Here is a 72,089-nt window from a genome sequence, read left to right on the forward strand (position 1 = left end):
AGCCCTGCGGGACACCTTGGTTAATAGTTTTACAGACGGAGAACGAGTCAGCTGCAGCTACCACGTATTGCCTACCAGCCAAGTAATTTTTTAATAGAGTAAGTGCTGGTCCGGTTATACCATAAGCTTCGAGTTTCATGAATAAATTTTGTGATTGATGGTATCGAAAGCTTTTGTAAAGCCTAAGAATACTGAGCCAACATATTTACCAGAATCAATAGATTTTTAATAAAATCAGTTAAGGTTAGTAAAGTCAAGCTAGTGGAACTTCCCGCAGGAAAACCGAACTGTGAATTGTCTATTACTTTAAATTTTCTTAGATAGTTAGTTAAGCGTTCTGCAAGTAACTGTTCGATGATCTTGCTCAAAGTGGAAAGAATTGAAATTGGTTTGTAGTTGTTAATTAACTCCTTGTTACCTTTCTTAAATACTGGAACAACCTTGGCACTGTATAGGTTTTTCGTAAAAATGCCAGACTTAAAAATAGTATTAGTTATGATATATATTGTTTCCTAAACGATATGAGCAACAAGTTTGAAATGACGCATCGAAATGTTATCCAAACCAGGACTGGTATTTTTGAGGTTACAAATCGTTAAGTACACTTTATTTGCAGTAACGGGGTACAGATAAAGCGAATGCGGGGAGCGTGGTAGGGATTGCTGATCAGTAGTGGTAATGCTGGGGGTTGATAACGATAAAACAGTCTGAGCAGCTAATCACTGCGTTCTGCAGGGACCACTTCAAAATATCTATTGAATCAAAGGAAATTGAGCGTGCCCACCGTCTTGGTAGCCACTCTCCAGACCGGTGTCGGCCCATAATAGTGGAATTCACATCTTTCAAAACGAAGGAAACTGTCCTTGGTAATGGTCCTCAACTTAAAGATACCGATTTTAGCACTGGGGAAGATTTCTCACCGCAAGTCAGGAACGCACGGAAGCACCTTCTCGCCTTTGCTAAAGAACAATCGGGTCCTTTCTTTCTACGGTACAAAACATTGTTTATGGGCTCTAAACGCTACGTTTTCGACGATACAACCGGAACTGTCGAAGAAAAATCGTAGCAACCCCCTTCCCACCCCAGGTCGTTAAATGGTTCTCTTCTTGGTCACAAAGCTAATCTCTGCTTTTCGGTTATATTCACTAACTTTCGCAGTTTTCTTTCTAAATGCGACCAGGTGTCGAACCTTGTATCTTCATCCAGTAGCAGTTTACGTATACTAACCGAAACGTGGTTGACTGCTGACGTCACCGACGGCGAAGTTTTGGCCGACTTGCCCAACTTTAATCTCTTTAGAAAGGATCGTCCCGGCACACGTGGCGGGGGCGTTCTCATTGCTGTAAACAAACAACTCATGCTCGGCTATCAAAAAAGCCTCTGTCCTCGAACTCATATGGTTGCTCTGTCGTTCCGCACCACAGTCGGTGCTTTTAGGTGTTTGTTACAGGCCCCCTAAAAGTAGTCCAGATTTCTCTCGCGAACTTAACAGTATTTTAACCAAACTTTCGAACAAATACCCAAAATGCTCGCGTCCTTCTCTTTGGGGACTTTAACTTCCCGAATGTCGATTGGACGAACCTAACCTCGTCAGCACCCAACGCAAAAGAAGCTAACGAATTTCTTGACGTCTGCCAAACCTTTAATCTTACTTAGCTGGTATCCCAACCTACACGAGTCACTTCCGATACCGCCAATATTCTTGACTTAATCTTAACAACGGATCCGGGCAGCCTGTCTTCTATAACATATCTAAATGAAATAAGTGATCACAAAGTCATTCACGCTAATTTTAACTTTGTTCCTGAAATACGTCAAGCTTGCAGTAAAACAATTCGACTATATGATAAGGGGTACTATGACGCCATCATTCGTGAACTTGATGCCTTTCTTCCGTCGTTCCAGGACGGTTTTTGGGATTGATCTATTAACAAAAAGTGGTTACTCTTCAAAAACAAACTGAACCGGTTAGCTGATGAATTCATCCCTAAGGTAACTTTCCGTCCCACCCGCCAAAAACCCTGGTTTACGAAGTCATTAAAAACACTTAAAAACAAGAAGAAACGCCTTTTTCGTGCCGCGAAGACTAGAAACAGTGTTTGCGCATGGGAAAAGTACAACATTGCAGAAAAAGCATATTTAAGAGAAGTGCGCAACGCCGAGTACTCATTCTTTCACACTGAACTACCTAAAATCCTCGCTGATTCACCCAAACGTTTTTGGCAAGTTCTAAACCCACATGACAGCCCCCCTGTTAATATTACTAATCAGTCTGGTCAAGAAGCAAGTACTTTTGAAAGTGCCAATTTGTTTAATGTAAAGGCTGAAAGTTGGGCTAGTTGGTGTTGACTTAGATACATATTAGCAGCGAAAACACAGACAGGGACGAGGAAAGAAGCAGACGGGACACTCGCTAGACTTCAACTGAAAAGTTTACACAAGAAACACGTAATATATGAAAATGCCAACAGACAAGGATGATAGACCTTGCAAGTGATAAAAACAAACACAAGAGATAAAACCGTCCACAATCTTAAATGCGTACGACCCACACAACCAAATTACATCCCGCGCATGCGGCCTTGCAAAAAATTGAGATCTTTTGCCGTCAGAGCGATGGAAGGCTTACTGATACAGTTATCTGCCTCCTTTTGAATATAGAAAGCCTCAGAAATTTCGCGCTTTACTTGGTCGCGCCCGCTATCTAACACACGTGTAGCGCCAAATGCTGGAACACAATCAGGACACCGCTTACAATGGTCGGCCAAGTGACCCCCCCCAGCAAGCGATAAAACTGCAGCCCGATGCTCCCTCAGACGGTCATTTATACATCGCCCCGATTTGATCAGGGCAAGGGAATGCTGTAAACAACGCCAGTTCTGCAGGGAACAAACCTGGTGGCATGCTTTATTGTGCAGCCTTGCCTCTTATCTTCATTGACAGCTGGGCACATCCGCAACAGCTTCCCAGGGGCAGTAGCCAGTACATTTACACCGCATTTTTTGCCCACTTCTTTCAAGCGGTGTGTGAGCTGATGAACATATGGTACTGCTACCCTCCGCAACCTAGGCTGGCTGTCGGCGTCTCCTTTTGGAGAACTAGTACCCGCCTTAACCTTCTTGATGAGGCTTTCAGCCACAGAGGCAACCAGTTCACGGGGGAACCCAGAACATGTCAGGCGGGCCACCTGCGCGTCAATACTTTCAGCAACCCTGTGGCGGCATGACTTGTCCAGGGAGCCGCGCAGACAGTTCATCGCTATACCGCGCTTGACCACCTTTGAATGCGCCGAACCGTAATTTAAAATCTGCTTTTTAGATCGAGGTTGGTATGCCCAGCAAATTTGCTTATCACGCAACTGTAGGTTCACATCTAAAAACTGTATACTGCCATTCACTGGAACCTCATGAGTAAACTTTAAGCCCTTTGAGCTATTCATAAAAATTTTTAACACTCGTTCTACCACAAAAAAAAGGGACAGTAGGGGACTACTGTCCCCTTTGTAAAAGGGGACAGTAGTCGGGACAGACAGCTTGTCTGTCCCGAACAGACAGACAACCGACACAAGAAGCATCCGTTTGTTTGCTGGTGGTGTAAGAAGGACAATAACCACGTCTCTGTCGCCATCATATACCTGAACCAAACGGGGCTGTACAGCTTGGAAGCATTTGTGATCATGTACCAAAGCTAAGCCTGGGGTCCGGCCGTGTGGGAGTGGGCTTGGCTTGAAATAGTAGTATCAAAGAGCTGGTTAAAAATATATGTGGCCAAGGTGTTTTCTGAAGCAGTAATGCCATAGGCCTAGGGGTTTCTCCTGTGACCTGAGGACTGGCACGGTTTGTGAGAAACTACGGCAATTTCGTTGTAGCATGCTTCTATTAGGCAAAATAGCTGGGGAACACTGTACGCTTAAGTTTATTTTGTTATGTTTAAGTGGGAAGGAGCGTTGAGACCTGGACACTTTCAAGTGTTTGACGAACGTTTACCGAACAATAATGGAATGGGTATGCTTTCAGTTGTACAGGCATCTTGTCTTCGTAAATACTTCATGGCAGGTGGTCGGGGTGTACTCCATGGCGCTTGGACGGGGCGGAAGCCGAAAAGAAGCGTCACCGCTGTTGGACTGGAGCTCCTTCTTCCAGGTGATGCTCCTGTCTGTGGTCGTAGTGCTCATCGGCGCCTACATCGCCATCGCACTGAGCCAGCACAGAAACGTGAGTCACCCAAGTATTGAGAACACTCCGGCAACGTCCACCAGCTCATTGATAGCGTTGATCGAAGAGGCGACGCATTTTTACCGTTACAGTTGCACTAGGGTGAACGAAGATGCCTGGCTATGGTAGCCACTATAACATCGCAAACAGACAAAAAACTGAGTGAGACCACGTAAAAGTATACCGAATTTATAGTGCCCGGCGCATTGCTTCACCAGTGGGTCTCACTTTGGTTCTATGTTTTACCGGTCCTCCTTGTGCAACAAACAGTCATTTCAGCAACCACTATTTTCTTAAGCAGGTTCTTTGGGTTTTGTTTCGGTTTCCTCGTACCCCATCGCGTCGTATTTTCGACTCAAGAAACGCGACCTTAACGGCCGGTGATTGCGAGGCCAGCTTCACATCCCCTCCTTTTATCGTTCTTTCGCCTAAAAGAGACATAATGGGGCCGCGTACATCAGCTGGTAAGAAGAACGTGCATCTGGTTACCCCATTATTCGCCACCTCCTGCTCTCAGAGCACTTCTTTAGCATTTTGTGCCATCTTGTCCGCGATAGGTGCTTTGATGATAGAGGGGAAAAGGGACAACGGCCGCGTGTCTACCTTTAGGGGCGCGTTAAGGATAGACAGCTCGTTAAATCTCATCACCAGCGCCCCACTACCACGCACCTCAAGGCCCAGGAGTAGCTTCAGTGCGTTAAATCCCAACAATAGTTTGTCGTTTGATTTTCACCTGACTTTGTTCCAAGATCCACTCAGCAAAAGCTGTGTGATTGCCCTGCTATTTTGAAGTCTCAGTGCTGACCGGCTACGCCTTTCTAAAGTGATACATGGGGTGGTCCCTTCTTTCCTGGGCTGGCTTTCCTGATTCGCTGCTTTGCGGCGTGCGCTAAAAAATCTCGAAAGGACTGAGAAAACCACCCCAGAAACAGGAACCTCATCCAGAGAGAGAAAGAAGGTAGCCGTGATCCCTTACATCTACGGGGTGAGCCACAGGCTTAAGAAAATAGTAGGTCGGTCGGGTGTTGATCTCGTGTTTTCTGATCCTGGCAAATTAAGTAGCCTTTGCCGCAAGGTAAACAGTGAGAGATCGGCGACGAAAAAATGCGCGAAGAAACATGTGAAGCCCTACGTCCAATGCCAGGGGGAGGTTATCTACGAGAGACCACTGTCTTGTAAGCGGCCATACGTGGGACAAACGGGGCGATGCCTCAACGATCGTCTTGGGGAGCACGCGTGCGAGGTAAGAAACGCCAAGGGTACCACACTCGCTACTCACGTTGCCAAATGCCCAGGCTGTTGGCCCCTGTTTGAGAAAAGCCACGTGCTGGCGCGATGCCGCGACCGGATGCGACGTGAGATTAGAGAAGCCTGGGAAATCATACCCGGAAACATGATTGCGTTAGCGCTCCTTCTGTTGCTCTTACGGGGAAAGAAATTCACTTTCTTGGCGATACTGTAGATAAGGCTCGCTAGTTGCTAGGATTGTGTTAGTAATGAAGATTACTGTACTTTTTAAAACTGATTGTTTTTTCGTATTCTTTATTGTTTTTCTTTCTTCACGTGTCACTTTCTTTCCGTATTTATTGCCTGTTCAGTGACAACAAGCTCAGTTGTTAGTCAGCGCCCTGTCTGTGTGCCCTTTCTGTAGTCTTATTTCTAGCGCTGGTTTATAACTGAGTCATGTACCAACTGGCGCGCATTCAATCTGTGTCTTCGGCTGTGAGGGTGTCGCACAAAGCTGGCATGCCCATTCTTTGTAACTGAGTTTTGTGCAAATGGGTGAAATCCACCTAAATGGAATTTGAGAAAAATTGAAAGACTGTGCGGGCCTAAATGAAACGCTGTCAAACCTATTATATTACATGCTTTACATGTCAATTTGCGGAAGTTTACGTCCACAAGTAATTAAACCTTAAGGGGCGAATCTGACCAATGTTACTATGATATCACTGCACATTCAATTCCATGCGGAGTACTTTTAAAAATTCATTTAAATAGACTTCAAGAATGATTTGGTGGAGTTTTGATGGAAATCCACTTAAAATTTGCGAGAGGGCCTAAAGAACGACAGAACCATACATGCAGACTAAGTAAGCCTTCTTCTCAGGATAAAGGAATGTTTTTTTCATTCTTCAGAAGTATCGTTCTCTAGGGCAAGCTTTTAGGCATTCATGATGTAATCAATCTCTTCATGGTCTTGCCATGAATTTCCAATGAATTTCACATGAAAGCTGGCCCTATCTTTTTCGTAACGTAATTAAATGAATTATACCAACAGAGGGAAGGCGAATTGGAGAGGGCGTTTGAGGGGTGGCTATTAGGTACGTATAAATTGCAATAAAGGGAACAAAAGAAAAAACACCTGATTTATGCCGTAGGGGTGCAAGTGATTGTTTCACATCCCTCAGTTTCATTTTCTTCACGTATACTGTTCACTTTGACGTCGACGTCTGGGGCCGCACCCCTCACCGATCCTTTAAAATTGCTGCCCGAATCCAAACAACGCCCGCTCTAAAAAGCAAAAACTTCTGCAAACACCCACAGACCGTCTAAACAGGGACGCCACAAGACAACTGCCATAGAGCAAATAATTTGGCCCATTTTATTCTGTGCCACAGCAGTATTTCGCTCATATTTTGTAGGAAATACAATCTGCGTACATGTTTTCTGGGTGTTACCAAAACTACTACATTGCAAACCTCTTGCTCGCGGAAAGTAGGCAAGTTTTCTTGTAACTGCAGTTGTATCGGACTCAGTTAGGGTTTTGTATTTGGGTCACTTACAAAAAGAACTCCTCAATCGCCCTTCTAACTCGCATAATTTAGTAGACAGCCTCACAGTTGTTTTCCTTGAGTTGTAGAGTGCAATACCATCAGCTGGGCCGTGCCGCTTGGGCTTCTCCAAACGCCAGGTTGTGGCTGTTGGCCGCTCCACGCACCGTGCGGGCGGTATTCGCGGCTGTGTCCGACTCCTGCCGGAAACGCTTAACGCATCTTAGGCTTCAAAGTGTATGCTAAGACCTCAGAGGTAAATAAAGCTTGGCCCTTTCAAGCAGAGAAATCCACTTTTTTTGAGAGAAGTGGTGTTTCTTGACCATGCACAATCGCTGACTGGTGTGCACACGTGTCCGTAAAGATCTTGTCCTGTAATGTGACCAGGCGTTGTTTGTGCTTCAATGTAAATAATGATAAGAGTGAGTGCAAAGATTGCGCCGTTTCATTTCCACGGAATCGTGTGCTGGCTTGTTTGTTTTTTTCGAATAATGTACATATATTCGTGTTTTCTTGTTTCCTTTTGCATACACCAAGTTGTAGTCTAGCGTGTGTTTCGTCTTTTCCTTGTTCGTCCTGTGTTAAATTCCGATAGAAGTATACGCTCATTAGTCATAACTAACTCGCTCAACTCTCTTGTTTAATTGTCAAAGCTAAGGTCACGCATTCATCATTACCTGCCCACTGTGTGCATTTTTGTACAGGACCTGTATGCAGCCCTCGAGCCCGAGAGAACGTATGGTCCCCGCGGACGTGCAGAATTCATGCGGTATCAACTGAGCAGGGCCCACAGGAATGCTTCCCCTGATATGAGGGGGTATCACGGGAAAGGGGCCGACAAGACACCGCCCCCCACTGAAGCAGAGAACACCCGATCCGCACAGAGTCCCCCCGTGGCCCTATACAGGTTTAACAGTGGTCCGGCGACGCCTACAGTTTTCGTCGAGGCCAGTCCAGGCACAACACCTGCAGTCGATTCCCCCGGCGTGCCAGACTCGGTATCTTCTGATAAAATCCATCATGCCGGCCCGCGACCCAGCGCCAAGCACAAAAACCCCGACCACCGCGGCCACAGGCAGCGACACCAACATTTGCGATCTCCACATTCTCCTGTTAAAGACTTTTGATTATGTGTGTACACTTCGGCTATTAGCATTAACTGGCGTAAAAAAATCTGTAAGCCTTGTCCTGTTAGCGACCTGTAATCGCTTTTGTTATGATTGCACTTGAAAACATACAATATAATACTGTTAAAGTAAAACACTTGTACCGGTTCCGTATTTTAAGTTCATCTGTTTCTGCATCAAACGCACCAAAGCCTTTTTACTGCAAATCAGTATATGTATATCCCCGAGTGTTCATTCCGGTGTCATCGATTTACTCGGCGCCGCTCAGGGGCTCCTTCTCAACACGGCTTACTTCTCTCACACAAATATTGTCCCTCTCACCTCCACCGATGCCCTTTGGAAAGTTGCGCAGTCGGCAGCAAACGGCGGTACGCGGTAATCAGATAATTGCGAAAAATAAACAAGCCCGGATGGCCGTAAAAAATGCACTGACGATTACTAAAATTCCTAATATAAAATGTGTGCGCAGCGCGATCTGCAGACGTCTCCGTCACGGCGCATGTCTGCTGCGTCTCAGGAAATATTCGCGTGATCAGCGAGCGTACGGCGGTGTGCGCTACTCTGCTGCTACCTCACAGTGTGCCGCCGCCAGCGGCCAGCATGTTGCAAATCGCTTTTGAACCTCCCGTGCAACTGTCATGTGGTTTGGATTAGCCCCACACAAGGAAGCTGCGAGCATGTGGTTGCATATCGTGTTCGAACCTCCCGCGCAAACGTCACGTGGTTTTGATTAGAGAAGAATAGAACATGCTCTGGGGAAAGTGTCAAGGAAAGGGTGCTCCTTGGTGGTGACACATGAAACGTGTGAGGGAAAGGCAGTGAGAGAGATTACGCCGTAGCCGCACGTGCTATACTCCACTTCACCCTTCGCTAGACGCTCCTCTCCGTTTGCTTTCTTTCGTCGCTGCTGCGTTCGCTCACTGGGGTTCGCCAACAAAAACAGACGCCGCTCCCACGAAGCGATGTTAACGGTTGCCAAGGGGCTGCCCCCTAAAAGGACCAAAACCCGCCGTCACGGCGTCTGTCGCTTCTAAGCACGTGCACATGATCGGTTGCCTGTTTATGCGTGCGGACGTTTGTAATGAAGAATAAAGCAGGGGAGGCGTGCACGCGCAGCTTTAGGTGTGATGCCCGTCGTGATGGATGGCATGTCTGTTCTGCTGGTATGAGATTTGAACGCGGATGTTCGGCAGCCCAGTGGGACCTGTGCGGGGTACTTAGTGTAGAGCGGATTGGTTTGTGTGTTAGGCTATGCTCAGATTATCGACACAAAACCCGTATCGTGATCTATGGACGTAAAAAATGCCAGGTCACGCAGTTCGGTTGGCTGAGACATGAAATAACGTCATTCTTTAAAGTCATTACGACAGTTGCGGCAACAGTCTGAACCCGGCCTTACAGAAACAGTAAGATGCTTACGACGCGGGAGGGACACCCGGCAGTTCCATGTTTATCGGCAAGAACTAATCTTGGATCCGTCAGACGTTCATTCGGATAATTGGCTAGGAAATATCCTCCATCGCAAATTACGATAAACACGTCCTGTGTCGTGAACTCCGTGGACTGCGTCCAGCTTTGCACGTCATCCTTCTTCACAGAGAGGAACGGCACTAATTTTTTTAATGTCGCTCTCATCTTTAACAGCATAAGATGGTGATTTGCGTACGCACAGCACAAAATAATGGGTAATGCGTAGATTCCGTACTTCTCATAAATTTAAGGTTCGACACTTTAATATTCATTCTAAATCAACACAAACATACAGGTTACTTTTCCCTCAAAAAATTTGCGGCAATATATTGTAAACTTGACGTCACCACTGTTGTAATGATTTGTTGGTATTTTGTGGCATTATCATTTTTTCATGTCTTCCGGTGCCTGGAACTCTCTTTGGGTTCATTTGTACAAAGTGTAAATTTCGAATCCGTCGTCCTTGTATGAGGATCCGGCTGGAAACAACCGACAGGAAACAGTACCTCCATTTTGACAGTAGCCACCCTAACCATTGCAAAACTAGCCGTTTCAAAAGAGTTTGTTCTAACCAATCTGACTTCGAGTACAACTGCCTACAACTTCGCGACGCCCTCGCTAAACAAAAGTACCCTGCCGAAATTTTTGACGGCTCATTTAGGCGCGCCGATGCCCTTGACCGTAATGACCTCCTCGATATTCAAGCGCGGCCTTCACCCCCCCCCAAAAAAACTAACCTCGTGGTTACGTACAACGCGTCAATGACTAACATTACGAACATTTTAAGTAAACACTACAATATTCTCATGCAGATTGATCGGCTGCAAGAAATTTTTCCCGAACCGCACAGAGCTAGAAACCTTCGTGATATTTTAACTTAATCAAAAACCGCACGCGTCGCTCCATCTGGGTGCCATACTTGCAAAAAGCCCCGTTGCAAGGTTTGCGCACACATGACTACTACCCGATCGATTACCAGTTCAGCCTCGAAATACTGCCTAAAAATAAATAGCGATCTTTGCTGTGACAGTGAAAACGTAATCTAAATGTTAGAATGTTATCTTTGTAGCCTGCAATATATTGGTCAAACGGCGCTATCGTTTAGACTGCGTTTCAATAACCACAGGGCACATGTAACCTCCCTTCCACATCTTCCGCTATCCAAACATGTGAACGTTACAGGCCATTCCTTTGATCATATCAAAGCCACCATCCTTCAGTCTGGTTTTCGTACCCACCATGATAGAGAAGTTCACGAGTCTTTCCTAATTTACAAATTTAACACCTTAGCATCTGGTTTAGGCGAAAGTCTGGGAAACTAAGCTGCCTGAACATGCAGTAATGTGATAACACTGTGTTCTGCTGTTGAACTGAATATTCATAGGCAATTGTTCACGTTATCGCTGTTAACGGTCTTTGCTCCTGTACTTAGTGTTTATAAAGACAACCTTGTAAAGATAGCCTTGCTTTTGTGTAAGCACAGATATCGTGCAGAAAACCTTTAGTGATAATTCTGGGAACCATAGCGTCTATGTATTTCTTTAGACAAGCGCCTGTATCTCGTGTCTGCCTCTTTCCTTTTCTTCCCTTTCCCCATTCAACTGTTGTTGCTGCTTTTACTTTGTTGCTGATGATTTGTAGTTTTGAAACATATAAAAGCTGTACGACAAATACCATCACTGTATCTGACGAAGGCCGGTCCCTCGTCGGAAACGTTATTAAATCTGTTGGCTTTTTTTACCGTGGTCGAAACAATGTTTGTGTATATTCTACCGGCGTCCAGGACAACTTTGTTCCTATATATATATATATATATATATATATATATATATATATATATATATACACATAAACTATACCTGATCCAAAAAGTATCCGAAACATCTACCTATATGATTCGAGGACAACAGTGTTAGCTCCAAAATTCACGAACTAATTGAGGCAGACGACATATAGTATACCAAATTCTTTCTCTTTGTTTTAAATAAGGTTGGAGCGGCATTATATTTTAAAAAGAAGACATCAAATCACACATTTATTGCTCTAAGTACAGAAAGTAATGTTCAGTGTACTTGAATTGTTTCTCGGCTTAGTATTTACTTAATAAGGGCCTACTAGGTTTCCGCCTAGAACTCACAACTGCTACTTTTTCGTGGCTGTTTCCCCTTGCTTCTGCTAATATAACTTCATAGTTGGTGTGACGTTGTTATATATGCCTGTGCTTTCAACGTAAACCTGCGTTTTGTTCTTTTGTTTAGTGTGTGCTGCATGTAAACCCATTTCTCTGTAAATAAATTATCTTGACATGTTCTGTTTTTGTGAATTCACTCCCATGTTTATTCTGTTTGTGAACACATGTACCTGGGAGCCACGTGCGCTTGGAGGAAAGGCCTTTGTCAGGCCAGCCCGCTTTTGCCTTCTCCCATTTTTCTGTATTAAAAAAATCAAATATATTTAATTCAATTCAATTCAACGATACTGCTCTTGTCAGCGGCAATGTAGTTAAACGAGATGGTAATTTTGTAACGTTTAAAACTACTCCGTGAATTAGTCACCACGTTTAAGTGAAACTGAGTGCAATGTTACACTCGTGTCTTAGCGGCTAAATGCCATATAATTTGTTTAGGTGTCGATTTGAATAAGCGAGATTTATAGTTGTTTTTTCTAACCATACACGTCCGTTGATGGCAATGTAGCGACAGCCGGCGCTAATTTTGTAACCTGCAACTTCGGTGCGAACTGACTACTTAAGACAAATAAATTAAACTCAATGTTCTTATAGCGCATTCCTAACAGACAACTTCAGTGTGCATTTTTCAGCAGGGCTACAATAAATTGATCACTACACAGCATTCCACAAAAAGCTGGCGTTGGCACAGTATTCAAAATTTTTTCTCGATGCGACTGTTTCTGCGGACGCAAAACTCTGCGGGAACTAGCCATAGACAATTTTGTTGTAAAAACATGCTTAATTCAGGGGGCTGCAGGTGGACTAGCTGCAAGCGCATAATATCCAACACGCGGTCCTCTCAGCGATCCCCGTTGGTATCTTAGAACCGCGTGCTGAGGTTTTTTCCTTTACCGTGCCCTCTCACCCGCAAATACGGATACACAGCTACTGGATCAGGTGACGGGTGTAACGCCTCTTACGCACCAGTGGAAGACTTGCGCGTACGCGTAAAGCCCGGCAGATCGCTGCTGCGGCGGCGCCCATAGTGAGGCGCGTCCTCCATCCGGCTTGGGCGTCCTATCTCTGAGCTGCTGTACTTCCGGCGACACCAACGACATCGACGCGGCACGATCTGCCGTCCGGCCACCGGCGTCGTTCGTTCATCCCACCGGCCTGAAACTGCGCCTCGAAACACGGGTAAGGCAGTTTCCACTAATTATTTATCTTGGTTAGGTACGCTATGGTGAAACTTCCATTCCAGCTTGTGTACGGACTTCCCCACACCAAGAACACTTAAGACATTAAGTGGCCTTTATTTGGAAAATGTTCGCCTTCCCGCAGACCTGGGATTTAACGGTAGACAGAGTGTGTGCAAGTGTGTGCAAGTGGTAGAAAGGAGATTAGAATGCTGGTGCACGAAGAGCAAGGAGGGAAATGTAGCCAAAGGAAGCGCTAGAATTAAACTTAGATGAACAGTGTGGTGAGAGGACACAAGTCATCGTTCCGCTCCGAAAATGTATGCCACTTATATAAATGATTCAATGAAGAAACCAATCGATAACTCAATCAAGCGGCATCAAAACAAAGAATTGAGGCTAGGCAGTGGTTAAAATAGTTCCATGAATGGAAACCCTGCGGTAACTTCGTCGATATGATTAACAAACGGGAGCGTAAAACATAACTCGGGTGTTTCTTGTACTATGTGGTAAGCGAAAGCATCAACAGCGCTTCGCCGCAGGACACACCAGGGAAATCTACCCTGAAGTGGTTTACACTGCCGCCAAAGTTACGTTGGTGTGATTAGTTCAATTCGCGGAGTGATATCCGCATGGTCGGGGCTTTTTCGGTCGAAATGGTTTGTGCACATGTCTTGTTGCCCGCAGAACCAGATCCCCTGCTTGCATGTATACTTCTGACGTCTTCAGGGTCGGGAAATTCTATGCACCAACAACTGTACCGTTTAGCGTGTTGGCGTTAATACCCCATCTACTCTCATAAGTGTCTTGGATAACACGTGACCCCGATCCTCTGTAGAATGAAGTCTTGACACAAGAAACATTGCGCATGATGGGGTCTTCCACATGATCTTCCACATGATTGGCAGACGTCGAAAGTACCTTTTTTACAAGAATCCCGGAGAAGGCACATTTCCAATTCTGCTAATGTCTCCAACAAATGTGCGTTTTGTATTCCTATCTCCCTAGCCCATTTCTCTGGCCGATTTTTCACATTTTTTTAACCAATGAAAGTGTGGACATTCTCAGCACAGAAAAACTTAAGCCAATATGCATGTCACAAATACACTCTTTTAAAGAAATTTTACGATGTTTGTCTGCTACAGGGTTCAAGGTTCGAAAAAAATGTTGGAAAAATTTCTTCCCTTCCACTATGAGACATTTCGTGTATTTGGTAAAAGGCTAACTCCACAAGAGCAGGGCTATCACGCATCTCTGTACACGGAATATTAGATTTATTGCCCCCTTTGTTCGCAAAAGAATTGCATGGCTGCGGTGGGCTTTATCTAATTCATCATCCGACATATTGCAGCTTTAATAACATGATAACATCATTTCCGCATCCGTATGTCCGGATTCAAATGATTTCGATGATTTGGAGGCAGGTTCCACTTATTTTACGTTTCTCGTGTGCAGGATTTTTCGCTGGCTTGCCTAAGAACAGAATACTCGTTTTCTTTCTAGGAAGTTCGTTGAAACACATACAAAAAAAAGAAAAGCACTCAGGCATTTTTCTAATGCAAATATATCGCGTTCAAAAACCGCATAGCCAATTTTTGTTCTGGAACACATAAGAACTAAGCACGTACAAACTTTGGGAAATCACAAATACATGTGCTTCTTCAGCAGTATATGATCCACCATCCTCAAAATCCCTTCCGGACTCTACATAATTCTGTAATACGTGTCCACATTAAAACGGCCGCTTTTTTTTAACTTACACGGAGTTCACTGAAAGGAGTGGAGCTTGGCGGGTGCCGCGATCATCCTTCAGCGGAAAGGAAACCAGGTCTTCTCTCACGTGTTCACCTGGCAGCAACGTCATGCGCACACTTGTACTCATTGCGCCCTCCCGCGATTTTGAGGTCATTTCATCTGTTTCCATAGAGGTACAAAGCGTAGTACACGCTGAAATAATTCGTAACGAAGATCGGCCGGCATTGTGTTTGTTACGATTCGTGTCCGAAAAGGCCGCATAACCTCTTACTAACCTCTCACTTTAACACTCTCACTATCCGTAACAATCTCACAACTAACTTATCACTTTTTCAGTTCGTGAGGCGATAGTGCACTGTTGGACTTCAAAACCTGTGGTGAAGCCGAGCTTACCTTGAAAGCCACCAAGCTATTGCACACGTACAACAGCCGAACAAATCGATACCCACTCAAACATTAAAAGCAGAAAAAAATTCGAAGCTAACTCCAAACGCACCCACAGACACTATTCCAAACATTAATTACTGCTGCCAGTGTATTAGTTACAAATACAATGCCTCCGACAGGCGGCCAGAAGGTAATCAGCGCGCCGAGGCGTTAAGCGTTTTCTGTTCTCGTACCAGTCACACATGTGCGGTAGTACTTACGCAAGGGGTTTTCGCCCCTCTTACGTATTACGTGAGAAGCATGTATGCTGGACCTTTATTGTTTATTTAAAACTGGAAGTTTGTTTATTTCCGCATTCCTTGAACAGAAATGCAGAAACAGGGTCAAAAATCTGTCATACGGCAGCTTGATGGGTTCCCGGTACCCATGACACACAAACAATGGGAGCTTATTAGAGGTACCCTTTTAAGAAAACCCACCTAAAGATATGTAGATGATTTGTTCCTACGTACCACGGAGCATATAACTGATGACAACAAAAAAATCAACCAAATGTGGCATTTCCTTTTTTATACATTCCATATTTCATACATTTCATTTGTTCTATACGATAAAAATAAAATGAACAAGCTCAGCCACTCAGGTCAGACAAAAACAGAGAAGAATTTGGCATATTAGAAATGGTTTGCAGACCAACAACAGTGCATTTATGAAGAAAATCATTAAACGGTAGCTTTTAGGAAACTCCGTTCCTCCACTGTTCGCGGAAAAAATAAAATTTCAACGTATCTGTACGTGCCAAGTATGGTGTCGGGAGTCCTGGGTGATGATGTCTATATTTTGCTGATATAGGATATACTGTGTCGGGTATAGTGCTGTTTGGTTGTGCAAGAGCAGGTACGGAAAGTAAAGTCTGATTGTCAACCGTGGTGATTCAAGCAGTTCAATGTCATGAGCTGAGATTAGATCGGAAAGTGGTGAACCATAAAGACGGAATTTTCAGTATCTCTCTCTCTCTCTCTCTCTCTCTCTATATATATATATATATATATATATATATATATATATATATATATATATATATATATATATATATATATATATATATACAGAAATATAGGTCGGCAGTCTACAATGCCAAAGGAGGCATAGGGGTGTGGTTAGGCTCTTTTCTTTTTCACTACGGTTAATTAAGTAAACATTTTTTTAAATATACAGAAGAAAGAAAGAAAAACACGCGCCCAGAGTGGGGACCGAACCCACGCCTTTCGATTACATGTCGAATGCCTTACCAATTCGGCTATCTGGGCGACTGTGTTCCCCTTTACTTTCTGGGCTATGTATATTTACTAGAAGTGTATCTGACGCTTGAGGGTGGTAGCCAGCGCCACTCTGACTACACGGGGAGAAGGGGACCTTCTTTTCAACCCCCAGGGCGTGACATGAACGTCTACAGCCTGTAATGAGCGGGTTACTGGCGGGTAGCCCTCTTATGCTACCTAGGCATCAAGGCTGCCAGAACCGAGACCCTCGCTAGGCTTTCGGAGAATAATACAGTAAGGAAATGAGGGGCTCGTTGAGGAAATACAGAAATATAGGTCGGCAGTCTACAATGCCAAAGGAGGCATAGGGGTGTGGTTAGGCTCTTTTCTTTTTCACTACGGTTAATTAAGTAAACAATTTTTTTTTAATATACAGAAGAAAGAAAGAAAAACACGCGTCCAGAGTGGGGACCCAACCCACGGCTTTCGATTACATGTCGAATGCCTTACTAATTCGGCTATCTGGGCGACTGTGTTCTCCTTCACTTTCTGGGCTATGTATATTTACTAGAAGTGTATCTGACGCTTGAGGGTGGTAGCCAGCGCCACTCTGACTACACGGGGAGAAGGGGACCTTCTTTTCAACCCCCGTTGCGTGACTCGAACGTCTACAGCCTGTCATGAGCGGGTTACTGGCGGGAAGCCCTCTTATGCTACCTAGGCATCAAGGCTGCCAGAACCGAGACCCTCGCTAGGCTTTCGCAGAATAATATAGTAAGGAAATGAGGGGCTCGTTGAGGTTTCGATCCCTCGACCCTGCGGGCGGAACGCTATGTACATTGTGCTGTAACCACTGCGCCACAAAGCCGACACAGAATCGGACGCTATATACGCGCCTTATATCGTTGACTCATTCAAATTACTGCTGACGAGCGCTCTCTCGTCAGCAGTTGCCACAAGTGCAACAACATTAACGTAACGCAAACTACTTAACGTCGTGCGCCCCCGGAAATGCTCTGCATTTGATCGTGCCCCTCGCGAGGGGCATTTTCTTTCTTTCTACTGTATATTTAAAAAAATGTTTACTGAATTAACCGTAGTGTAAAAGAAAAGAGCCTAACCACACCTATGCCTCCTTTGGCATTGTAGACTGCAGACCTATATTTCTGTATTTCCTCAACGAGCCCCTCATTTCCTTACTATATATATATAAATATATATATATATACATATATATATTGATATTAATTTTTTTTACGGTTCCCATAGCACGCATGCATATTCTAGCTTTGTTCCGATTATTGATTACTAAGCAAAGAGTTCCCCATCTGAAGGCGTTTGCTTTCAATTTGTGTCGTAAGAAAGCCAGTATACAGAAGGCTGAAGTGGAAACGTTGTCGATATGGTTGTTCCACAATAAATTACAGATCATCAGTACTCCTAAATATTTGAAATGAGAGACCCGCCATGTGTAACTCTGTTTGAGTCGATTTTCTTATGGGTTACACGAAAAAATACACGCATAAATACAATTCAAAGCTGTGCCCCAATGATTACACCGGTTAAATACTCTCACCAAACTTTCAATACGTTCGTAGTGATTTTCACCGCACGTAATTTCTCGATATACCACACAATCGTCGGTGACCCGCTGGATTTGCCCAGATAAACACACCGTCTTCACAATACCATTGATGTGCAGCAGGAACAACAAGGGTCCCACAACACTCCCCTGCGGTACTCCGGCGGCGGCAGGCACCCGGAACGTTGGTCCCCGATTTATACGTACTGAATTCAGTCTTTTAAAGCGTCAGTATTCCAAGGAACAAGGTTAGGAGAAAGCCGAATGACGTTTCATTATATGATTTAGCTTCATGAGAAACCCTGTCGAAAGCTTTGCTAAAGTCCGGAAATATGACATTTATTTGAAATTTGTCATCTAGAGTTCATGCTAATGAATGAATTAAAGTCAGCAACTGAGTCGCAGTAGAATCCCCCTTTCTGAAAGCATGTTCGGAATTTTTCGTTACTGCGTTATTTTGCAAATATTCGCTTACTTTAATTTCGATAATCTGCTCAAATAATTTGCAGCATGATGACGTTAACGGTATTGGACGATAGTTTTCGAAAACAAGCCGTAGACCTTTCTTAAATACAGTTGTAACTCGGGAAGCTTTCCAGACATTTTGGAGTATTGAATCCAGTAAAAAAACGCAGAATATAATCACCAAATATTTCTCTATCACTTCAGCATATCGGCAACGAAAGGTTTTTTTAATACCATCACAACCACTCGATTTTACTATGTTCAGTTTTAAGTGCAGAAAAAAAACACCCTCATATGAAAGGAAATTCGTGTCTCTCATGTGAAGCAATCAAACGTCGCATGAATATACACTTGGGCTAGAGAACACGGCATGGGTGTATTTATTCAAATACTCAACTATCCCAGGCAGCACAGGACTGTTCGGCCTAAAACAGGCCGGTGTACTTTGGCCGGTGATTTTCTGTCCGGCCGTTTTCCGGCAGCCATGTTCGGCCCTTGTCCAAATGTGGGCCTTTTGGCCGTATACGGCCGTACTCCTATGGCTGTCCAACGGCCAGTGTCCGTCGGCCAGTCTACCGGCTTACGGTCATACGGCCAGATCCCAGCCGTACGGCTCCGGCCATTCCAAAGCCACCCGTGTACGGCCGAAGTACGGCCGCCGGAGGACAGCCGAGATGCGGTCGTCGGACTCCAGCCGGACTACAGCTACCGGAAATACGGCCGTTCTACGGGCATTGGAGTTCAGCGACAGTACGTTAATTGTACTGAGGCCGGTCACTGCATGTTGCGCAAGCAGATGACTCATTCGCGCAGTGCAGAAGCAGCACAAACCCAGCATTTTGGGTCCAATGAAGCCACATCAAAGTGAGCTCACGCGCAACCACCAGTCGTCAAGCTTCCAGCGCAGCCTTGCTTAATTACCAGCCTCAGTTGACAGAAAAAATCATTTATTAAACAGTGCTCACAAATTCACGTTCCTTTATTTGATGTGCCTCATTTACTTCCGAACACAGAAAATATTCAGTTCTTTGTAGAGCTTGAATAGATGTTCTTGAATAGAATAGCACTCCAGGTCTTGATATCCTCTGTGGGGCGGCTTACGTGTAATAAACGGGGAAAGAGGAGGGGGGGCGGCGGCGGAGGGCGCATACTTTAGTGGGTTGAATTTCAGATAGATAAATTGCGCCGCTTTTAGCCAATTTCTTTTAGGGCCATATTCCGGAACACTTTCATGCTATGACTACATAAACTATTTTTATAACAGTTGCTTGACCAATTTTGATGTATATAAAACCGGCGTGAATGCCTTTACGAAGCGTTTTGGTTCTCAGCAAACACTCAGGAGCATTTAATATAACTCCTTCACATAAAAGTATGTCCAGTTTTTGCCCATTTTTCTTGCAAATACATTTTCTACTCGATCAACTTTTGTGATGATCTTGCGCAGGGCTGATCCTAAGAAGGAGCGAATAGGTACTTTCATTTTCAATGTATTTTAATGTTGTTTCATGAGTATACGTCCACACCACTTAATAGTCCAAAAGAGCTTAATTTTCTTCTAATGTCATACTACGTTCAAAAAATTCTAGACGCGTTGCGAATGACGCCCTGCTTCAAGTGGCTGCAGTTGTATCCCTTTGTGTTCACGCAAGGAAAGGCGTAAAATTAGAATTACATAATTTGTTTCAAACCAATAACATAGCAATGGTAGCATGCATACAGGAAACCTTGCATACTGCAATGAATAGGGCAATAAATATTTTATTGGTCAAGATTGAATGCGTAGGGTTCTCAACCCGTCGGAGGCAAACTTGCGCCTCTGGAAGTTTATTTATTTATTTATTTATTTATTTATTTATTTATTTATTTTTATTATTTATTTATTTATTTATGTGATGCCTGCTTGCCTTTGCATGCATTACAGAAGGGAGATACATAACACTAAGCATTAAATGTGAGACCAAATAACAAAATACTTCTACAAAGCGCGCTGAAAATCGTCAATATAACCAGCTAATGCAATCATACGTGGAAGATAATTACGCTGCAGTATTGATGTAAAATAAAATGACTCGCGCAAGGCGTCACCTTTAAGGGAAAGTTAATAATTTGCTTTAAGCTAGCGGTCCCACTTTGCGATATGTAGAATGGCGCTTGGACATACTTCTTCCCTTCTACTCCAGTTTTCGAATGATAGATATTACGAAAAAAGTTCAACCTGTGGTTTCGTCTGTGATCTTTCAGGTCCTGCCATATCAGTTTACTTTTACTTTCTCTCATGCTACGTTGAGCGTGCCAGTTACCTAAAACGAATCGCACTGACATGTTCTGTATGTTTTTGAGCATATCAAACAGCTCCTTGGTGTAGGGATCCACGAAAACACATGCGTACTCCAAGATTAAGCGCACATGAGTGAAATACGGTTGTTCTTTTCAGTTAGATGGAGGTTCACTGAAATTTCGTCTCAGAAAGCCAAAAACATATGCAGCCGTAACTTTTATGGTGCGAACCTGCCTATTTAACCTCTAACCACTCCCTAAATAAACTCCTAGGTATTTATATTCCTCGGCCGTTGTTACTGCAGCTTAATTTGCGTTATACGTATTCAATTGGAATGAAGGTTTTCTCGTAAAGGTGCCGTTAACACACTGTTTAACATCCGAAAACTTTTCTGAATCAGCACACCAGGATGTTATTAAATTCGAATAAAGCTGCAGGTATACGGAATCACGTTCATTCGCTATAGTCCGGTAAACTACACAGTACGTTTGAACAAAGCTATAGCGCCAATAGTAATAACAACGCAAAAACCGATTAATTCAGTTCATAGGATGAAATGTACTACGCAGAAGGTGATATGGAACACCATCCTTTGCTTTTTTGCAGTCCAAGAATATACAGTCAACCACTTTAAGCTTATCTATTGCAAGATCCAAATCGTACGTGAACTCAACAATCTGCGTCGAGCAAAAAAATCCTGACAAAATCCGTGTTTGCTAGGATGCTGGCGATTATGTTTAACCAGATGAGTCATATCCCAAGAGTAGCTAAGCTCAGCTTAAAACATCGGAACTAAATTAACAGCTAGGCTCCGTCAGTGACAAGGCTCTGTTGTTATCGCAAATTTCAAATAATTTTTTTTCTAAATAGGCAGTCGTAAAATCCCATAAAGTAACATAGCGCAGGGAATGAAGTTGATCCTACCAATGCACGAGCGAGTCTCTTCTACGTTTATCACCAACAACATAGTGCAACATCGCTTTTCGCAGTTTAATTGTAAGCAGAAAAACTTGCGCTTTTGCTCGCACTTGCCTTTCTTTGGTGGGGAGTCCTTGACATGGTGGCGGTTTAGCTCCTGCGTGGTGGCCGCTTGCTCGAGGCCCTTGAAGGCCAGTTATTTGGGTGAACCATCTCTATCTCGGATCGGACATCTCTGCAGGGCCGATGTCTCCAATGCTCTCTATTTCTTGAGGAGGCGAATAGCCTCGAGCTGATGTGTCGACGAAGCCGGCGGCAGAGGCGTGGTAGCGGCGATGACCGGCGAGGCTTAGCTCACCCGTCGGTGTGGCACAGTCTTCTTGTGGCAATAAATGACATTTCTATGGCCTAAAAGGTTCCCTGCTAATGTCCAGTGAGTCCTTTCGCCTTGCCCGTTCACCGAGAACACTCATTACTGTTTGACAAACGATGTTCGTTCATTTAAAACGTAGAAACACAGAGCGGATGAAAAACGCGTCCCCGTCGTTCGGCTCTCTAACGGCTTTTTCTCCCCCCAGGAAAAAACCGGTCGGTCTCCTTCCAAACACGTCTGTGCATGAATTCTCGGCGCCCAGGCGCGTGCCGTTGTTCGGCTGTATGGCGTTTGCCGAAAAAATGACGTATAACCAGATACCTTACGTAGGCCGGTCTCCTCTTCAACACCGGTTGCCAAATATTCTGTGGCCATTCGCTTGCCGTAATTCGGCCGAGGATAGCTAACCGAATGAAAAACGTATATTCTGGGGCCGTACGTCGGCCGGTATCCTTCATAACACTGGTTGCCCGAAGAAAACGAATATGCTACCGGAGGACGCGCGGTTCACCGTTGAAACAACGAATGCACGGCAGCCGCGCTCCGGCCGGTCTCCTTTCGAACACCAACTGCCGCCAGAATACGCATATTCTGTGGCCGGTCGCTTGCCGTGCTTCGGCTGATTACCGCTTCCCAAAGAAAAAACGGATGCCCTAAGGCCGTACTTCGGCCGTTCTCTTTCTCGACATCGGCAGCCGTAAGAGAACTGAATATCTGGCAGCCGGTTAGCTGCCGTTGTGCGTCCGGGCACGGGCGGACGGAAAAATGCCGAAGCGCTGGTTGCCAAATGTTGGCCGTTCAATGCATGATCAGTGGCTGCCAGGACCTGGATGCTGGCCCGACATGCCAGAAAGCGGCCATAGACGGGCCGGTCTTGGGGCACACTTTCTGTGCCGCCTGGGATGGTATCTTGATCCGGGACAATCGAGCCATGTTCAGACATTTTGGAGACCCGCTTCAATCAATCACGTAATACCAAAACTTTTAGGTCATTTTTAATGAAATTAGGAAGAGTTGATTTGAAATAATATTCCTAAAAAAAACACACAGTTTGTACGAGACAAGCCTGCAGTGGTGTGATTTTACTCCAATGCGTGTGCTTTCCTAAAGTAAATTTACGTTTCAAATGAATATTACGCGTTATTCAGGGCATTAATTAGTGCATTTTTTTATTCTGCTTGGACCAAACTTGGCTACACACTACTCACATATCCTGATGCCATGTCCAGAGAACGCACACATCATCGTTGTCAAAATCAGCAAGACCAGTCTCAAGACACCCAATTGTGGATGAGTCGTCTGAGCGTGAGTAGCGCTTAAAAGATCGCACTTGACAGCGTGTTCTATCGCTAAGCTTCTGAACAGGGTGAAAAGGGCCCACAAGATAGCGATCAGACAATCCGGCTCTGAAGATTGCGATATACTGGCTTAATACACGATTAAAAAATATCAGATCCAAAAGTGACCTGCACAAACTTTGAATACACGTCGGTTCACGAACCAGTTTGGGCAATCATCAGAGAACATAATACGGAACATAATGTTAGCATGCTCGTAATTTTTATGACCAGCCTAGGGTAACTCCCAATTGATAGCTGGTATATTGAAGTCACCCGATAGAATAATTTCATATTTGTGGCACTGAGACATATGTAGCTCACCCTCATTGAAGTTCAGGGTACGTGTCAGGTTGCAGGTAAACTGCGTATAAAATAAAACATTGCTCCCAAAAGGATACTTCAATGCACAACCACTTTAAATTGATACTGTCGTCTTACAAAAGGCGTAAATCTCTTATTTAATTAAAACAGCCACCCCGCCATTCCTTGAGTCAAGGCCTTTACGAGATACTGTGGAGTTCCGTGGCTATATGATATTATCATTTATTCCCCTGCGTAACCACTTTTCACTAATTACTGTTATGTGCAAATCATGTTGGGGAAAGTTATTTCAAGGACACGAGCTTTATTTAGAATGCTACAGGCATTTAAATTTATACGGCGTAGATTTTTTTCTGTGCCTGCATTGATGTCGGCCATTCCCGTCTTTGGATTGGCAAAACTTATGAAAAGCGACGTCGTTTAAGAATATAGTATCCACCCTGACCGCGACTGCAGCCTCGTCATGGGGCGGCTTAGGTTCTAATCGGCACTCTCTCATTTTTGACAACGACCCAGACATAACATTGCTTATTAAAGCAGAGTTTAAACCCGCCACGGTGGCTCCGTGGCTAAGGCGTTGTGCTGCTGAGCACGAGGTCGCGGGTTAGATTCCTGGCCGCGGCGGCCGCTTTTCTGATGGAGCGGAAAAGCAAAAACGCCCGTGTGTGCGAGATTTCGGTGCACGTTGAAAATCCCCAGGTGATCAAAATTAATCCAGAGCCCTCCACTACGGCGCGCCTCATCACCTGGGTTGATCTGCGCGTTAAACACAATCAATCAATCACTAATGCAGAGTTTATCAAACGCCATCGGCACTTTTTTCTTATTCAGTCGGTTCTGTTGCACATTGACCTAGAGATTTTTCCTTACGTTCATATTTTTCTGTTAAAAGTCCTCGCCATTGAAATTTATGCGTCCTTAACTTTAGCTCCCTTTTAAGTATCGGTGCTTTGTGTCTGAAGTCAAGAAGCTTAAAAATGGCAGGCCTAATCTTCTCTAGTGCAGGTTTACCCAGGTGAGGAATACGTTCCATAACTACTTGTTTAAGCTCGAGGATGTCTGTTATGACTTTTTTAGTAACGGCAGCCTCGAGTGTTTCGCTATTTTCGCCCTGTTTTTGAGATAATCCGTAAATTATAACGTTAGATTGCCTGCTTTCGTTTTACAGGTGATAAATTCATCTTTTGAGCGTTTTGATTACCGAATTCCCTATCTTGACTTTGTTCTCGGAATTAGTATCGCTATTTTCAAGCCAAGTCAACGCTCCTAATTTTTGTCAATATAAATCGGTCACTTTTTTATTTCTTTATGTAAAATTCAATTTTATTTAGTTCGTTTGATATTTATGCAAGCTCAAGGCCAGGATTGGTCTCCATATCACGCGCCAACAATAGCAACTCTCTCAAGAACGAAGCACGCTCATTAAACACTTCACATATCCGGGAACTACACCTGGCACGGTTATAAAACCCTTGTCTTTATTGAGTAACATAAATAACTATTAAACAAATCCGTAATCTTCGAGATGTGGTCTAACAATATAGCTTCTAACTGCTAGTGAAACGTTATTTCTCTAAACTGTGGCCAGAACCACAGATTTGTTCTAGGAAAAGAAATCAAACACTTTGTCAAGCTGCGATAACTGCGGGGTGCCGGAGCTGTTTTAGGTACGTAAAAAATATGTGGCTATCAGTTTAGCCCTAATTTTCTCAAACAAAATCAACTTTTTACTGTTAACCTGCAGAAACGGTGATATCCTAAAGGTTAGGGAAATATTTCGTGATGGTGCCTCCCATGCGACTTGCGCGATATGCCGGAGTCGTGTCTTTTGTGCTCTTTTTTTTTTGCTGTACAAAAATTCTGGTTGGTTTTGATTTAAGATTTCGGCTCAAGACCGGAGGAAAATGGTTTACCTCAGCTCGCAAAAGGAAGGTATAAATGATTAACTTCAGCCGAGTAGGTAAAATATACTAAAAATTGTACACAGCTCCTGGAATCTTCTCAAGATTTCTGAGAACAAGATTTACTTTGGATTAATGGAGTAAATGTTTATTTAAAACTCACATTCAGTCCTATGACGCCTGGTGCCATCAAACTTTCTATACCCCATATGAATGGTGAAATTAAAACTTTGGCGTTTTAAATGATGACAAGAATTCCTGTGTTTTATTGTTTATTCTCAGTGGGGCTGTGAGGCTCTAATCGTTTAGCTTTTGGTCTGTTGTACTGCAGTGTCAGAAAATATATCAGGGTTTTGAGATTGTACAATATCCTGGTTTCATCGTTGAACATCACGCGGGAAGCTTGAACTTTGATGTTTGAATCTGGTTTATATGTATACTAATCAATACCGGGCCCAGCATACTTCCCTGAGGTCGAGAACTGCGAAATGAAAACAGGGGTAAACAACTACGATTGTCCCTGATCTGTAAGAAGTAGCTTCAAAATCGAAATCGCGGGCCACGTATTTTGTAGTGTTCTTGTTTAGTAAAAGTGTGAGCTGATTTAAGCAGCCAAATGCTTTCGAAAGGTCGACGAAAGCTCCCATGAACAACTTTTTTTTTCTAATATCTAATGATATTTTCTGTTTGTTTTATAAAGTGAGTTCCCTTGACATGTCCTTAAGAAAACCGTGTTGATGGTGTGAGAATAAGTCATGTTTTTTCACAAATAAAATACAAGCGTCTCAATAGCACTTTTGAATATTGAACAAATACTTTTGAAAACATGGGGGTATACTGATAAGTCTGTAATTTGAGAGGGTATTTTGTCACCTGAGTGCTTATCTATTTTAAAACTCCAGTAGGAATAACTGCGGTATACCTGCCGCGGTGGCTCATTCGCTAAGCCGTAGTGCCGGTGCGCCCAATGACAACGGTTTATTCGCTGCCGCGGTGGCCGCTTTTGAGATGGCGGCGAAAAGCCATAACGCCCTTCTGCAGATATGTCGGTGCACATTAAAGTTCCCAGGTAGTCAGAATAAATTCGGAGCCTTCAACTACGGTGCGCACATATCCCGGTCCCAAAATTTACAACTCTTGAATAACTCTTGAACTCTTTAATAACCCCAAAAATTACAACTCTTGAATAACTGCGTTATTCAAGCAGTTGACATAGTCTCGTTATAAATAACATCGATTTTTTTTGTGCTGCTAAAGTGATGGCCCAGTGCCAATACTTAATCAAGGGCTGAACGATCAAAATTGGTTCTTTAATTCGCACCGCAGGCGAGGCGGCGAGAGGTATGGCTGCCCCCGTGAGCAGCACGTACTATTACTACGGCGATGGCGCCGTCAGCGTCTTGGCCGTCCTGCTGCTGATCTTCATGGTGCTGGCCGTGCTCGGGAACAGCATGGTTGTGCTCACCGTCATCCGACACAAAGGCATGCGCACGCGCACCAACATGTTCATCGTGAACCTAGCCGTGGCCGACATTCTGGTGGCACTCCTCAACATGCCCGTCTCGCTGGCGACCCTGCTGCGGGGCGACTGGGTCATGGGCCGGGCCTTCTGCCAGTTCAACGGCTTCACCATGGCCCTGCTCCTGATGTGCTCCATCCACACGCTCATGTACATGAGCCTGCACAAGTACCTCAGCATCTCGCGGCCTTTTCAGAGGGGCGGAGGGCGTCGCCGAGTGGCATGCTTCTTGGCCGCTTCGTGGCTCTGGCCGTTCTTCTGCGCCATCACGCCCTTTCTGGGCCTCACCGAGATCGTCTACAAGCGCGGCGCCTCCCAGTGCGGGCCGGCATATCCGCATGACTTCAAGATGTACACGCACTCGGCCCTCATCACCGTCACCAATTACTTCATCCCTCTGGGAGTGATGGCCTTCTGCTACATCAACATCTTCCGCATCATCGCGGACCACATGGTGCGGATAAAGGCGCACATGGGGCTGCACAACTCGGTCGTCCAACAGAAGCGCATCAACATCACGCTCCTGCTGGTGCTCGCGTGCTTCCTGCTCTGCTGGACGCCGTATATTTTCTACACCTTCTACGTGAACAGCCGCGGCTCCAAGACTCATGTGCCGTACATTCTCAACCCAATTGTGAGTACTCTTGGTAGCTTCATTTTTTGAGACTCTCAAGGCTGACAACTGCGCTCAATTCATTTCCAGGTATTTTGCATCTTAGGGAAAAGAAGCATATTGTGGAGGTGCTGATGCCTCCTTTGCAACCTTTTGAGTTATCGTTGGGCTGATAGCGAAGTCGTTGACTTGCTCATGCAAAGTGCGCTTACGATATGGTATCGCTAATAGGACACTGAAGTGAGTTTCCCGAAACGACATTTGCTCCGGCATTTTCAAGATTCAGTTGTGTAATTTTCCTACTTAGGGTAAAATAGGCCATAGCAAAGAACACGCCCTATTCGCGGCGGTGCATCACGTATCGCATTGACGTCGCATTGGTTTGCGATTTGCATTCAGGCCATTTCAGTCTGCAGAATAGTACTTTGTACTTAGCGCATGGTTAATGTTGCCGTTTTCTTTTTTTCCGCACAAGTTTTGCTGTTTGGACAAGCTAGAAATGACCTAAAGTTTGCACTGCCGTCGTGCGTATTTGGCATCATAACCAACGGCAACAGATCCTTGGGGAGAGTGGTGAGAGGAGAAGCGGCCCTTAAGGTTTGCTTTTCACACTAAAGTTTACGATAACGCCCCGCAAGTTTTATTACATGGCGCAAGTATTCTTGGTTTTAATGTGACAATTGATCCAACGTTTGAAATTCCCTTCACTTTTACTTTCAGACACAGTTGTTATTTCAAAGTAGGAGCTTCCATCAACACTAATGGAGTAGTTATGACCTTGTTGAACAGCGGGTTTTGGTGAGCACATAATGGCGACTGTATATTCTTACGGAAGATAGGAAACAGTGCTGCTGTGATTTGATCCATGCTCGCATCTTCGTTTTCAGGGCGCTAATTTTCTTCACAATTTAATATGCGCCTAATCGCTCCGATTGCCACGTTGATACACCGCCTTTCTGAGTTTAAACTTGCAATTCATTTCTAAGCCAAACCATGTTTTTTTATCAAAAGCCGTTGCTTTGAACATTCTTGTTCGCTTTTTTCCCTTCATCCCTGCCCAAAAACTAAGGACGGGCGTGCCCCTTGGTTGGTCGCTCGGTTGCATTAGACGGACCCTGCAAAACTGTGAGCAGTGCGAGTAAACCTGCGCGACGTTTAGATTACACTGCCAGGAATACGTGAGCCCAATATTACACTTGCAGGTGAAGCGGGGAGCGCGCGAATCGCTGCGAAAGACGCGGAAAAACCAACCTAGCTCTCTTCAGTTCTCCTCATTATGCACCCCTGGCATAGCCTAAACGACGTCGTTGAGGCCATGGCTGCCAGATCGGTTGTCACTGGTATACTTCACGGGCTAATTTCTCCCATTTCCACCGTCGTCATCGCTGTGTACGAACCTCTTCTTTCTATGCCTGAACCTGCAGGCACAGTTTTGCCGTTTCTCTTGTGCTTTGAGTGCTCGCGGAGTTTGAGTGATGAGCTCAATACTTCCCTTTCAACCGGACAACTCGACTACAAACATTTATTGCTTCAAAAACGCCCTACCAGCCCGAGCATGCTCTTGCGAGCAGGCACTCATGCCTGCTTTTTTGCGGTACCAGACCGGAAATAGGGGCCTCTACGATGCGGAGAAAAGGAGAAAACTCCCCGGCCTGTGATATATCGAAGGCCGCCGAAGAGAACGCCGCGAGCCGCCCTCCTCTCTGCAAGAGAGCGCGCAGCTTTCGTCGCGTTGTCCGCAGTCGAGTTGAGAGGGAACGATTATGCGTGATTTCTCATCGCGCGTAGTTTCGGTGATAGTGAACGGAGTTTCGTAATTATTGCGGGAGGAGATGGCTGGGACAATAGACTTTACCCTAAAATACATTCCTTGGAGTCAATGGTAACTGTTGCAGGGTCCTTTAACGTGGCAATGCGGTAACCTTTAGCTAGGCAGAGTAATCAGGCCACCTGAATGCGCATGTGTGGGTCGCGGCTTTTTGAAGGCGTGCCCGAAACTGAGGACGTGAATCTCCTGATGCCCAGATGCAAATATCGTCAGCATACATGGAGAGATGGCCAGTTGTTGGTATGGCTTTTTGAAGTCCGATCAACGTGAGATTGAACAATGTCGGGCTAAGAACACTGCCTTGTGGTACGCCCCGGAAAACGTAGTGTTGGGAGGTTGGGCCATCGGTGGTATCAACAAAAAATAATCGTACAGATAGAAAGCATTGAATCCATCTGTACGTTCGGCCACCCACTCCCGCATCCTCCAGGTTCTTTGAAGCGGTGTCATTCTTGATTTACAAGGACTTGAAACAGCATCAGATAAGTGTTCAGTGGTGGCATTTACTCGTAAAACAATGTCGCAGTATGGCATCTATTTAAATGGACACCCCATTTCTTACGCAATGAGTCGCCGCTTTCTTGGAATCGTGATCGATCGGGACTTATCATGGACAGCACCAATCTCTCCTTCCTTCAGGCAAACTGAGGCATATTACTCTTCACTCAGCAAGGCTTTCCCCGACCTGAATCAGAGACTGCTTGAGCTGCCTAAATGCCGACTGCCGCCACAGGAGGCGGTCTCTCAACCTTCAACCCAGCGTACGGGCTACTTCTGGTACTAGCGCCACATCCTCCTCTGGTGAGCCTGGGGAAACATTAGTGAGTAGTAATTACCACATTAAGGCCGCTGCCATGTTGGCCTTGGCATCATTATAGTTGTCATGACAACCACGCGAGGAGGCGCAGCGGATTGGGGGAAAGGTGATGTTCTCACCCTCTTGGGGCCTTTGATTCTGCTTTCCCTCCCCCTCTCCACCTGGCCACCGACGCTGGGCTCGACCGGCGCTCAACTAATGCAGCCAGTCCGGGCCGGTGTACGCCGCTTGGGTAGGAAAGACGTCAGCTCAAATCAAACTTGAACACTTTATTCGCGCCGAACGCGACTTGCGGCGAGAAACACTGATGCACAATACCACATGGAGTTATCCTCAAGCACAGCGCACGCACGACACAAGTCATATTCTTGAGCTCAGCTTCACGGCAAATGATCAAGAATCAACATTAGCTACCACTATTCAAGAAGACTTCTTGTTGCTGTTCGCCCAGGTGTCCTTGGCGTCTTTTTTTCTGCACCGTAATGTCCGAGAGAGCACACGACAAAACTCCCACTACGTGGGACGCACGCGTTCGCCAGGCTCTGCAGCAGCGGCGGCCGTTATCGACATGAAGGATGGTCATCGCGCATGCGCGCCTGCAGTCGTACCGGAGAGAGTCTGAGAGAGAAAAAGTGACAGGAGGCGTGTTTCCCCAGGCCTGCTAGCTTCAGGAGCGCAGTAACAGAACCAAAACTAACAGAAGTAGCACCTGCGCGGCCGCCGTACGGTCAAGGTGCTGGCACCGCTAGCATGGTGATATAGCATGGTGATCTTGCTAGCTAGCATGGTGATCTTGCTAACATGGTGATCTTGCCAAATTGTTACGACTGGCAGATCTCAGATCTTGAGCAATGCAGCTGGAGGCTAGAGGCTGTACTGCATCTTTCAGTCTTGCGCCGCCACGTGTGAGCCTGTAGAGCGCAGAGCGCAGCCGCAAAGCCCCTGATCTGTCCTCATACCAGGGTTTATCGATTGCAAGACATTTAGCGACCATACAATTCAGTAATGTTGTCAAAAGGCATCGAGGTGTTGTCCTTGGGGACAGGGAAGCATCTAGCCCGTCGAAATATTCAGTGCTTCAGTGAGAAATCATCACCTGACTTTTGGGGCGCAAGTGCTACTGGCCTATTCTCACAGCAGTGGGTTTATAACCGCCAGTCCTGATACATTTTTGGCATCTTCGAATGATTCACATGGCAAGCAGCTGTTGGAAGTTCTGCTTTATGAGCGGATTTGGGAGTATGCTGCGGCTTTGTTAAACATTCATCAATCCCAACCTCGCTGCCGTTACAGCGACAGAGTTATAGCGACCGCCGTTTCTCCTATTAAATTCATGTGTCTGAAACTGCTGATTACAACGCGAACAACTTCTCCCGCGACCACAATACTTCGTAACTGCTGCGCTATGATTGCCGATCCGCTTAATTCTACCGTTCGATGCACACCACGTTAACAATATACATGTTAATGTATATTGTCACTACAGATGGAAGGGGCTACGAAGAGCGTAAAGCTCGTTTTACTGATCAAGCAGCGCATAAACCATAGAGCGGCATCAAAACCGGGGAGCACTTCTTCCAAAAGGGCTCGGGGCTGTTTTGTTTTGTGATGCTGGCTTTGAGTTTCAAAAATTTCCTATTTACCCCTTCGGTTTAGTCCTGCTTTCAATGCGGCGATATAGCACCCTTTAGGGAAGAACCGGCTCCATTTGCGCCGAAATCCTGACCGAAAACACAGTCATAAGTGTCAAAGTGAACCAAGTAATGACACTCCTGAATTGAAAAGGAGAACCTCCGCCGTCTTCCACCCTCCCCAAACCCAGCTCCGAACCACCGAGTGGCTCAGTGACTATGGCGTTGCGCGTTCGAGCCCAAGTACGGGGGTTCGATCACCTTAGCGATGGCTTCTTTTCAGATAGGGGCGGGGGGGGGGGGGGGGGGAATAAAACGCCTGTGCGTAGAGGTTTCGCCGCACACTAAGGTCTCCAGGTGGTCAACATCAAGACGGAGCTCTCCACTACGGCACGCCTCATATCCCAGATGTAACGTCGGAGCGCTAAACTGCACAATGAAATCGTGGAGCCCCCTGCAACTGATAGAATTGCGTGAAATGTGTGACTTCATGAGTACAATCACAAGGGCAACCGTAGTTGGAACGAGGAGTCAATGCGAGATCTACGGCGTTTTTTTCTATAGCCAAAAGGACAACTTCCGCGAGCGCCCTTCAACCAGATCGGGCACTTCCTGGAGATTCTAGGTTCTCCGCAAACACGCTAGCCTTCATCTTAGTGCTTCTTCCCCGTAACAGTGTACCAATATAAAAAGGCGTAAATCGCCCCTGCGAAACCGTCTCTGAAAATATGCATTGCTGTTTATAGAAGTGAAGACGACTTTAGGGAGATCGGTGTTAGCTTGGTGTTTTTTCGCTGGCTTTCATAAAGGGTGCGCTGATTGTTATTCACGAATAACGCGCTGCAGCTTCAAATGCGGTGAGGCTCGCCGTAGAGGGCTCCAGATTAATTTCGCTCATCTGGGGATCTTTTCGTGAACCGAAATCTCTAACACACGGGCGTTATCACTTTTCGCTTCCATCAGAAAAGCGGCCGCCGCGGCCGGAAATCGAATCCGCGTCCTTGGGCTCAGCAACACAACGCCTCAGTCACTGAGCCACTGCGGCAGTAACCGAGTGTGGTTCGCAGTGAAGAATAGTAATTTAGAAATACTTGGGTGACGATTACAATACTCCCTAATGAAAACTTCGAGCGCAGCTGTTTAGCACTTTTTACTGAACAAACTATGTTGAGGCAAAGAATTTCACTGACGATTACGATACTGCCTAATGAAAACTTCGAGCGCAGATGTTTAGCACTTTTGACTGAACAACCTATGTTCAGGCAAATAATTTCACACTGAAATAAATGCAGCGCTTCGATTCCATACATGATATCGGTGGACGCACTCCCCACATGCACTAGTGATCGGGTGAACGGCGAACTCCCGACGGGGTCTGCTACTCTGCCGCAGCCAAGTAGCGGGTCTTCACTGCGGAGCACGTCTTGTGTTGTACCCACGGCACTCCACTTTCCTCCTACAACTTTCGCTAAACTATCCTCCTCCTATTCCTTCATCGCTCTCTCTTCTGTTTCTTCCTCGTTCCCGGTTGAATTGAGGGATCACGGTGAGGGACCCCGCGAAACCACAGGAGCCGCCCCATAAGAGCTGAGCCCTAAAACAAATTGGCGGCAACGTGCGCGAACTTGGCGGAAGACCGCTGACCACGATAGGGCCGCGACGTTAAGCATAAGCGCGATACTCGTCGGGACCCCAAATGCCCCGAGGTGGAAAACGCGAGATGACGGCGGGGCTTGATGCTCTCCCTGCGCTACATCGCTGTGTGACAGGAAGTTTGCGGCCTACGAATAACCCAAAACCTGCTCCACTTTCACGTAGTAGAATGGGGTGGAATTGTTTCTACGACACCCCGTCACGGGTAACGAAAGAATAATTCGATCGCTTAAAGGAGTACGATACGAAATTTTGGTGTTCCGTTTTTTTCGCTGCTATGGGCGCCTACCAGGCCACTAACCATAGAATGACACATTAGACGGTCGATCACAGCGTAAACAATAATTTACCGCATCATTCATTCATGTCAGTTTTAGTCTTTACAAAAGAAACGACGAGCAGTCACCATACAGGAGGGCGCCCGTGACGTCACCATTCTTGTCGCACCGCGGCTCGCCCGGACGCGCGGGCAAGCGGCGAGCGCACGCGCACGCCCTGACCGGCCGAGGTGTCCACCATCCATACGCTCCCGGGCAGCTTGACGTCAGTACGAAAAAATTCCCCCGCATTTCCCCGAGGGGGAGAATGGGAAAGTGCGAATGCACGGTTGTCGGCCCGCTTGCGGCGCTTGCGCTCGGCCCCCGCAGCCCACCGCCTCGCCGCCTTCTCTTCCATCTCTTCCATCGGGTTTGTAGTATCACGTGTACACCACGCAGTTATCAAGCCGCTATAACGCCGCTGAGTCGCCAACGCACGCCGCTGACGACGTAGTTTGAGTGCGTTAAAGATATAAGGCGCGTCACTAACACCGATATCAGCGTCGGGTCCGTGGCTTATTCGGTAGAGCGTCGGGCTGCGGCCCGCAAAGTCCTCGGATCGAAACTTGGCGCCGGATGCTGTTTCTTTATAGAGGAGCACTGCGGACGCCGCCGCCGCCGCCGACGCCGGCGGTGGATGGTTTGGGGTCGCTCATAAAGTGTCACACTTAAAACCATGACGGGTACACAGCAGCGCGCGCCAACCGCAGCCAGCGCATTGGCTACGTCACGGGAGTTCCGACGTCGCCAGTTAGGGGCAAGTAGCAGATGATGTCATGCCGACCCGCTGTGGACTTTCTCGTGCTGGCCGAGGTTAAAATGGATTTAAAATATGTTACGCCAAGCGGTGGTTGTTGAAACTTGCTTGGAGATATCTCCTGATAAAAAGGAAGCATTTTACATAGTTATCTCAGCTTCGAAATTTTGTTTCACCACTCCTTTAAAGAGTCACGAGTAATGCTAACTGAATGCTTCCTGGACGAACTTTGCTTGCATGTAGTCCAGTTAACTCCTTGCGTCTTCGTAGAATTGTCCTGTAATTAACGCAGTCTGCAAGCGCTTCTTCTGCACCTCGAAAGCAAACCACTGCTTATCTGCTTAAACGAACTGTATGTCGCCGTTTGCTAACAATCCAAGCACTTTGTCATTCTTGGAAACATTGGCCACAAAGTGCCGATAAAAGCACGAAGACCCAAGAAAAAAATGGGCAGACATTTATTTGTTGTCGTCAAGAGTAGACTTACCACAGCCGTCCTCTCGGGGTAGGTGGTTACGCGTTTACAGGCCCCACATCTCCAAGAAAATGTAGTTTTAGCGAACAAACGGCAGTTTTTTTTTTAGATTGAGAAACCGACCCGCAGCATAGATTGAATCGAACATTGCGCGGGAGTGTCCCAGATGTTCGTCAAATGTTTCAGAAGGCATATCACCTGGCAAGCCTGGGGTTATAAAAGTCCTAAAAGTTTATGCCGACGTTTGAACACGAAAAAGCTGAACGAAGTTCAACTAGTGAGGGGTGCAATTTAAAAAATCTAGCTCTCATATTCATAGTTTTGTTAGGACGACATCTTGAAATTGGTTTTTTGAACATTTCTATGAGCAGCAGTTGCAAGCCAAAACAAATTGGATACATTAAATGGCTGAATAGTTCAGTTATCTATCTAGCTATGACACCTGAGAGGCCCGTGTTAGGGCACAGAGTAAAGGGCAGCACAGAATTAAGAACTGAGAAAAAAATAAAAGCGAGAAAAAGCATAAATAGCATAAATGCCACAATGCAAAAATATCACCACACGACAAACACGCAGTTAACACAATGCAAAAAGCAAAACAAAAATGCGCAAGTGAAGAAAAATAAAAGCAAGGCAGCATAAGGTAATATTGCAACTGCTGCAAGTATTTACGTACGTAATGAAAAGTAAACAACGTCATAAAAGACACTAAGTTGACATGTGCACTCGGAACAAAGCAGGTATCGCTGAGCTCCAGCACCAAATGAGGGATTAAAATTATACAAAAAGTGAAATTCAGCCAGAGATTATGATGCGCAGTAATCAGATACAAGATACCAATACGTTTCCTGGCATGAAACATTATGTATTGTCGGGGAGCTGTTTACAAAGGCGTATATTGTCACCGATAAGATGATCGATTATGTGGGGGTATTCAACTGGCGCTATTGCCACGAACTGTCCGTAAGCCTATCAAGAGTGTCTGCGCGCTTTTCGAGTACGAAAAACAACATCGAATTCTTTCTCCCGTCCTCGAATGGTGATCACAGGTGATAGTTTAATGATAATGCTGATGATGACGATGACGACGATGATAGAGATGAGTTTAGCCCAGCTGCACTAGATGCAGTTGATAGCTGGGGCTGGCTGGCGTTGCGGTGGCCGACAGCGGCGTTGGTTGTATGCTGGAGTAGATACTTGCAGCATTACTCCGGCATGTGGGAGGCACATGAATTGTAAGTATGAGGGAAGCCATAAATGCATGAGAAGTAGTACTGGTAGTGCAGTGTACGCGACGTGGCAACTGAGTGTGGAATGGTTAACGGCAATCAAGTCCTCGAGGGGTACATATACCTATAAAATAGGCATAAGAGGGCTACAAAGCGACGTGCGTGCAATTATTGCAAAGGTATTCCTGTTTATTCTGGGTGATACTTGATTATCTGCTTGATAAAGAGACAACTCACAATAAGCAAATTGTACTTGTGGGTGAACCAATGTTCACAAAACAAGCCTGCGGGCACCAGACGGGCAATCACGTAAGTTGCGTCGTAAATAACCAATTTATCCAGATAGTGTCCATCAAATGCTAGATATATTGCACCACCAAGACAAATGTGGAGTGAAAATAATGCATAAATATTTGCATGACGACGTCCCCAGTAATAAGTTATATTTTATGGTACAGGGAAAATTAGCCTTTTTGCGGCTAAAGGTCTCTTAACATTGATCTAAATTCGGTTCCATGAGCCAGGTGTAATAACCCCTGAAATTGATATTTATACCCTCATAAACAACGAGATGATCATGAGAAGTAATTATATTGTGGTGAATATTGCAATCATCTGCGAATAGGCGCGTGCTGGATATTAATTTTCTTACAAGTCATTGATGTATATTTGCCAGAATAAAGGTCTCGAAACGCGCCTTCTGACACACGAGAAGTTACAAATCCGTACAAACACGGAATTTTCCCGAGAATCCTCATTTTCCCTACTATCGGGCGGACATTCAAAATGTCTTAAAACACTGTTCGTACATTTACACCAGTTTTTATACCAACGAAAACCTGTTCTATATCTTAACGGGCCTGTGATAGGAAAACGGCAAATGTGTTAAAAATTATTTTGAAGCTTTTCCTTCTTCCACGCTGGTACCTATTTTTAGCAATAACCCTCACTATCGATATCCTGCACGAAAAATAAGAATGTACTGATGAAATCCTGCAATTTAATGCCTTAAAACTGAGTGTTTGGCTATAGGCTTCCTTACCCCGTAAAGCCTTTTAATCCCGTCAGCGGTGTCATTAAAAAATCATTTCACCTATTTAGCTGCATCGCCGGACCAAATAGAAATAAACTTGTTGAGTGCATTCCTATGCGCAACAATAATCAACAAAGACCAATTGGGTGTATCCATCTGTGAAAGATATGTTACAGATATTGCAAAAACTGGTTTCATCCGACACGCATTTTCGCATCATTAGTGTTCGCTAGGGTCAATGCCTAATACTACGTTTCGGAGACTATTACGGCCGTCATATAGCAACAAAAATCACTTAAATATTTGAACGGGTGAGCGACATAGTCAGAAATATGGGAAGGTGCAATTTATGCTCTTCCCCTGTGAGAGGTAGAATCTCCGGAAACCCCGCCTATCTGACCCTCTACACCATGATAACAGTGAGCTCCCGAGGGTGCAAGCCTCCAGGTGCAGCATTTTTGGCTGGGCGTTGATGAACACTCAAGTATCATTGATAGATCTGTAGGTCTATCGGTCGGTGTATCGGGCACTACTTTTTACAGGTACAGTCGAACACGGATATATCGAATTGTTGTCTATATCGAACAGTCTGAAAACCTTCTCGAATATCCGGTGCAGAAGTATAGCACTGTTGTACGCGTGGACCGAACTCCCGATCACGGGCACATTCGATATATCGAACACTGCGCTACCAGTGTCCCCGCAAGTGCGCTTGTCCTAACGGGATGAATGTGATGATTATGACTCCTCGAGGGCGCTGCCGCGTTCGTTGAGAAGGAGGCGTCGCGCGTTGCTTCGATGGACGTCAACACCTGTTCGCGCGCTAGCTTATGGAGCAGCGGTATGGCAGCAGAAAGCAGGGACTAATGAGGTTGCAAAGCAATAAAGGCGGAGGAGAAAACGACCGGAAGCGCTCCATTTGTGGCATTTTTTTTTGTGCGGGTTTAAGCAGTTATGGAGGGTTGCTCACGCAGGGGAACCGTTATGCTTGATTTGTCCGCGGCACGCGCTTCGGAGGCGCGGTCACAAAAAAAAAAAAAAAAAACGGAAGAATTAGGATTTCGCGACGGAAGCAGACATTATTTGTCGGGCACGGGATTGTGAAGCGATGTCGGCTGCATTTCTCTCAGGATGTGTGAGCGCTATGCTTCATATCAACCCGGACCTAAACGCCAGTGCTTTCACGGCCCGGCTGTTGCTGGGCGTCGGGCGCAAAGCGGATTTGTTGAGCGGATACAAACGAGGGTTGTTCTGATACCGAAGACGACAGCGTTGAGGGCCTCGAGAGTGAATTTCTAGAGCTGTCCGCATTCCCATACGGCATTTTAAATAACACAACGGCACACGAGTTCGTAAGTGCTCGCGACGATACGCCGGTTGTGGCGGATATTACCGATGCCAAAGAGGCGAACCTTAGTAATGGCCCTGTAAACGTTCTACAGCCGTGCGTGCGTCAAAGTTCAGATTCACCTCTGTTGTGGCACAGTGTACAACGCAGGATTTTCTCATTTAGACTGCGTTAATAAGCTTGTAGACGATCAGGTGAACTTTATGGTGCAGAAAAAGAAGCAAGCGAATCTCACAGACAATTTTTGTGTCATTTTATATAAACGGCGGAGTTCGTCGCACTGGGGTTCGAATTTTCTGTGCTGCGACGAACAAATCCCTAAACTACCGCTTGTGGCGACTTTTAAGAGCTCTCAGTGATGTGGGCAATTTTCGGATAAGCTAAGAGTGGGCATATTTTATATTTAAATTATCGACATATCGAACTATTTGCGACCCCCTTGCAGTTCGATATATCCGTCTTCGACTGTATACATTGAGGCGTAGAACTTGGAAACGACAGTATGATTTCATAGGGTGCCAAGTTTTCAAACTGGCTTCTAATGAAGCTGCGATGCGATCCCAAGGCTTAGATCCGGTAGTGTGTCGGTGCCGCATAGGTCGCCGACGTTGTTGAAATTACTGTCTTGAAGTGCGTATTATTATCGTAATTAGCGCTTTTGCTCAATTTCCGGTCCTCAATATACAATGACAATACCCCGTTCGAGTTTACATGGTGCTTTTGCGCCGTTGCTTTTATAAATCTTTTGACACTCACGTCAGCCCCATGGCGTCAGCAACAACCAAAATACCACAGTGCCTGGAAACGAAAATGCCTGAAATATCTCTCAGTTTGGCATCGCACAAGCATCCGCAGCGCCTTCTTCATTACGCGCGAACAACCCCTGGTACCCTTGTTACCGTGAACATCTTGATGGCTTGCACACCGTGGAATTTTCGTGTTCTCGGGGAAAAATGCCCACCGCTGCGCTCACTTTGCGTCGCTACCCATCGCTATGCTGTGATATGTAGTGTGTGTTAAAGAGATAAAGAGACAAACTGCTTCCCGCAAACTCCCCATGTCGTTCTTGACGGCTGTATTTCCTTTCTCGGTTCATAGAATCTGTAATTTGCAAATGCTTCTGACTGTTATTGTTAACTATAATTACTGAACATAAAGTCTACGTCCCGTTCTCATGCTTGCTTTCAATATTTACTTCACGTAGAGCCTCTGTACTCAAATTATCTCGTCTTGTGATGTATCTCGCAGAGCTACTGGTTCGGCTACCTGAACTCTGCGTGCAACCCTATCATATACGCCTTCCGCAGTCCGTCCTTCCGGCACGGATACAAGGAGATTCTCTTTGGAAGCGCCGTCGAAGTTGTCTGCGCCGAGGGTAAGAGCCATGCACCGGACTGAGTTCCTCGTCGTGATGTCTTTTATCTGTTCTGGGTTCTTCACTTTACCCCAGCACACCCAACAAACGTTTCTTTCACGGTGTTTAGTAGAGAAAAAAAGACACACTACACATTTTCTTGCGGACGAAAGAATGCGCCCATTAGAGTGCCAGGAGCGGCGTTGGGTCCGGAAGTAACGTCGTACAATATCGCTAAGCAAAAAACGAAAGAAGCAAGGCGGATGCCTCGGAATGTCGTAACCTCGTGAGATATTGCTAAACAAAAACGAAAGAAACAAGGCGGATGCTTAGCTAGGCAGTAAAACCGCACGATATCGCTAAACCTTCCAGAAACAGACAGGATGTTCCGCTATGCACTGTACTTTTTTAATGACACCGGTATAAGCAATACTGGTGCAATGGGAAACCCTATACAGAACGGAAACGTTCTTGTGAGAACGGCAAGATTTTTGACGCAGTTCCTCGTCATCATAAGCTGTCATTTTAACGCAGAAGCATTCGGTGCTTCATTTGAGCAATAACGCCGCCGTGACAGAAACGCGGTGACCAATTTCCATTGGTTTACAAATTATGGGCTCCTAAATTCCCTTTGGAGGCTAGTAATTACATGCAGCTACAGAGAAAAAGAATGCGGGTTTTTTGTTCAATGAATTATCCTGCCCCTACTGTTACATCGCTAAAGCCTGACGTGAGGACTAAGATCATGTACTGTGACGCCTGCCAGACAGTCGCTGAGCACTGTTAGACTCGCAGAGTGTTAAATATCTATCCATTCGTACATATCAGCGAAGAACTATTGCGCAAGGTTCTTTCAGCAATCTGTGTCCGCAGTCCGAATGCCGCCGCAAAGTGAAAATGATCATGATGAGAATGCCAGGACACGCAACCGAAGCGGGAGGATGAAGATGATGAGACGACGCGTTTTCAGTTGCACTGTACGCTGAAATAATTGTCCCCGTAACTATCTACTTCCACCTAAAGATTATTTATTTATTCATTTCGATACGCTCAGGGTCATTCGGCCGTCACAGAAAGAACGGTGTCCAGAAATACAAAAATAAACAAAATAAGCAAGTTATGGTCGAAAATGGCAAACAGTCTGACGTTATCCAGCGAAGTTCGGTTTTGAAAGTGGAATGATCTCTCATTGAGGCAACAGAGGCGGGAAGGTGGTGCCAGTCCTTGCTAGTTCTTGGCCACAAAAGAGCCATAAAAAGGTGACTTATGCATTGTGTATCCCAACTTTAGAATCGGGATCTATCCGACGTGATAGGTAGCTAGGAGGACTGAAAAAGTGTTTCTTTTTACTCGTACGTTCAGTATAACATATCTTATCAGCATGTATTTTTATGAACTATAACATTCTTTCATCTTATTATCACTGAATGAAAAAGAAAGCCTAGACACAGTCGTACATCTGAGGCGCCATTCCTGAAGACCCGAGTGCTGCCTACTCCCGAGTTTCCAGCTGCTTGTGTTATGAAAGCAATGATAGCGGAGCATCGGATACACCTCGAGCGAAACCGCCGAAATCGCGCGCAGCACGCCTGGCATAGTCAGCGGGCTGTATTACCCTCCACGGTGGCTCAGTGGCTAAGGTGTTGAGCTGCTTAGCACGAGGACGCGGGTTCGATTCCCGGCCGCGGCGGCCGCTTTTCTGATGGAGGCCAAAAGCGAAAACGCCAGTGTGTACGATATTTCGGTGCACGTTAAAGATCCTCGGGTGGTCACAATTAATCCGGAGCCCTCCACTACGGCGCGCCTCATCGCCTGCGCTGCGTCGGCGCGTTAAACCCTACAATCAGCGCGCTGTATTGCGACTGCTTAAGTTGATAAAGTACGGCTTGTGATATCTTCTGCATGCAGCACAGTCCTAAATCGATCTGAAATACTCATTCCCTAGCATAGACGAGACAACCCCACCACTATAGAAATCCCCATCCTGGCTGTTGGCCACGCCCGGCACGTAGCTGTACGTTTTTCTCAGTGTTCCGTTCTTCCAAGTGAATTTTGTTTGCTACGTGGCTTGAGGGCAGACCCAATGCCGCTCTGCGCAATCACAAACCAAGTAATCAAAATGGTTCGCTCTAGCGAACGGAACGGGCGTTTCTCGCGACCATCAAATATGACTTTTGTTTACGGCTTGGTTGAGTGCGCACAGAGGGCGCTTATCAGAAGTCGTCCTGTGTCAAACCGTGTTTGAGCATTTGCGTGTGCTTTTTAGACGTTGAAGTTGTGTCACTTGCCATCGACTGTGTTTGCACTGTGTATGAAGAAGGCTCCCGTGGGGAAATCGTGCCACCTTGGCCGCTCCCATCGGCTCTGACAAGAGTAAACTCCACTTCGGACCGAACACCCCCCCCCCCACCCGACTGTGGTACCATTGGCTGAAGGTGGCCTGGGTACTTGATTCTATGTTCTCGTCTCTGATAGCGGCCATCAAATGACGACTTCGTGGCTATGACGGTACACCCACACAAAGTGAACGCCATGGGTGGGTGTTGCTTCGGTTGTTACGCTGCGCCCACGATTGTGCTGGATGTCTTTGACTGATATTAGAACCCGGAAGAAACTAGGGCATGGTTTTGCATGGTCGACTTGAACTCGGGACGTCCGTGGTGGCCGCTGCTGCGGTATGGATTACTTTTATGGTCGCCATAGCAGGCATATTTATTTCTACCCTGACAGGTCTTTTAAACGAAGGAGGAATTTCGAGCTTGTTTTTAGCTCTCGAAAAAAAAGGACATAATCCTACCTTCCTCTTCCACATGGTTGATGCTGGTACGGCGCATACACCGATAGCTTGGCGGCCTGTTGCATTTGTTCATTATCCTCAATACAATAGAATCAACTGCGCGTGTCTTTTCGAAGAGGCGTTCTTTACACATTTCAACGGGTTTTGTTCAGCGTCATCGTCGTATGGCAGGAAACAGGTCATGAAAAGCGAATAAAGGGGTGAGTTAGGAATTAAAGTAGCCGCGTGACCCCAGAGAGAGGGTAAGCGGGACTAGGAAGGGCGCGAAGGAAGAGAGGACTGTGAAGGGATTGAACACTATAAAAAAAAACTGTGGAGAGCTTCGTCGATCAAAAGCGGTGAAGAGCAAAATAAAATAAAGCGAACAAACCTGAAAAGCTGTTGCCCCTTGTTGCTATTCCTTCCTTCATAGCACATGGCCACCACTTGGGCGATTGGACCTCAACTGGGAGTTTTGAGGAAGAACATACCCAGTTCGCAAAATTCATAACACTGTGAATTTGAAAACTAAGAGTTGTAGAATGGTGCATGCAGGTTGAAGACTGAACGTGATATCAAGGAAATAGGACAGGTGCTCACCACCCTCGCAAAACCCCGATTCAAGAGAGGCTGTGGCGTGTTCCAGTCTGCTTGCTGGCGTAATCTACACACCAAGATGAACCAATGAAAGAGACAAAACTGACGCAAACACGTAGTAGCAGAAAAGAGGCCGTGTGAAGTAATCATTGCCAAAAGACAAAGAAATGAAAGCGAGGGAAAAGGCGCCAACAAAAAGCCCATATGAACGCCTCGAATAAAAAATAAAATGAACTTTGTGGTGAAATATCGATTGATAAATAAAAGTTCAATAATATAAAGTAGTTGGATTTTCTTGCCCCCAGTAGCCACTGGCGTAGCAGTGGAGCGAGAGAACGCACTGAAAGATGCGCCACGTCGTAGTCGTGCATCCATGGCGCGCACTGCCCTGGACCAATTACGTCCCCTCAATGATCACCAAATCGCGCGAATAGCTTTTTGGAAGCGTTTTAACCCTGTCCCGAAATATTATCATGACATTATTATTATCGCCAAAGCTCCGTCTTTCCCGAGTTTCGCTCAACCTCGGGCCTTCTGGAATAGCACCCCTAGTCCTGCATAGGGCGGTATCCCGTTTTCTTGTTTCATGAACTTAACTACGGCTAGCATAAAACCGGTGATTCCGCAAATGTGTTTTACGTCACTGGCTACATTTTTACGCTCCTCCGTGATGGGTGCGTCTTATGGGTGCTCTTAGAATCTAAAATAACGTCATTGTGTTTCTCCATGTTTTAATCTGTGCAGGGAGCAGTGGCCACAGGTCCTGTGGTTCTCAACACAAATCTGCGGAAGATGGTATATTATTCCTTTTTGTCTTTCTTATTTGGGACACAAAGATGTATAAATTTGCTTTTTTGAAATAGATGAAAATTGAAATACGCGTGTAGCGGCGTTATGCAACATAAAAAAAAAGACTCTATGCAAAAGAAGTTTGGCTGAACAAGGCTAGGTTTCGCCGAAACACATTGCTTCTAGTCTGCTGAAAAGAATTGCAATCTGCGGAGTGCATGCTACCTGCGACAGCCTAAAGTTTACGTTCACTCTTTCCATATATGCTACACAAGATGATGAAAAGCGGGTTCATGACATGAGCGTTCTTGCTAGATAGCCGCACCTTGACACAATAACACAACCAGCTGTATTGGTCTCACAACCACTGCTCAATACATATAGTGATTAGTTTGTTTTTCTAACTTTCTTGAAGTCACTCAATTGCTGCTTTTTGATTCGGCAGCCAAATTTGTGTCCACTAAGCGCAGTGCAGTGCGTTGGAGCAGGCCGCTTGACTGGAGAGAGCTGTTTGTATTTTGGCCCTTTTAAATGGCCCAACTAACAGAATCAGTTGACCCGTAGAATGTAATGCGCTAAAAATATGTCTCAAACTACTTATTTGAAATGTCGATACTGTAGTAAACGGTTTCTTGCCGGAGATGATTTATACCTGCACGAGAACATCCACACGAAAATCCTACATGGCAAAAAATTCACCTTGTCGTTCGTGCAATCGGCACGGAGATTTTTGATATTTCTCTCGCAGAAACTCAAGCTAAAATTCTGGTGAACGTAATTAATCAAATTTTGTTGTATAATCATTGTATACGTTGTGAACTTCTGGGCTCATCAAGTTAAAACGGCACACCCTTGGGCGCGCGTCATTGTGCAGAGCCCAGCGGAAGCGGTGGCTGCAGAAAGTCCATGCAACGGCACAAGACCAAGCGGTTCTTGTCACAGACGAGCTGGCTAAGCTTCACCAGTCGCAAGGGAGTATTGGACATGGCGACCCCGCAAGACGCTTCTTCCGCCCCGCCCGCCGTTCGGGGGGCTGCCGACACCATCGCGGAGGCTGCGGAAGATGGACCCGGCGCCGACGACAGCTCGTCGGCTGTCGCCCACGTGTAGAGTTGTGTTACGACTCGTTCTACAGATGAGACAAATGAATCTGCCTAATTATTTACAGTAACTAAACTAGTATTGTATAAGCTTCGGTGTACAGCCAGTTGTCTTGCAGCTTTTGGGTAATATTAATCATTACGGTGCATACACCACGTGATAAGTAAACTGATAAATATTTAAATCTGGAAAAACGGCTCTGTATGCTGCAGAACATGTCAGCCACGTTATGTTGTAGCGCTGAAACATTTTGCTCAAGATACGCTAAAGGATAAAACGGACCAAGAGTTCTTTATCTTTCACATGGTAACCATACCAAGGAGGCTCCCCTAGGTGAGCGTTTTCAACAAACAGGGTACAGCAGCGAGACGGGAACTTGTAAGCGTCAAATTCAAATTTTAGGAGCTTCGCTCAACAGAGCTACGCGTGGGCCATAAGGCAGGATGTAGTGGACGGCATCACAGGACTCCAAAAGTCACTATTTCACCCGATCATTGGATGGAGTACCCGTTGAAATAGTTGTCCTTGTACTGCAGCCGCGGCAAAGATATGCAGAAAATCTAGTGTCGCTCCACTCTCTAAATGTTGATGACTAGTGGAGCTCTTCGTGGGTTGGTGTTCAACGCACGCGCACCTCGAATAATAATGTCGCGGCGCGGATATGAGTAATTTAATCACGCCCTGTCTCTCTCGTCGGCACACTACAATGTCCGGCGCTTCCGTAACCCCATGAACGCAAGATAACGCTGTCAACCGCCACGTACCGTGGTAACGGTACAATGCTCCCCGGGAAAACCAAGAACGGTCTCCCACCGCGCAAGCAGCTCCAAACTGGTTGGCCAGAAATTCCCGCTCAAACGGCGTGTGCAGTGGGAATGTAACCACGCTGTCTTGTTGCGCTCCTGCCTCGTGGTATTCGGGGTCCTGACGGGCATCGCGCTTACGCTTAGTGACGGCGGCCTGATCATCTATGGTTGTCTGTTGCCACCCCCTTCGTGTGCAATGCCGCTTCTGCTCAATCCGGAACTCGAGGAAGGCACGCTGTTCATCCTCGCTCGGCACCAGACATGTCCTACCGATAATGCGACCAGAACGCAAATGCTAAAAGTCCCTACACGTTATATCACGTCACCGCAGACACACCACATTGTAGGCACCTGACTGCGAAAAGAGCGCCTGCGGCGAACAGGTAAGCTGGATGATAAGGGTGCGGCGACGGGAGTAGGAAATATATAGGTATAGGAAAGTATAGGAAAGTTCATAAGTATATACATAAGCAAAGTCATTGCCTAATGATGAGCCGTGTGAAGTGTCGGCGCCTTTCACAAACTCTCCTGTGACATCAAGACCTCCTTCTCGCGCCAGCAGGGCAGGTTTGCGACCAGGGCATCCAAAAACCCGCTGGCTTCTGCTTCCCTAGCCTGAATACGTTTTGTCTTACCACCGGTGTACCGGAACCTACCAAACTGCACCAAGCCACTGTCACCATTTAACCTTGGGAAATTCCTGGCAATTCCTTGATGGAAGAAATAAATGTTCCTATCGTCAAGGGCACAGCTACTTCGCCTGCGCCTTCGCCATTTCAGAAATTCGTTCTCTCGGAGCACATCGGTACTACCTCTGCACGCTCTTTTCAAAGCTTTTAAACACATTATTGGGGTGTAACCCGCCGAAACTATACTTGGGCGATGAGGCGCACCGTGGTGGAGGGCTCCGGAATAATTTTGACCACTTGGGGATCTTTAACGCGTGCTGAAATCTCGATACACAGTTGTTTTGCTTTCCGCCTCCGTCTGAAAAGCTTCCGCCGTGGTCTGCTTTTCGACGGAGTGAAAAGCAAAACACCCGTGCATCTAGATTTCAGCGCGCGGTAAAGAACGCATAGTACGCAACATAGACAATATAGCTTACACGGTGGGCCTCTTTATTGACTTTTCCAAGGCATTCGACTCTTTAAATCATGAAATTCTGGGATATAAAGTTTACGTATGTGGTTTTCGCGGAAAATCTTTGGAGCTGCTTAAATCATATCTAAACAATCGCCAGCAATAAGTATGTTTGCAGGGTTCGCAGTCATCATTTTTACCTATTTCAAGAGGTGCACCCCAAGGCAGAATTTAGGTCCCCTCCTGTTTAACGTGTACATGAATGATCTCGTCAATATCGATAAAACTGCAAAATTTATAATATAAGCTGACGACAGCACCATACTATTTTCTGGTATGAATGTAAATGAATGGGTATGTAAATGTAACAAAGCACTTTCAAAGTTGTCCTTATGGTCAAGCCTCAATGAAATAACGATAAATCCCCTTAAAACTAAAGTTTGCATATTTCATGCAAGGGGGAAATCTGTTGAACTTTCATCCCCTATTTTATATGAAGGTCAGAAAAATGCTGTAGTAAATGAACACCAAATATCCGGCGTCACCTTTTCCTCTCACCTAAGCTGAGATTCGCATGTAGAAGAGGTGTGCAGAAAGTTGCCATCACCTACCAAAGCGTTGTCACGCTGCCAACACCTGCTTCCGTCGAATGTAAAACTCCAGGTTCATTACGCGCTATTTGCACCCAATGTATATTTCTACAGCCTTGTCTGGACGATCGCAACCAAAAATAACATAAATAATTTTTTTCTTTTGCAAAAAAAGGTCTTTCGACATTATGCAAACATTCCTTACTGGTGCCGACCAAAACCGTCTTCCAAGAGTACAATATCGTATGGGTTCAAAACTTATACAAATTTCGGGTTTTACGAATCTTTCATTTTTACACACCTATAAGCAGTGCCTCGTGGTATTATCAGAAGTACATCAAACAATATAACGCGCATACACGACATGCCTTATCTTGGTATGTGCCTCGTTTCCGCACTTTGTTCAAGTCACAATTACTTCACTTTACGCTGCCATCAATTCGGAATGAATCTTCTGAATTAAATTGTTCCACACACCGACAGTTACGCGAACTATTTGCATCTATGTTGTGAGCAACAGCTTTCACGGTGTGATCCTTAGGAAGGTGGACATATGTTTTCCTTGTAGGCATCGGTTTATTACGGTTATGTTCTTATTCCATTTCTGCCATCTTTGTGCCACATATCTTTTTGCCATCTTTATGCCACTTCTGTCCACTATTTTTTGTATACTCACCCAATAAAACCTCGACTTACAGTATTTTTTCAACATGTCGAGTTTTATGTTGTTAATAGTTATACGATTAAGTTGATCATGCTATGCTTGTAGTCAATCATTGCTGTTTTAATGAATCGTTAATCATACTCCATTATGCTGTGTTTGTTGTGAATTGTATGTTGCCATGTTCAACACTGTCTTAAGCCATTCTGCAACAATGTTCATATACACCTCATGTACAAATGTGCTGTAAACGTCATATGCTGCAAATCGTAACGGTCTTCAGGGACCAGTCAAGCTGCCTAGAGCGACTTTTAGCCCTGAAGGACCGTCCATACTTTCCTGGAAAAATAAATATTGATTGATTGATTGATTGATTGATTGATTGATTGATTGATTGATTGGAGTAGAACTTGCGTGCTTGCTCTCGACATAGGAACGCCTCAGCCACTTTCCCACAAACGGCGCATACCCTCGGACGTACGAAGGGTAGCGACCTTCGCTTTTGCTTTGTCGAACCGACGGTGTACACTCCGGGACATTGAAAACTTCCGTAGGGGTTGCATATAAAGCTTCGCTGTGAGATCATCGCGTACTTCCGAGCAATTAGCATCTGAACTGTGGCACATCTTCCTGAAGTCAGCGGGATCCTTGGGTCTCCGAAAGTGCAATTTCAGAAAATTTCTTTTGGTTTGCACTCAACACAAGAATAAGTTCAAAGTTCAAAGTTCAAAGTTCATTTATTCAGCATTGTACTCTCATACAAAGGGGAAATAATAAGGGCAGAAACAAAAAGCTGCTAAGAAGCAACTTGACAGGGTTTCTGCCCCGTTTTTGACAGCAAAAGAACAGCAGAAAAATGAATACAAATGGTTGAACTGTTTTGGATAAAAAGAGCATACACTAAAGAATAATTGTCACGTGGATGCATCTGAATACAAATAAAAATGTACATAAGCAATCATATGTACACTGGGATATACATATATAATAAGAAAGTAGATACAAACACACAATACATATACATACACCCGATTAAAATATTACAAATATTTGTTTAATGTACCTGACGCAGTGGTAGGTACTAATGAACATCCGTACCAAATGGAAAAACAAACAGCCTGTGTAGTAAAAAACATACAGCCAGAGAAATAATAGGTCCATGTAACAAACTAAAAGAGAACATTTTCGGTGAACGAACAGCGAAAACAAAATTGCATAATACGAAATGTTTCGGAGAGAAATCCATTCAAAAGAATATAATTTCGGTGTGCGTGGCTGTCACAAATGTATTAGTGTCATAAGCGAATACCCATTTCTATGACGTGTTCTTTCCATTTTCTGGTGGAGATAATATTTATGTGGATATTTTTGCTTGCTAAATTATTTAAGAGACTGGGCATACAGTACTGTAGCCTGCGAAATCCATGGTTTGTACGTGAGAAAGGAGTCATCCAAGGATTTTTATGCCTGATATTATATATAACTTCCAAAGGTGGTGTAAGGTTGGATAAAGTGAGGAAACATTTGTTATTGTAATGGACAGCCTGTTTGTATTTCATCCCAAGATTATAATTATATAAGCTCGGCAGAGGCACCACGTCAAATTCTGAAAAAAGTTCTGCAGTGTGGGCGTCGTATGAAACGTTTGCAATATGGCGAAGCGCTTTCTTTTGCAGTAAAAATAATTTAGTTATATTTGCTTGAGATGTGGTGCCCCATACAAGATGGCAGTAATTTAGGTGGGGGCTGAAAAGTGCGTTGTATAGGAGCAGTTTCGTTTTTGTGGGGATAACATGTCGCAGTCTGGAAAGAATACCGCAAGCCTTAGCCAAGCTTCCTCCTACGCGTTGAACGTGTGTATCCCAAAATAAATGTTCATTGAAAGTTACTCCCAGGGTTTTGACTTCTTTTACAACCTCTACTTTCTCGGATCCAAGATATAGGTTCAAATCCGAAGTAATGTTTTTTTGTGCAGTAGAAAATAGTACAGCTTTCGTTTTTCTTATGTTTATTTCAAGGGAGTTTAACTCACACCACTTCAGCAAATTTTTAAGGGTCATATTGGCTGAGTTTGAAAGTTCATTTAGGTCATCAGACTGAAAAAAGAGGCTGGTATCGTCAGCGTAGACGACATAATGGGCACCTTCACTAATATTGAATATATCATTTATAAAAATATTAAATAAAATAGGACCGAGAATGCTACCTTGCGGAACTCCCGCTGTTACGTTCCTTAGCGAAGATCTAGTTTCTTTGATCCTGACACATTGTTTCCTGAAATTCAGAAAAGACTTTATAAGTTCTAGAGTAACGCCACGAAAACCGTAGTGTTCTAGCTTGGTTAGCATAATTTCATGATTTATCCTGTCAAAAGCTTTTGACAAATCGATAAAAATGCCTAAAGTAATTTTTTTATTTTCGAATCCGGTAAGTATGTGTTCTTTTTGAGTTAGCAGGGCGAGTTCTGTAGACATACCTCTTCGGAAGCCAAATTGTTTCGGTGATATGATGCAATGTTTCTCACAGAAGGACACAATGCGGTTACAAATTATTTTTTCCAATCCTTTGGATATTACAGGCAATATAGAAATAGGTCGATAATTGCCAAATTCATTTTGGTTTCCAGATTTAAACAACACCGTAACTGAGGCGTGCTGCATATTTTTTGGAAAAGCACCCGTGGATAGAGATAGGTTGAAAATATGCCAAAGCACGGGCACCAACAGGTCAAGTACAAATTTTAGCGGTTTTATTTGAAGGTCATCAATATCGCGCGCTGTGCTATTCTTTAGGGACATGAAGACTGAATAAACCTCAGAGGGAGTAGTTGGCTCAAAAAAGGCCGAGTAACTGTTTGGTGGACCCAAAAACTGTTTCGAACCACTTGTATTAAGACTTGGCACTAAGGTTGTAAAATATGTATTGAAACTGTTTGCCAGCTCGACACCCTGTATCGTTCTATCACCGATTAATAATTCAAGTTTTTCAGCCTGCCTTGACCCACGGTTTAGGAGCTTGTTTATTTCACGCCATATGACGTCATTACGGGAGCGAGAAAAAATATTGTCAAAGTAAGTTTTCTTCGCCTTACGCAGGAACTTCGACACAAAATTGCGATACTTCTTAAAAGTTTTGAAATCATCCGGCTTCTTTGTTTTGATGAACTTCGAAAAAAGGGAGTTTTTCTTTCTGATAATTTCAAGGCATTCATTTGTTAACCATGCTTTCCTTATTTTTTTAGATGTTCGTACTGTCTTTAGATTAAAGCAGTCATGATAAATTTTCTTAAGACTATGCATTAACGTGTCATAAGCCTCGTCTGCCCTATTTAATTGAAATACTGAGTTCCAGTTTGTTCTTTCTATTTCCCTCCGGAACTTTACTAAATTTTTGGTACTGGTGTCTTGCACACTGTGTAATTGGAGATCAGCTTTTACTTTTCCGAGTGTTTCGTTGCGCTTATGAAACATGTAGATGGGAAAATGATCGCTCAAGTCCCAATTATAGTACCAGATACTATGCTATCAGACATGTTATTTGTCACAAACAAGTCCAACAGGCTTTCAGAGTGGCAGGTGATACGCGTAGGCTGCGTAATCACATTCTTGCACGAAAAAGAATCGAGTAGCAACAGCAAATCTAGAGATATTTTTGTGCACTGCAAAAGATCAATATTGTAGTCACCACCTATTACTATATCTAGGTTGTTAAGAGACACAAAAGAAAGCAGCTTTTCCAGAAAAGAGTAAAATTGATCCGTTTTCCCATCGGGTGGGCGGTAAACGACCGACAAAATTAATCTATTGCATTGCAGGGTCAGAACTTCAAAATCTGATGTTATGGTTGAAAAATCTGCTAGCATGCTGCATGCCAGCTCATTTGACACCAGCTGCATGACACCCCCGCCGCGTCGAGATGATCTATTCAAGAAAAAACTATTGAAGCCAGGTAGACGGAACACTTCGTTTTCACACGTGTACCAAGTTTCGGTGAGCATGACTACTTGAAAATTAAAGTGAAACTCGTTTAGAAAAATGGTAAGGTCGTCGTCTTTATTGCGTGCAGACTGCGCATTGCAGTGCAAGAAGGAAAGATAGCGACCATCACTAGGATACTTGATATCGGCAGGTGACGCCATCGTCGAGAAGAAAAAAAAAAAAAACCTCACGTACGCCTTAACACTACATTATCCACAAGGAGTGGACGGGACGGGAGTGGTATCACGCGGGAGTGGTCGGGAGGGGACGGGAGTGGTATCGCGCATCTTTCCCAGATCTGCTTCACAAGTGATTTGAATGGCCCTTGAAGATTCCGTTTTCCGAGCAAAGACCTTGCCGCCTATTGACCATGCGAAGCGCCAGTTCAGTTCTCTTTTCTTTGCAATTGTCATTCCCAACAGTTTCTTTAGTTTCGGGCAGAGGTGTTCATTTACATAAACTGGCTGCTTCGATGCAAAACCCAAGTCTTCCGTGTTAAATCTTGCCTTTTGTGCCTTACGAATGACAGCGTCGCGCTTTTGCTGTCTTTGAAAGACGACAACAATGTTTGGGTCTGCAGAATCATTTCGTACTGGAACACGGTGGCAGATTTCAACATCCTGTTCGGTTATCGGCTCCCCGATCGCCTCTCCAACCTTGCTCAGCACTTCAATCAAACTTTCCTTGTCGTTCTGGGGAACGCCCTTAATTTCCAGATTTTTCTTTCGCGAGTACTGATCCTGGGCAGTGATCCGCAACGAATCTTCATGCACCCTCGCCTTCAAAGTTGCGAGCTCGAGCGCCAAGGCCTCGTGGGAAGCCCTTAGATCGGCGTTTTCCTTTTTCATATCACTACACTCTTTTTTCATAGCATCGTAATCCTTGCTGATGAATTCTACGCTGTTTTTCAGCTCTCTGATTTCTTTTCGTAGTTCTCGCTTAAGATCAGCAAGTTCGGTACCCATTTTAAACACTTCCGGCACACAGAACACTGTACAAAACTAGGCAATATTTTGGCAGCAGTGGCAGCAAAAACAGGAATTGTGGAAAAAAAAAAAACAGCAAGTCAAACCTGCAATTTGGATAGGCAGAGAATAAGCGTCCGCTCCTTCCGCTGCCCCCGCTGCCAATACTGCGATGGTGGCTGCGCTGTCCTTTTTACGGATGCCAGCAGTGAACCAAGCACCACGTGATGCGCAGAGGAAGGTCGCAGAAGCAGGATCACATCAGAAGGCTTCTGATAGGCGTCCCGGAACGTTTCCAGAGGCGAGTCACTTTCAAGCTGCAATTTGGATAGGCAGAGAATAAGCGTCCGCTCCTTCCGCTGCCCCCGCTGCCAAATAATAAACTGATGTTTTGCTGTGAGAACTCCATCAGCCGGCAAGGAAAACTAGAAATTTCCAAGTATTTATTCGCTTCATCGCCGATTTAGTATGCGCAGTGAACAATAAAATTCAGAAGCCCATAACTCAGCGTATCTGCCTCGCCGTTCACTTACCGCAGCAGTTACCCTCATGTCCTCTTAATCGGCCGTCCTGTTATTCGGCATGTTTTTCAGTCTCTACAAGGGGAGTGGTTGCAATAAAAACAAAAAAAAGAGAACTTGAAAAGGGAAAGGAAAACCAAGAAAATAAAAACTAAGTAAGGAATCAATTCAAAATGACCAATTCGAAACTTCCGGCTTCGTTCCTTGCATTCTACAAAACATTGTACAATACATTTCGCAGTCGCTGCAAAGTTGCTGCTGGTGAGAGGAGACGTAAAAGAAAGCAGTGTAAATTGGGCCTACCGCTTGCCACAGCAACGTAATTACCGACGCTCGTTGTTTAATTATACGCAGCGTTGGTGGCCCTCTACGGCCTCGACACTTTCGGGGGTGGGAATTGGGTTCCCCACCCCCCGGAACACCTTGTTCTCGATCGCTGGAAAACCTTCAGCTGGGACGTACGGAAACGAAGGACCGTGGAGAGAAACACGGACACAATGCTGGTTTCCGTATATTCCAACTGAAGGTTTTCCAGCGATTATGAACCAACTTGCCTAGTCCCAAGCAATACATACTACTTACTCATTGGTCACCTGCGCTCGCTTAGCGGCGTTATTGGCTGCATGTGGCTTCTTTCGTTGCTCAGCTGGCTCGGCCACCGAAGAAAGCTTAGGAGATGTACGGAGGCTACCTGTGCATTGGAAGAAGGGTGGAAGAAATGACGTGATTTTTCCACCCTCATCAGAGGCCGCCGGCAACGTCGTCCTACCACCGGCGACAAAGGCCGACCTACCAAGGCCCTGCGTCCCTGCGCGCCGCAGCCTTTAAGGTGCGTTTACGTTGCGACGTTTCCTGATTAGATCTTTCTAATCTTTCTAAAGATCTTTCTAAAGATCTAATCAGGAAACGGCAAACCATGAGAATCTTTACCGCAGCTGACAGAGTAGAACTAGCCGAGCTCTCGAAGTTAATCAATAAGCGTAAGACACCTGACATACGGAAGTATCATATGGAGAGGATCGAATACGCTGTAAAGAACGGACGTAGCCTTAAAGCAGTGGAGACGTCTTGGCGTGGGGAAAAATCAGATGTATGCACTTAAGGATAAGCAAGGCAATGTCATCACAAATAGGGATAAAATAGTCACAGTGGCCGAGGAGTTCTATAGGGATCTGTACAGTAGCCGGGACATACAGGATAATGACGAACGAGACAGTAGCTCAGAGGAGATAGACATCCCACCAGTGACGACCGAAGAAGTAAGGAAGGCTTTGAAAGAAATGAAAGGGGGCAAAGCACCTGGTGAGAATCAGATAACAGCAGACCTCTTGAAGGATGGCGGAGAAATTGTACTTGAAAAACTGACAAACCTGTATACGCAATGCCTAATCACCGCAATGGTACCGGAATCTTGGAAGAACGCGAAAATCATCCTAATCCATAAGAAAGGCGACATGAAGGACTTGAAAAATTACAGGCCGATCAGCTTACTTTCAGTCGTCTACAAGGTATTTACCAAGGTAATCGCTAACCGAATCTCTGCAACCTTAGATTTCAGTCAACCTAAAGAACAAGCAGGGTTCCGTAAATGTTATTCAACAATGGACCATATTCACACGATCAATCAGGTGATAGAGAAGTGCGCTGAGTATACTGAACCCCTATATATAGCCTATTATGAGAAAGCATTTGACTCGGTCGAAACCCTAGCAGTCATTCAGGCATTACGGAGCCAGGGGGTAGATGAACATTATGTAAGAATACTAGAGGATATCTATAATGGGTCTACAGCTACCATCATCCTCCATAGGGAGAGCAGTAAAATACCTATAAGGAAGGGTGTCAGACAAGGAGACACAATCTCTCCAATGTTATTCACAGCATGCTTACAAGAAGTATTCAGAACGTTGGATTGGGAACAGGTGGGAGTAAGGGTTAATGGAGAATACCTCAGTAACCTCAAATTTCCTGATGACGTTGCCTTGCTAAGTAACTCGGGGGACGAATTGCAAAGCATGCTTTCCGCACTGGGCGAACAGAGTAGAACCGTGGGCCTGAAAATTAATATGCAGAAATCCAAAGTAATGATCAATAACCTCGGGACAGCACAGCAGTTTGAGATAGATGGCGAGGCAGTGGAAGTGGTAAGCGAATATATATACTTAGGCCAAGTTGTGACCCCAGATACCAACCATGAGGCAGAGATAATTAGAAGGATCAGAATGGGGTGGGGTGCATATGGCAGATATTCTCAGATAATGAATAGCAGCCTACCATTGTCGCTGAAGAAGAAAGTGTATGACAGCTGCATCTTACTGGTACTCACCTATGGGGCAGAAACTTGGAGGCTCACTAAGAGGGTTCAACTTAAATTGAGAACGACTCAGCGGGCAATGGAGCGGAAAATGATAGGTGTAACATTAAGGGACAAGAAGAGAGCGGAGTGGGTCAGGGAGCAAACTGGTGTTAAAGACATATTAGTAGAAATTAAGAAGAAGAAATGGACGTGGGCAGGGTATGTAATGCGAAGGCAAGATAACCGCTGGTCATTAAGGGTAACCGAGTGAATCCCTAGAGAAGGCAAGCGCTGCAGGGGGCGGCAGAAAGTTAGATGGGCAGATGAGATCAAGAAGTTTGCGGGGATAAATTGCTCACAGTTGGCACAGGACCGAGGTAATTGGAGAACAATGGGAGAGGCCTTTGCCCTGCAGTGGGCGTAGATGGGCTGGTGATGATGATGATGACATTGCGACGTATCGTAGGTGCGCGTGAACATGCGGCACAGCCGCGCAACGTCGGCGAATGTGGGACAGTCTACACTCCGGCGCCATATAACTTCCGATTAATTCGGCGGAGCGCCGCGCACTTCGGCAGTGCGGGCGTTGATATAGGATATGTCTACATTGCGCGCCCAGCGCGTCGGCGGCGTCAGCTCCGCATCCCAGAGTGAACCCTGCCTGGCCACCCGGACTGGTAGCGCGTGCGTACGCTACCTCGCCCACAGGCCGGGCTAGAGGGGAGGCTCGATCGTACAGTGAACTTCTCGACAGTCTCCGCCATAGTTCCAAAACCTTCTGTGCATGCGTCAGAACGATAACGCGCTGGCTCCGCATAGCTACGCCGGCCATGTTAGGGTGTACAGGGGTAGAAAGGGCTGCTGGCGTAGCCTAGCCTACGTGTCATCGCCGACACCTCGGACGTGCGCCAGTCCACCGAAAAAAAATTATACCATCTTCCCGTAGGGGAACGTTGAGGAGTATGCAAAGCAGCCATGGGGTAGATTCAAGTGCCCATTAGTTTTCAGTTCGTCGTTTCCGTTAGGTTGATGTACGTAGCTACCATTATATTTACAGTTTGGTTTCCATGGTAACTACCACACTTTTCACCGACCGACACTACGAAATTGGAAATTGCGTTGAGCCCATGGCTGTTTCGCATACTACTCAGGGTTCCCCTACGTGAAGATGGTGTAATTTTATTAGATGCGATGGGGCTATGGCCCTCCCTTGTCGTAGCGCCGTTCACACCCCCACTGTGCATGCTCGGCGTGCTGAACACCCGGTGGTGCCTTACCCTTTATTGGCTCCTGGAGCGACAGTGTTACCGGTGTCTTCCTGGGCCGGCCCGAGATGAGCCGAACATGCGCAGTGGGTGGACATAACCCCGACCATGAGATGCTGGAGCGACAGTGTTGCCGGTGTCTTCCTGGGCCGGTGGATGGACGGACGACAGACGACGGACGACGGAGCCGAGAGCAAGATCTAAAATTAGGAATATAAATGCACCTTAACCAATGGTCGGCAGCCGCACACAAAGCATACGACAGTGGAGCGAACGAGGGCGGAAGAGGTGACGCGTGCCTGGGAAATACAAGAAAAAGACGGCGACTTCCGAAACTGGCCGAGCGGCTTTCCGAAACGGGACGTCAGGGATCTTCAAAGCATCTCTTTACTACATGGTCTTGCCACTCCGCCGAAGTTTCTCGCAGTCCATCCTATATTTCCGCGCACTCGACCATGCCCTCGGTCCCCGTTCCATTTTCTACTCCATAAAGGCGTAGTGTGGTGTCGTGACGCGTCCAAACTTCCCCCGGACAATTGCTGTTCCATTTTATCCGGTTACGGTAACCAGAAGCGGAAGCCGCTGCAGCCCCAGTCAGAACTGAACCTCTCCGCACACGGCCGACTGGATGTCGGTGTTCCATGTCACTCGCATACGCACGCACCGCGCTCCGTTCACCTCCTCCGTTCTGCCGCTCCTCGTGTTCTATGTACAACGGATGCTCGCTGGAAACAAGTAACTACACTCTAAGAAAAAAAGTTGTGGTAGTTTCTTCCTCAAGGGTGAAACAGGAATGTATCATATATTGCTCCCTAAGAAGTAGAAACATTCTCCCTTAAAGAGCGGGGGGCGTTTCTCCCCCTAGGAGTGGAGGAAGATTTTCCCCTTTCGTGAGCTAATGGAGGAGCCTTCCTCCCCTGGTGGCGCTACCCGAGCAATTCTTGTTTGCGAGAAAGGCCTAACGAGCTGACCGGTTTGAGGATCGAGGAAGTACAAATAGGTAAGTTACTGTGGCTGTGGGCACTTAATATGCGCTAGAATAACCAAAACATTACCCACTGCACACCAAACTGCGGTTACCAACCAATGACGCCAATCGTATATGCGCGACTTCTTGCATTCGATCCGCTAAGCGCTCCGTCTACGCGTTTAGCGCGAACGAGCCGCTGTAAACAGCGGCGAAGTTATAATGGTTGCACTCAAAATGCTGCCTTTATTTTCCAAAAGCTTTTAATCCCGCCGTTCAACGACACACGAGTTCACAAGCACACAATGCGGCCGTTAGAGAAGAAGTAGTTGTTGTTAGTCGTCTCACCTCGCTTAAACCGATACATCAAAACGCATATTGTCTACAATCGTGCATCTCAGCACAGAGAAATTGGCGACAGTGCAGGGCCAGGCGGCACGAAAAACGGATCCGCCGCATCCGTCCGAGCAAGGAGATGACACTGCTCGCTATATAGCGAGCTCGAAGTAAACCAATTCTAAACGTGTAAAAATTACCGATAGATGAGGCAAAGAAAAAGTTGGGGTGCAGGAGGGGCAGCTACTAAGCATCACTACAGCGGGCGCTTACATGAACGCGTTTCCTCTATGCCTAACGTATACATAGCAACATTAGATGGCCGCACCGGCCACACGCTGGCGGGCACAAATTGAAAAGAACCATCGCGCAACACAGGGACATACACTTCATTGAAATCATTGTCAACGCACAATACACGCAATATTCAACAGCGCAAGCATAATACGGGTATACATGCACACTGCACAACACATAGTACACTTTTCACATGTCCGCGGGATCACAAGCACAACTAAACCGTAAACGGCTACAAGGTATTATTACCACTGTTTGCAGAGCGCGCAAGTAGGAACAATGTGCTTGTTGTTGGTTTCAAATAACCCACACAAATGCGTAAGGCTCAGCTGTGTTTTGTTTTTTCGTCAAATGTAACTCGCGCAATTGCAACCTTTTCTAGTTTCAGGTTTTGTAAGGAACAGTAGAAAAGCTCAAAGAAGGGAAAAAAAAACCTGTAACGACACAGTACGGCGGGTATGTTCGAGTGATGACACTCATTGCCTTTGCTCTTTTAGCCAAGAGCGCACTGCTGGTCTGGCAACCGTTCAGAAAAGCCGGCCGAAATGCTACTGAATGGGTGCTTTTGTTGTTGGTAATTGCTGCATCAATATGCTGCTGTCCGTCCTCGTTGATGAAGAAAGGGGCAGTTTAGTATAATCGCTGCCTCCTTCTACCCTTGAGTGTGAGTAGAAAGCGTCCACAAATGCGGTGGTAACGTTGAACTGGGCGCAGGCGAGTCGCGCCCAGCAAGCATACAGCGGCTACCACTGAATGTCCGCGAAACACACGGCTCGAGAACCGTGCGTTTGCGTGGCGAGCACATGGCGATAAAAAAAAAGACAGTGAGAGGGCAAGGAAGCACCGCACTGCAAGGGCGATGTTAAACAGAGTCATCGTGTATGCCCGATCGGCTAAAGGCAGTGTGCAACGAAGAATGGTTTCGTTATTTGCGTCAGCGCCGATGGCAGATCGCAGACGACAGGGGAGAATGTATGCTCCCCCGTGTCCGTGTTTCGTAGAGGCCGTACAGAGGGCGCTACGTGTAATGAGCCTAAGAGTGAGACTCGCTGGGATTGAGGAGAAAACCCGCATTTTTCTCCCTTTTTGTACCTTTTTTTCTTTGAGTGTAGTTTCCATTGAGCGGCCGTGTTCCGGCTAAGAACGGCACCGGGAAGTACCCATTGTGATTATCACCGCACCTAGATGTTGCTACCACGCGTATCGCAAGTATTGCGTTACTGGGAATATTTTGAACATGGCACGAGCCATTTCCATGATTTTGTGTACCTAATATGTTTATAAACTATTGCAGTGACGACAAACAAACTCCACGCGAAAAGCAAACGATACCATGCATTCAAAGCGATCTCCTTTCAAAACGCGTGCGTCCGTTGACATTAGGGTCCGTCGATTAGGCGGAGTGGTACAGTAAATCAGCTGTTACCGTTCCTAACTTAGGCAGGGTTCAGGCTGTTGCCACAACTTCCGTAATAACTTTAAAGAATCACGTCATTTCACGTCTCAGCCAACCAAACTTTGTCACACGCCGGTTTTTTACATCCGTAGATCACGATAAGGCTTTTGCGTCGGTACTCTGAGCGTAGCCTTACACAGTTGACACACGGTCGGTCAAGTTGGTCCCATATTTGGTAAACCTTGGAGAGCGATTGACCAAAGACTTCAGATGGACGAACAAAAACTTGTGTTTGTCGTCTTTCTGTCGTCCTTGTTCAACCGCCCTCTAAGTTGCACCAAATAGCCTTACCCGTCCCGGTGGCTCAGTGGCTATGGCGTTGTGCTGCTGAGCCACAGGACGCGGGTTCGTTTCCCCGCGGTGGTGGCCGCTTTTCTGATGGAGGTGAAAATCGAAATCGCCGGTGTGTTCGAGATTTCGGCGCACGATAAAGATCCCAAGGTGGTCAAAATTAATCCGGAGCCCTCTACTACTGCGCGCATCATCGCCTGTGTAGCGTCGGTGCGTAAAAAACCACAATCAAACCTTCTTGACTTCTTCCTTCACAACCCCACCCCATCCTATGAGCAGTGGATGGCTTGCCTGACTAGCCCGGACCTCAGGATCCAGCAAGACCTGGTGACGAGGGCCCGGACAGCCAGCCGCAGCCAGGGTATCCTGGACTAAAAATGCCCTCCACCAGGCGGGCGCCCTAACATCTGCGCCTCAGGCTCGCAAATAAAGATTTATCAATCAATCAATTCCCAAGTATACCTTTAGTGCTTATAGACGGGCACAGTCATTTGTTTGGCGACATGGACTTTCTATTGCTCGCGCAATAATATCATCTCACGTACCCTGCATACACTCTCAGGGAACAGGAGGCGCGTACCCGACCCAAGAAATTTCCAAAAACACCGCATAGGGAGAGAGTGCGGGGCTGGTAGAAGCCGACGCACAGAGTAGGTGGAGAAAGCGGAGCACCGTCCTTGCATTAAGGCGATACCACATGTGTGCGTAATACCGATGTATCCACTCATCGACATTGCTCTGCATGGGAGAGCGTATAGACGTAGTCCGGCTTGTTGTTGAATCTTTTATTTAAAAGGGAAGGCCCGATGACTTGTGAGTGAGTTGGGAGGGGAGGATTAATGGATCAAAGGGGCTCGTCATGAGTTCGTGGTCGTCGGAAGGGAAAGGTACAACATTTCACCAGTTTCACGTAAACATCTATGAGGAGACCGGTACTGGGGTCCCCATATCCAACGCTTAAGATCGGGGGGTCTCACAAGATGGAGCCCTGTCCCTCGCAGGTGTTGAATGAACGTGTCTCTGAGACCTGAGCAAGTCCACAGCACGTGTTTAACGTCAGCTTCTGGCGCAAGAATCACACAGAAGGAACAGGTGGCCGCCAACGGGGTGTGGTATCGGGCAGGCCAAACGTGAGTAACTGCTGGGAATAATGTCACCCCAACTCGAAGGCTCCGTAGCAAGATCTCTTCCCTAAGAGCGAGCCCACTGCTAACCAATAAAAAGCAAAACAACTTATCCGGGTAACCTACTATAGATGAATGGTTCGGCCGACCGGTTTTAAAGCAGAACTTTTTACCTCTACCGCCCAAGGGTTCTTTAGCGACCGTTGGTGTCACCAGAAAACTCCAGCCAACAAATGAAAGAATTTACTGGCACCGCCGGGAATCGAACCTGGAACTAATAGACTCACAAAGCGAGAGCACGTTGTCTTACTGATTTAGCTACAATCCCACGTGAAGACTCACAAAGCGAGATCATGTTGTCTTACTGATTTAGCTACAATCCCACGTGAAGACTGGGAAGACAGGTGGTGTACTCACCAAGCACATCTACGGGTTTACCCCTGCGTTCTCTCTGAATGCCACGTGAAAGCGTCACACGACCACTCACGCCCGTCTAGCGGCCCTGTGCGCACCTTGCTCATGTGCTAAGAGTTACAAAAATTAAAGTAAGCTGACACAAATGCATGGTATCTCAATTCTAGTACGCCAGTGTGATAAAGCCTGTGGCCTCCAGTGTTCACGTAAACAATCACAGCTCCTTGTCGTCCGCCCTCACGCGAAATCAAGGAATACATTCAAATACTCCTTGATGGCCAGGCCATCACTCCAAGCCCCAGCATCAAGATCCTGGGCCTACATCTCGAGGCTAACACCAAGAGTGACGTCTCCTTGCAGTGACGTCTCCTAAAGGAATCCGGTACCTTTCGATTAATTGAAGCTTTTGTCCTCTCGATAGTCACTTACGTCAACCCCCTTTCTTCTTCTCGACAAGGAAGACATAGATATGCCTTACATAATGATTAGAAAGGCGGTCGAGCAGGCCATTGGTCTTCTCATGAGTGCGTCCACCCAGAGGCTGCCTAGCCCGGGGCTCCACAACACGGTGGAGGAGCTAATAGAAGGCCATCTTTCTAACCAGAAGGTCCGGCTCAGAACTGCGGTGGGTAACCACATGCTTCACCAGCTAGGCTGGGCAGCCCAGAATGTCACTCCGCTTCATGCACTCCCAGACTCTTTGCGACTACATCTAAAGATGCTCCCTTTTCTTAGAAATATCAACCCCTCACATGACGAGGGTCACCGAAAACCACGGGCTCAAGCGCTATACACCACCCTCGGTGGGTATTATGCAGTTATCTACACAGACGCCTCAAACATCGAGGGCAGCAAAACGCCATCATCGTGGGTACCTCCAGAACCAACCTCCTCGCGTCTACCTCGCTTAGGACCCAAGAAATGACGGCCGCAGAAGAGGCAGCCATCACCTTGGCTCTCGCTCAACCATGGATTCGGGGGGTAGTCATCGATTCCCAGCAAGGCTACTGAAATTACCAGTAGGGTTGGGTGTCCTGACCTGCACTGCGCGTGCTAAAAAATCACTTTCCAACCGGTTCCATTCAGCTCATCTGGACACCCCCTCACGCTTCAATGCAGGGCAACAAATACGCCCACCCAACAAGAGTGCGCTTTTACCTCCCGTGCTATGGAGCTGCACGAAGACAGTCACCCGCTTGTCACGTTCAGTGAGATAACCCAGCGTTATCGCCTTCTGAGAGAGACCGTACCTTCCGCTTACCCTGATCTTTCCAGAGAAGAACAATCTACCCTACGGCTCATAAAATCCGGGCTCCTTCCCACAGCCTACGCCTCATCCCTTAATGCATCCGAATCGCTACGACGCTGAATGTAAATTTTGCTCAGAAGTAGGAACACTCCGCCCCGTAATCGGGGTGTGCGACTTTCGCCCTGAGCAGCCTCCTCTCTTTCCGTCAACTACCCAACAAGAGCAATGGAAGATGCTGCTGTCCAGGGCCTCTATACCTATCTAGCTTCAGCGGGTGGACAGAACACCGGCCGCGCGTACTGCATATGGGCCCTACAGAAGAAGGAATCACTCCCCAGGGCTGCACTCTGGGCCGTTCAGAAATCTGAACAGAAGTATTGCTTCCTCCTCCTCCTTCTCTGCCACAAATCTCGTCGCCTCCATCCGCGGCGCAGAGACGGAAAAGACAGATCGTCTAACACCGGGTTGGAGCTTACTTTAATTTTATAAAAAAGTTTCCACTCTTGTGCTACACCAATACAACTCAACCAAACACCGTTCATGCTTCATGCATTGATTTAACCTTAAAGGGACCCTGCAACACTTGCCATCGACTACTAGTACTGTATTTTGGGATAAAGTCTATTTTCCCAGAAATCTCCTCCTGCAAGAATTATGACACTCCGTTCACAATTAACGAAACTACGCGCGATGAGAAATCGCGCATAATCGTTCCCTCTCAACTCGAGCGCGGACAACGCGTCGAAAGCTGCGCGCTCTCTCCCAGAGAGGAGGGCGGCTCGCGGCGTTCTCTTCGGCGGCCTTCGATATATCACATGCCGGGTAGTTTTCTCCTTTTCTCCGCAACGCGGAGGGGCCTATTTCCGGTCTGGTGCCACAAAAAAGCAAGGCATGTGTGCCTGCTCGCAAGTGCGCGCTCGGGCTGGTAGAGCGTTTTTGGAGCAATAAACGTTTGTAGTCGAGTCGTCCCGTTGAAAGGGGAATATTGAGTCCGTCTCTAAAACTCTGCGTTCACTCAAAACACAAACAAAACACCAAAAGTACGCGTACAGGTTCAGGCATAGAAGAGGTTCGTACACAGCGATGACGACGACGGAAATGGGAGAATCTAGCCGCGAAGTTGACCAGTGACAGCCGATTGGGCAGCCATGGCCTATGTGACGTCCCTTAGGCCATGCATAATGAGGACAACTGAAGAGAGAGCGGTTCGTTTTTCCGCGTCTTTCACATCGATTTGCGCGCTCACCGCTTCACGTGCACGTGTAATATTTGGCTCAGGTATTCCTGGCAGTGTAATCTAAACGTCGCGCAGGTTTACTTGTACTGCTCAAAGAGTGTTGCAGGGTCCCTTTAACAAGAATATCTCTTTAAAGTAATAAATGGCGTGGTTAAGTGCAGTTCACTTCTCTCTTGTTTTGCTATTTGTAGAGCGTTGTAAGTGAATTTAAGTGACGTCACATGGGTAATCGTTATGGGTGCCGTTTACAGCTTTGCTTTCCAACCACATTCACGGGGTGGATTGGCTTGATTTTGTTTTATAATTTTTATATACAAGGTTTTCATAACTGCGGAATGACGAAAACTGTACGTTCAATCATCATGATGTTGACAAGTTCACGGCAGGCGTACGAACTGGAAAAGTAGTAAAAGGTAAAGTAAAACACGCTTCGCAACGATTGTTCTCAATTGAGGACCATTGAAATTCGATTTTTGTGTTTTTAAACTATTCCGATAATAGGGCCACTGAGGCAACGGCACCTAACTCGGTCGTTTCCAGCAGCTTTCACGTTTACCATTAGGCAATTTCAGTTCGCGAGTAGCTAGCGGTCGTTTAAGGTGAGGAAGAAGAAGAGGAAAGCGCCCGCCATGGATCCAGCGTGGGAAGCCGCGGTAAGACATTTAGTCTACCACTAAAGCTTCCGAGCTTTACATCACACTGTAGGTGTATCAATACAGGTGTTCGCGTACGTCAAGATCCTTCAGGCATCCATAGTGGTGTTTGTCCCACATACAAAATAATGTTAGGTGGCAGCTGGTTGTGGCGTTCGTGCGGTTCGATTGCACAACAGGTAGTCATGAGTGATTCAGGGGACCCAGTTATTTAACGGCGCTTCGATAGGTCGTAAGTGGGTAACGAAGTGCGGGTAGGGCTATAGGAACACTACCTGCATTGATAAATGTGACAGTGCCCTGCACATGCCCATGCTTTTGGTTTATGGCTTCTGTTACACTGGTGCTCAAACCCGCTCGTCGAGTTTTAATTCTACTGAATAATCATTTCCTATGGTTGACGTGTTACAAAACCCGCTACAGGTGTTCCAATGGAACCCTCAAGCTGAGGCCAGCTCTTCGGGCCCCGACGTCGCGGGTTCGCGCAAGAGGGATGCGCCCCGGTTGACGTGGAAGTGGCGAGACCTGGTCGTGCCCTTAGTGGCGGCGTTGGCCGTTATCATCCTGCTCTTGGTGGCCGCGTACCGCCTCAAGCCGACGCCGTCATCTCAACTTCTCTACCCAGTAGACGGAGGGCAGGCGGACGCCTCGTCCCCTGTTGAGCCAGCTTGGAACCAAACCGCCAACAACACCATATCCGGCTTCAATCACCGGCTCTGAGAGCAGAGGCTCTACCGAACGCTGAGCCCTAGACCCTCTGCCCGGTTCAAAGAACTGCCACGTTTAAAATATTGCGATATCACATAGCGGAGACGAGTTACCATGACAAGTATATTATTCCTTTTGCGCACGCTTCTTCTTCCTTGGTGAATAAACAAACATTTTTCCGTGTCTCTTCTGCTTATCTCCATAGTTTGTCGTGTCTCGCTTTTGTCGTTCAGTCCCTTTCATGCACTGGCGGTTCTTCTTGAGCTCTTCCTTTGGCCAAGCCGTCGCGAAAGAAGGCGCCTCCAGCGAATGCAAGGGAGATACCCCGTGAGCAAAGAAGTGTACCTGCAATCAGATAGCGTTCTGCTAGCCAATTTACAAGGCAAGTGGTAACGGTATTTGCGTTATTCGGTATTTCGTGTCGGGTTTCCGCAAAGTGTTGCAACGAAAGAACTGAAAGAAGGAGCACAAGCAGGATGCTGTCACGAAGACTGCGATATGTTTGATCTTTTCGCACTTTGCGAGAAAGGCATGTAGGTGTGTTTGAAAGGTGTCTGGACGGAATACAAGCTGTTAAGTTTAAGCACCTGAATAATGAAGACCGTCGGCAGCTCATACGTCGTGTTAGGTTCTTTGTGCTTTCTTTCATGTCAGTTAGGCTTACGCAGCGTTCAAGGGGCACATAGCGCTGCCTAAGAAACGCTTTTAGACTGTCTTCGTTTTTCGGGGAAGGCCGCGATGTCATGTATTGTGACGGCTATGGTGCGAGACGTGTGTAGCCGATATAGATATTTCCAGCCAGGTAAACGTTGTGCATAGCCCCGGATACATGAACTTAAAGGGGCACTGACACAAAATTTTGAAGGCGAGATAACGTCGGAGATAGATTGGTGGGAACACATATACATCATCTGCAAAATATCAGCGGTGAATACAGTCTAGAACATATTTAAAATCAATTTTGAAGTGTGCAAAACGCAACGGAGCAGCCAGCAGAGGACCACGCGCAATTGTAAATAAACAACATCCAAACACGTCACGAGTTTGTGTTTGCCGCTTCCGCACTACCGGCGTTTTACGCGGGCTCGCCCGGCTCGCCGCTCCAATCGGAGGGCCGGAGGGCGGAGCTTCTGCTCTCGAGAACGAACGACCCGATCGTTGGCGGCGGAGGTGGCGGAGGCGCCGTGATTTCGTCAGCTAATCGGGCAGCTGGCCGCGACCAAAGTTCTACAGCGATTCCAGGCACTCTGTTTCTATTACTGTTTATTACCATTGGATGCGAAAACGCGCCAGAGGCACGAAAAGCCCACTGAGCTAGCCGCACGGTCGCTGTGCAGGCGGCGGCCACGGCCGCGAAGTGGCCCAGGCCGGCGCAGGTAGCTCGAGTGATAGCTTGTTACCGCTGCACGAAATTGTCCCCAAGTCCCGACCATAGTGGCTTACATGAGAAAGGAGTTAATTATGCGATGGCGGGTTGCATTAAAAATTGTCATCTGCACCGCTTACGAGAGCGGCACTCGAATATCCGCCGCAGTGCTGAGCCGAACACATCTGTAGGCGGACCTGTAGGCAGACCGGCCGGCTGCTCCCAGCGCGCGTCTTGCCACCCACCGTCTAGAGCGTCGCGCGTCGTTCTTTAGCCGCGGTAGCATTTGCACTCGCAGCGCCTGCGTCGCATCCACGGTCGCTGTTTAATTAAGCGCCTCACGAGATCAGTACGCGGGGTCATTCGCAGAAACTGCCGTCGATGCGGATTCGACAGTGCTACGGCGGCTCTGCTCTGTGATATCCCTCCGACGGTCACGTGGTCAGCTTTGTTCACACAAAATCCACAAAATCCATCGTTTCGCGGCACTCTCTGAAACCGAAACTGCGACTGGCCGCATTTAAAATCCCTCTAATTAAACAACCGTCGCACGCTGAAGCAAATGAGGTTTCTACAGGTTATAAGTAGGTCACTAGCTACTTATCGCAACGAAAAAAACAAGATGCTAAATTTTTGTGTCAGTGCCCCTTTAAGATAACGGGTCTAGTCAAATGGCGGGTGCACCTACCTCGACCCCTCCAACGTTTCTCTTAACCGCGGCCAAATAATCGAGGGGGGGGGGGAAGGAGGAGTTGCCAGAAAACAAGGTATCGTATTTTCATGATTCTAACGCGCACCATTTTGGTTTTGCTAAAAGGTGGCCTTAATATTTGTGAGCGTGTTACAGTCAAGCTCAACACCGATATACGTTTTAAAGCGGCCAGAAGCATTGCTATACGTAAAGGACACGAAGTCCCCCCCAAAATCCAACTCAATCCAACAAAAACGATCCGTCAACACCACGTGACTGAATTCCCGCACAATATTTCCTTAATGGGATGCCGCATACCTTGGTCATCCGTTACACATTTTTCTACTGCTTCAATTACCCCGTCATGCCTAGAATTAAGAATATCAAGGCACTTGAAATGACTAACAGCTTCAATGTTCCCCGCTATAAATACTGATTTCCACTAGCAGCTGGATGAGCAGTCTTATGAAGCACTATTCATTTGTGGCTAACACAGTTGCACACGCCAAATCAAATCTCCTTCTTCCAGATACGTTGCGTCATGTCTGTTTCATTTGTGTAGTGTCAGTGTAGTACATTCAGTGCCAAAGTGTTTTTTTTCGAATTTTCCTCCGCTAACTTACCCGCACGTTACAATTCGGGGCGCGTTAGAATCGTCTAGATACGGTATTCTGCTCCTCGCGGCCCGCCAACTCAGACCGACGAACGAGTGAACCTACCTCCTTCCTGCGGGTCGACCACACCCGCCGCGACGGCTCTCCGTCCCAACCCAGCCTCTTATACATGCGTAAAGGGGGTTGGTGTTGAGTGCAAAGAACCTGTTTATTTCGGTCGAACTCGCCCTCGTCGGGTCAATGTAAACGGGGCTCATGTTGTCATTTTTCGGAGCCAGTACCTCGCCCTTGTTGTGCTGCAGAGAGAAGAGACCGGTAATTTGTGTGGATGTATAGGTATGGTAATTACCGCGTTAGAGCAACAAGGGGGCTGGTGGGTGCGTTCTGTTTTTTTTACGCCACCGTCGAGGAGATCCCCGCTTCGAGGTGAGTTTAGAGGCGAGAGCTATGGATAAAGCTAAGCGCCCCGCGGCGTCTGGAGAAGTACACCCCACGGTACGCACTGAAGTTCAAATTCGTTCTGCGTCTAGAGCGTCACCAGGACGACGGAGGTATGTGACGAGGGAGTGGCAGCTCCTTTTATAATGCGCGGGGAGTGTTGGCAAAGAAAGAAATTTCTTCGGCGCTGGGCATAATGTTTGTGTGCGTCTTATATTGGCACTACTTTACAGGGCGCGGCCGAGGGCTCAGAGTAGCTTTTTGGTGGTTGGTCTTTGCCTGTGTTGAACTTGTGTTGTGATAAATCCTTTTGAGTTTCAGTGTGTCAGTGCGAGTATGAATAACGTGATTACTTTTGTACCAACAACAGGTTTTTGTTGAGGAGGACAGACACCGGCTAAGTATTTCCTCGTCACTTGTGTTGTAACACGCCCTACGCGGCGTGTTTGTGGACTGAAGTGTTTCGTGTCTTTGCGGTTGACCGATGAAGCTTGAGACGAAGAGGTGGGAAGCGAAAAATGAGACGTTAGAACGAGGGTCAGTCAACTGAACCATAGCGAACAAAGGCAGATGCGGGGAGATCCTCGCGAGTTAATTGTGTTTGTCTAGTTGTATTTAAGTATTTCTCTGTTTTTATATAAATTAATTTATATATTCTTTATTTGTGTAAAGAAATGGACGGGTGAAGACAAGATAGAGACCGGGGGCCACAATTCCAAACAAGCTGCTGCTTCCTTTTTTCTACTACTTCATCTTTTTATACATACTCTTCCGCAGCCCCCCCCCTCCCCCCAGGAAGTTACAGGCAACATCTCCCCCCCCCCCCCCGGTATGACGCAGAACCTATAACCAGAACTTGTGTGTAATGTCCAGAACACTCACTCTCTATATGGGCACCGATTCACGATGTCACAGCGTCCCCCCCCCCCCACCCCCCCCCCCTTTCTGTCACAAAGTCCCTTCTTTCAGCCGCAATGTTTGTAGACGTGCTCCAGCTGATGCTCTCCGTGCGCAGGCACTGCTTGAACAGTCCTTTTCCGCAGTTTGGGTATGAGCTTCGTGATTCTGTTCGGGTACTTGGCAGAAACGCAGGTGGGACTGATTAGTCTGCGATTTGCGGACGAACTGTGCTGTAAGTTTTCAAGCGTTGTGAATCTTCTTAGTGGCTCAACAGTCTCCGTTATTAGGACAAGCGAGCTTTCACTTCGTTCTGGCACGTGTCTCCTTCAGACTGCCTAGCTTGTTCTTAAGCTTTCACTTACATTACTTCTTTGAAGAAGTATGTGTTTGTACCATGTCGTTATCAGTGCTTATTGAGGTCTCTGGCCCAACAGGGGACCTGTGACACAGTTCGCGGTTGTGTCGTTTGCTAGAGTTTGCTAGCTCTGCCTGTCTACAATCGTGCATCTCAGCACAGAGACTTTGGGGACAGTGCAGGGCCAGGCGGCACGAAAAACGGGCCCGCCGCATCCGTCCGAGCGAGGAGTTGACACTGCACGCCATCTAGCGAGCTCGAAGTAAACCAATCCTAAACGTTTAAAAATGACCGATAGATGAGGCAAAGAAAAAGTGGGGGTGGAGGAGGGGCAGCTACTAAGCATCACTACAGCGGGCGCTTACATGAAGGCGTTTCCTCTATGGTTAACGTATACATAGGCAACATTAGATGGCCGCACCGGCCACACGCTGGTGGGCACAAATTGAAAAGAAACGTAGCGCAACACAGGGACATACACTTGTTTGAAATCATTGTCAACGCACAATACACGCAATAATCAACATCGCAAGCATAATACGGGTATACCCACACACTGCACAACACACAGTACACTTTTCACATGTCCGCGGGATCACAAGCACAACTAAACCGCAAACGGCTACAAGGTATTAATACCACTGATTGCACAGCGTGCAAGTAGGAACAATGTGCTTGTTGTTGGTTTCAAATAACCCACACAAATGCGTAAGGCTCAGCTGTGTTTTGTTTTTTTGTCAAGTGTAACTCGTGCGATTGCAACCTTTTCTAGTTTCAGGTTTTGTAAGGAACAGTAAAAAAGCTCAAAGAAGAAAAGAAAACCTGTAACGACACAGTACGGCGGGTATGTTCGAGTGATGACACTCATTGCCTTTGCTCTTTTAGCCAAGAGCGCACTGCTGGTCTGGCAACCGTTCAGAAAAGCCGGCCGAAATGCTACTGAATGGGTGCTTTTGTTGTTGGTAATTGCTGCATCAATATGCTGCTGTCCGTCCTCGTTGATGAAGAAAGGGGCAGTTTAGTATAATCGCTGCCTCCTTCTACCCTTGAGTGTGAGTAGAAAGCGTCCACAAATGCGGTGGTAACGTTGAACTGGGCGCAGGCGAGTCGCGCCCAGCAAGCATACAGCGGCTACCACTGAATGTCCGCGAAACACACGGCTCGAGAACCGTGCGTTTGCGTGGCGAGCACATGGCGATAAAAAAAAAGACAGTGAGAGGGCAAGGAAGCACCGCACTGCAAGGGCGATGTTAAACAGAGTCATCGTGTATGCCCGATCGGCTAAAGGCAGTGTGCAACGAAGAATGGTTTCGTTATTTGCGTCAGCGCCGATGGCAGATCGCAGACGACAGGGGAGAATGTATGCTCCCCCGTGTCCGTGTTTCGTAGAGGCCGTACAGAGGGCGCTACGTGTAATGAGCCTAAGAGTGAGACTCGCTGGGATTGAGGAGAAAACCCG

At 46.3% G+C, this 72,089-nt stretch overlaps 1 protein-coding gene and 1 non-coding gene across 2 annotated transcripts; one reads left to right on the forward strand and one right to left on the reverse strand.

Annotated features, from left to right (window-relative positions):
• The first annotated feature begins 12,766 nt into the window (after positions 1-12,766).
• On the forward strand, positions 12,767-48,857 carry LOC144168908 (melatonin receptor type 1C-like). The gene is made up of 5 exons (XM_077697905.1): positions 12,767-12,952; positions 26,863-27,689; positions 40,005-40,131; positions 44,228-44,278; positions 45,147-48,857. Exons 2-5 carry the CDS (start codon positions 26,880-26,882, stop codon positions 45,380-45,382), a joined length of 1,224 nt encoding a protein of 407 aa, XP_077554031.1. The 5' UTR covers positions 12,767-12,952; positions 26,863-26,879; the 3' UTR covers positions 45,383-48,857.
• On the reverse strand, positions 16,332-16,403 carry Trnat-ugu (transfer RNA threonine (anticodon UGU)). The gene has a single exon. It is a non-coding gene; the product is annotated as a tRNA-Thr (tRNA).
• Positions 48,858-72,089: the final 23,232 nt, after the last annotated feature.

This window comes from Haemaphysalis longicornis, unplaced genomic scaffold, assembly GCF_048455015.1.
Source record: "Haemaphysalis longicornis isolate Haplotype H1 unplaced genomic scaffold, Haemaphysalis longicornis Haplotype H1 scaffold_2, whole genome shotgun sequence".
Classification (NCBI taxonomy): Eukaryota; Metazoa; Arthropoda; class Arachnida; order Ixodida; family Ixodidae; genus Haemaphysalis; species Haemaphysalis longicornis.

Excerpts from the sequence above, each read along its gene's own strand:
- LOC144168908 (XM_077697905.1), top strand. The coding sequence starts at position 26,880 with ATGGCTGCCCCCGTGAGCAGCACGTACTATTACTACGGCGATGGCGCC. Across the intron at positions 27,690-40,004 it reads CGTACATTCTCAACCCAATT|AGCTACTGGTTCGGCTACCT; the intron begins GTGAGTACTCTT and ends TGTATCTCGCAG. Across the intron at positions 44,279-45,146 it reads ACACAAATCTGCGGAAGATG|AGCCCAGCGGAAGCGGTGGC; the intron begins GTATATTATTCC and ends GTCATTGTGCAG.